Below are 72089 nucleotides of genomic sequence, written 5' to 3' on the forward strand. Positions count from 1 at the left end.
CAAGTTGATCTATTGATCCAATGCTATTCCAATCAAAGTCCCCAAAATTGGGGTACCTGGGTGGCTCAGTCAGTTAAGCGTCTACCTTCAGCTGAGGTCATGATCCCAGGGTCCTGGGATTGAGCTCACATCAGGCTCCCTGTTCAGCAGGGAGTTCTGCTTCTCCCTCTCTTTCTCCTGCTCCCCCTGCTTGTGTTCTCTTGCTCCTTCTGTCAAATAAATAAATAAAATCTTAAAAAAAAAAAAGAGCAATGATAAAATAAATGAGTCTAACTGTAACCAGTTGGTGGTATAGTTGATATTATCAACTAACATCAAAACACAGTAATTTGACTAAACACCCCCAGTGAGATATAGCCTTAGGACAAAAAGAACTGCAAAAATATATAAATGGCATCTATATAAATTGGCAGTGATATTAGTATTTTCATGAAGCAGTTTTTATAATGTATGCAGAATAAGGTAAATGAGTAATTATGTTGGTGTTATTGACAACTGGTATTTTTTAGTACAGAGAGAAGAAATACAGATGGTAAAATTGATGAGTTTAAGTTGAAATCCTGTTATATCACATTTGACTCAAAAGTATCAGTAAGAACTCATAATAAATTACTTAATAAAAAGAGAATTGGTATTTGCTAATTTTGTCTACCCTTAAGACCTAGTCAGGGACCCTAGCAACCATACTGCAATTTCTAAAATAAAAAGAGCCATGGCTTCTTGGAAAATGACTGCAGCATAAAATTTATAAGATGATCCTGGAACAAGCTGTCATAATAAAACATTAGGAAAAAAAGCCTCTGTCAACTTAAAGAAACTATCACTAGTCTGGAAGGAACAATTACATGTTATTATGTACAAGTTTCTTATAATAATAAAAATTACTCTGGGGTCACCATTGGAGAATGCTAGTGAACTTAGAGAATCATTTAAAACATAACTTTAGTAAATCATTATTTTGAAAAGTAGAATGCAAAGGGAAAAAAAGCACACTTTTACCCTTCCTTTCCTGCACAAACTGATCCTAAAGCTTGAATCAATTAGTTGATGAGGAAACACTTCTCATTAGAGAAACATTCTAGCTAAACATTGAAGAATGACAGATTCAAAAATTACTATTTTGCTCTAAGTACTTAATGGATGTGGGCATATATCAGTGATTGCTAACATCACATACACCAAAAAAAAAAAAAAAATCATCAGATATTATGTACCTCCTAATGGAAGAACATATCATCAGTGAAGTTCTTTTTTAAAGGAAAAAAAAAAAAAAACCCACCAGAATCTGAATATGATCACACTTCTAAAACTAGAAACAAGCATGGCAGGGGGTGGGGGAGACAGAGGAGACCACTGAATGACACTGGCAGCATAAAAAATTAAATACACTATTTAAAGAGACTAAAGTCAAATGACCCAGTTTCTTCCACAAATAGATTGCATTAAGAAAAAAGAGACAGAGATCACTTATATGACTAAAAGCCAAATCAACCGATTGCAATATACAAAACTTATTTGCATCCCAATTAGGACTATCAATTTGAAAAATTGGAAAAGAAAGAAAAATGAGAGAAATCATTTAAATTCAATAATAGAAAAGACTTACAGAAGTGCAGTTATATTAAAAATAACCCCGGGGGAGGAGCAAGGTGGCAGAGGAGTAGGAGACCTAAATTCCGTCTGATCTCAGGAATCCCACTAGACAGGTATCAAGCCATTCTGAACACCTACGAATTCAACAGGAGAGCAAAGAAAAGAATAGCAGCAACTCTCTGAACAGAAAAGCGACCACTTTCTAGAAGGTAGGACATGCGGAGAAGTGAATCCAAGGTGATATTTGAGAAGGTAGACGGCGGAGGACGGGGCCTCCATCAGCCGCTACTGGCAAGTGATAAAGTAGTGGAGCCCAAAATAGGAATGTTTAGAACTGGGCTTCTCTGAGGGACGTCACTCCAGTGGCTAAGTGGGGGGTGGAACCCTCGCTGGGACAGTGTGGTCTCAGGACCCTCGGGGTCACAGAAAGACCGGGGGTGCCTGAGCACGGCAGAGCTCCCAGGTATCAGAGCGGGAAAGCCAGCTGTAGAGACGGAGCTGAGGACTGGGCTCTCAGCTTGGGGTTGCCATAAACCGCAAGGGACCAGCAGGGACCCAACAAGTGGCAAATCTGGGGAGACCCCCCTTCCTCCCTAGGAAGGAGCAGCTCAGGAGCACACCACAGGGACCTGCTGGGTTTGGAGACTCCACACGGGGTCGTGTGCCAGAGATAGAAATGTTGGGTCACAGGCCAGGTGAGCACGGAGTGCGGCCGGAGACTGAGGAGACGGGAGTGATTGATTGCTTTACTCTGGGGGCGCACTGAGGAGTGCAGCCCCGAGTTCTCGGCTCCTCAGGGACGGACATTAGGAGGCCACCATTTTCACTCTCATCCTCCAAAGCTGTATGAAAGATTTCAGGGAACAAAAGCTACATAGAGCAAACTCGAACAGATTACTCAGCCTGTACCGGCAAGGACGGGGCAATACCCCTCCAGCAAAGACAGGTGAGAAACACTGCGACAAGCCCCTCCCCCAGAAGATCAGCAAGAACAGTCAACCAAGACAAAGTTTACCGATCAATGAGAACAGCAGAACGCCAGCACTAGGGGAATAATGCACATAGAATTCATGGCTTTTTTCACATGATTCTTTAATCTTTCAAAGTTAATTTCCTTTTTTTAACTTTTTCATTTTTTTTAAATTTTTCCTTTTCCCTTTTCCAACCAACATCTTATCAATCCCCTTTTTTTTAAGATTTTATTTATTTACCTGGCACAGAGAGACAGCTAGAGAGGGAACACAATCAGTGGGAGCAGGAGTGGGAGAGGGAGAAGCAGGCTCCTGGCTGAGCAGGAAGACCAGTGCGGGGCTGGATCCCAGGACCCTGGGACCATGACCTGAGCCGAAGGCAGATGCTTAAAACTGAGCCACCCAGGCGCCCCTTATCAATCCCTTTTTAAAATAATCTTTTTTATTTTTCATTTTTAGAGTCATATTCTATCCCTTTATAGTAGTTAACCTTATTTTTGGTATATAGATAAGTTGTTCTCTCTTTAAAATTTTGGGATACAGTTTCTTCTAACAGATCAAAATATACCCTAAAATCTCTAGTGTATGGCTTTGTTCTAGTCTCCTGCCTAATCACATACTCTCCCTTTTTTTTTAATCCTCTTCTTTTTTCAACCAACTTCTTATCAATTCCATTTACAAAATCTTTTATAACTATCTTTACAGTAATATTCCATCCCTTCATTGTATTTACTGTTATTTTTGTACATATTTTTGTGCATTTTGTACACTTTTTTCTTTCTTTCCCTTTCTTTTCCCCCAGTTTCAAGTCTCTTCTCATTTGTTTAGAGTATAATTTTCTGGGGTCATTGTTACCCTGTTACCATTTTGTTCTCTCATTCATTTATTCTCCTCTGGACAAAATGAAAAAATGGAAAAAAAATCATCTCAAAAAAAAGAAAAAGAGGCAGTACCAACTGCCAGGGACCTAACCAATACAGATATTAGTAAGATGTCGAAACTAGAGTTCAGAATGACGATTATAAAGACACTGGCTGGGCTTGAAAAAAGCATGGAGATACTAGAGAAAACCTTTCTGGAGAAATAAAAGAACTAAAATCTAACCAAGTCAAAATTAAAAAGTCTACTAGTGAGGTGCAATCAAAATGGAGGCTCTAAGTGCTAGGATAAATGAGGCAGAAGAGAGAATTAGTAATATAGAAGACCAAATGATGGAAAATAAAGAAGCTGAGGAAAAGAGAGATAAACAGCTACTGGATCATGAGGGCAGAATTCGAGAGGTAAGTGATACCATAAGACGAAACAATATTAGAATAATTGGGAGCCCAGAAGAAGAAGAAAGAGAGAGAGGGGCAGAAGGTATATTGGAGCAAATTATAGCAGAGAACTTCCCTAATTTGGGGAAGGAAACAGGCATCAAAATCCAGGAGGCACAGAGAACCCCTCTCAAAATCAATAAAAATAGGTCAACACCCCGACATCTAATAGTAAAACTTACGAGTCTCAGAGACAAAGAGAAAATCCTGAAAGCAGCTCAGGACAAGAGGTATATAACCTACAATGGTAGAAACATTAGACTGGCAACAGACCTATCCACAAAGACCTGGCAAGCCAGAAAGGACGGGCATGATATATTCAGAGCACTAAATGAGAAAAATATGCAGCCAAGAATGCTATATCCAGCTAGGCTGTCATTGAAAATAGAAAGAGAGATAAAAAGCATTCAGGACAAAGAAAAACTAAAGGTATTCGCAAACACGAAACCAGCCCTACAAGAAATATTGAAAGGGGTCCTCTAAGCAAAGAGAGAGCCTAAAAGTAAAACAGACCAGAAAGGAAAACAGACAATATACAGTAACAGTCACCTTACAGGCAATACAATGGCACTAAACTCGTATCTTTCAATAGTTACCCTGAATGTAAATGGGTAAATGCCCAATCAAAAGACACTAGCTATTAGATTGGATTAAAAAACAACACCCACCAATATGCTGTATGCAAGAGACTCATTTTAGACCCAAGGACACCCCCAGATTGAAAGTGAGGGGGTGGAAAACCATTTACCATGCTAACGGACATGAAAAGAAAGCTGGGGTGGCAATCCTTATATCAGACAAATTCGATTTTAAACCAAAGACTATAATAAGAGATGAGGAAGGACACTATATCCTACTTAAAGGGTCTATCCAACAAGAAGATCTAACAATTGTAAATATCTATGCCCCGAACATGGGAGCAGCCAATTATATAAGGCAATTAATAACAAAAGCGAAGAAACTCATTGACAGCAATACAATAATAGTGGGGGACTTTAACACCCCCCTGACTGAAATGGACAGATCATCTAAGCAAAAGATCAACAAGGAAATAAAGACTTTAAATGACACACTGGATCAAATGGACTTCACAGATATATTCAGAACGTTCCATCCCAAAGCAACGGAATACACATTCTTCTCTAGTGCCCATGGAACATTCTCCAGAACAGATCACATCCTAGGTCACAAATCAGGTCTCAACCGGTACTAAAAGATTGGAATCATTCCCTGAATATTTTCAGACCACAATGTTTTGAAACTAGAACTCAATCACAAGAGGAAAGTCGGAAAGAACTCAAATTCATGGAGGCTAAAAAGCATCCTACTAAAGAATGAATGGGTCAACCAGGAAATTAAAGAAGAATTTAAAAAATTCATGGAAACCAATGAAAATGAACACACAACTGTTCAAAATCTTTTGGATGAAGCAAGGCAGTCCTAAGAGGAAAGTATATAGCAATACAAGCCTTTCTCAAGAAACAAGCAAGGTCTCAAATACACAACCTAACCCTACACCTAAAGGAGATGGAGAAAGAACAGCAAATACAGCCTAAACACAGCAGGAGAAGAGAAATAATCAAGATCAGAGCAGAAATCAATGAAATAGAAACCAGAAGAACAGTACAACAGATCAACAAAACTAGGAGCTGATACTTTGAAAGAATTAACAAGATTGATAAACCCCTGGCCAGACATATCAAAAAGAAAAGAGAAATGACCCAAATCAACAAAATCATGAATGAAAGAGGAGAGATCACAACGAACACCAAAAATATACAATTATAAGAACATATTATGAGCAACTATATGCCAGCAAATCAGATAATCTGAAGGAAATGGATGCATTCCTAGATGTGTATAAACTACCAAAACTGAACCAGGAAGAAACAGAAAACCTGAAAAGACTTATAATGACTAAGAAAATTGAAGCAGTAATCAAAAATCTCCGAACAAACAAAAGCCCAGGGCCAGGTGGCTTCCCAGGGAAATTCTACCAAACATTTAAAGACGAATTAATACCTATTCCTCTGAAACTGTTCCAAAAAATAGAAATGGAAGGAAAACCTCCAAACTCATTTTATGAGGCCACCATTACCTTGATCCCAAACCCAGACAAAGACCCCATCAAAAAGGAGAATTACAGACCAATATCCTTGATGAACATGGATGCAAAAGTTCTCAACAAAATACTAGCAAATAGGATCCAACAGTACATTAAAAGGATTATTCACCACGACCAAGTGGGATTTATTCCTGGGCTGCAAGTTTGGTTCAACATCCATAAATGAATCAATGTGATACAATACAGTAATAAAAGAAAGAACAAGAACTATATGATCCTCTCAATAGATGCAGAAAAAACATTTGACAAAGTACAGCATCCTTTCTTGATCAAAACTCTTCACAGCATAGAGATAGAGGGTACATACCTCAATATCATAAAAGCCATCTATGAAAAACCCACAGTGAATATCATTCTCAATGGGGAAAAACTGAGAGCTTTCTCCCTAAGGTCAGGAACACAGCAGGGACGTCCACTATCACCACTGCTATCCAACACAGTACTAGAAGTTCTAGCCACAGCAATCAGACAACAAAAAGAAATAAAAGGCATCCAAATAAGCAAAGAAGAAGTCAAACTCTCACTCTTCGCAGATGATATGATACTTTATGTGGAAAACCCAAAAGACTCCACCCCAAGACTGCTAGAACTCACACAGGAATTCAGCAACGTGGCAGGATATAAAATCAATGCACAGAAATCAGTGGCATTCCTATACACCACCACCAAGACAGAAGAAAGAGTAATTAAGGAGTCGATCCCATTTACAATTGCACCCAAAACCATAAGATACATAGGAATAAATCTAACCAAAGAGGCAAAGAATCTGTACTCAGAAAACTATAAAATACTCATGAAAGAAAATGAGGAAGACACAAAGAAATGGAAAAATGTTCCATGCTCATGGATTGGAAGAACAAATATTGTGAATATGTCAGTGCTACCTAGAGCAATCTACACATTCAGTGCAATCCCTATAAAAATACCATCCAGTTTTTACAAAGAAATGGAACAAATAATCCTAAAATTTATATGGAACCAGAAAAGACCCCGAATAGCCAGTGGAATGTTGAAAAAGAAAAGCAAAGCTGGTGGCATCACAATTCCGGACTTCAAGCTCTATTCCAAAGCTGTAATCAGCAAGACAGGATGGTACTGGCACAAAAACAGACACATAGATCAACGGAACAGAACAGAGAGCCCAGAAATGGACGCTCAACTCTATGGTCAGCTCATCTTCAACAAAGCAGGAAAGAATGTCCAATGGAAAAAAGACAGTCTCTTCAACAAATGGTGTTGGGAAAATTGGACAGCCACATGCAGAAGAATGAAACTGGACCATTTCCTTACACCACACACAAAAATAGACTCCAAATGGTTGAAAGACCTAAATGTGAGACAGGAGTCCATCAAAATCCTAAAGGAGAACACAGGCAGCAACCTCTTCGACCTCAGCCACAGCAACTTCTTCCTAGAAACATCACCAAAGGCAAGAGAAGCAAGGGCAAAAATGAACTATTGGGACTTCATCAAGATAAAATCTTTTGCACAGCAAAGGAAACAGTCAACAAAACTAAAAGACAACCGACAGAATGGGAGAAGATATTTGCAAATGACATATCAGATAAAGGGCTAGTATCCAAAATCTATAAAGAACTTATCAAACTCAACACCCAAAGAACAACTAATCCAATCAAGAAATGGGCAGAAGACATGAACAGACATTTTTTCCAGAGAAGACATCCAAATGGCCAACAGACACATGAAAAAGTGCTCAACATCGCTTGGCATCAGGGAAATCCAAATCAAAACCTCAATGAGATACCACCTCACACCAGTCAGAATGGCTAAAATTAACAAGTCAGGAAACGATAGATGTTGGCGGGGATGCGGAGAAAAGGGAAGCCTCCTACACTGTTGGTGGGAATGCAAACTGATGCAACCACTCTGGAAAACAGTATGGAGTTTCCTCAAAAAGTTGAAAAGAGAGCTACCCTACGACCCAGCAATTGCACTACTGGGTATTTACCCCAAAGATACAAATGTAGGGATCCGAAGGGGTACGTGCACCCTGATGATTATAGCAGCAATGTCCACAATAGCCAAACTATGGAAAGAGCCAAGATGTCCATCGACAGATGAATGGATAAAGAGGAGGTGGTATATATATATATATATACACACACACACACACACACACACACGTGCACAATGGAATATTATACAGCCATCAAAAGGAATGAAATCTTGCCATTTGCAACGACGTGGATGGAACTGGAGGGTATTAGGCTGAGCGAAATAAGTCAATCAGATCAAGACATGTATCATATGACCTCACTGATATGAGGAATTCTTAATCTCAGGAAACAAACAGGGTTGCTGGAGTGGTGGGGGGTGGGAGGGATGGGGCAGATGGGTTATAGACACTGGGGAGGGTATGTGCTATGGTGAGTGCTGTGAATTGTGTAAGACTGTTGAATCACAGACCTATACCTCTGAAACAAATAATACATTATATGTTAAAAAAAAAAAAAGAAGAAGATAGCAGGAAGGGAAAAATGAAGGGGGGGGGAATCGGAGGGGGAGATAAACCATGAGAGACGATGGACTCTGAGAAACAAACTGAGGGTTTTAGAGGGGAGGGGGGTGGGGGCATGGGTTAACCTGGTGATGGGTATTAAAGAGGGCACGTACTGCATGGAGCACTGGGTGTTATAAGCAAACAATGAATTGTGGAACACTACATGAAAAACTAATGATGTAATGTATGGTGATTAACATAACATAATAAAATTAAAAAAAAGAAAACCAAAATAATAAAAATAAAAATAGCCCCATCGTTTTAGAAATATCCACTAAAACGGAGCCTGGGTAGTTCATTCAGTTAAGTGTCTGCCATAGGCTCAGGTCATGATCCTAGGGTCCTGGGATGGAGCCCACATTGGGCTCCCTGCTCAGCGGGGAGCCTTCTTTTCCCTCTCCTTCTGGCTCATGCTCTCTCACTGTCTCTGTCTCTTGCTATCAAATAAACAAAATCTTAAAAAAAAAGAAATATCCACTAAAATATTTATATATGAACTTAAATGATGTCTGGGATGTTCTTCAAAATGATCTGAGCAGGACATTGTGAATATAGAGAAAACAAGATTGGACATGAGTCGATAATCAGTGAAATGGGGTGATGGGTACATGAGGACTCGTTTTGTTATTCTCTCCCCTTTATTTCCTGCAAAATAGAGTTCTAGAATCTCTAATTTTTTTTACTCTTTCAATCTAAGTGTCTTCTCTTTGAAAAGCCAACCTAAAAAGACAGGAATCTGCAAGGAAGAGCTAGGCATTCCCCAAATTAGGAACAACATATAAAAAAGGCTATAGCTGTGAAGAAGCATGATGCGAAAGGTGACTAGCTCACATCTGGCTGGTTGGAGGAGACAGAGGAACACAAGTTGGTAAGGTAACAGGTTATCTCACGATGAATCACTGTGCAAATACAATAGGATTTTATTCTGTAGATACAAGTAGTATCCAATAGAAATAAAAGAGAAGCCACATATATAATTTTTAAGTTTTATAATAACTGTATTAAACCGTGAATTTTAATAGATTTTGTTCAATCAAATCCAAAATATTATCAAATATGTAATTAATAGGAGAAATGAGATATTGTGCTTTTTTCTATACTAAATTTTCACAATTCAATGTGCATTTTATACTTACAGCATATATTCAGTTTATATTATTTCAAATGCTCTATAGCTACATGGGGTCTGTGGTATATTATATACCATTTCTTGTGATATGAAAATTTCAGAATTTATCTGCTTTTTCATTCTCTCAGCCACCATATCTACTCCATATTGACTTTTAACTGCCATGTTTCCCAATCCAGATCTATCCCCAACATATTTCCTCAACTCTAACTATACATCCGATTGTCTATTGTACCTTGTTATCCTGTGTTTATCTCACAACTCTGTCCAAACTAAGTTCATTATCTGCCTCTTTCACTTCTATATCTTGCTATAATTACTCTTTCTTTGCTTCCTTTCCCTCTGTTCAGTCCCTCTTCTTCATTTAATCGGCTAAAAGATTCTGATAATTCTACTTCAAAACCTCTCAGATATTCTACAACTTTAATGGTTCAAATGTACCTCAAATCATGATTGACATCATTCTGATTCCTCATTTTCCCTCCCTGCTACCATTTGGTCCTCATTCCGATACACCCATTATCCCCATTATCTCAGGGAAATATGGACATGAAAAATATATATATAATGAAAACTAAACTTTTCTTCTTAGACATCTCTCTGTGGGGTCAGGGTAAAACTGAATAATATACTGTCTCGTGAAGTTCTCAGTGCCGTTAAATTATATAATTGCTCCTTTAGTAAGTGGATTTTATTAAGAAGGAAGAAAAAAAAGAACTGCTATCTAGAATGCCAACTAAAGCATATTTGTACTAGAGGAAATATGGTAAAAAAAATGTTGATAGTATTGTTAATAAAAACTGAAATATAAGTGTAAATTGACCAGTTCCTTAAAATTAAACCATCTATAGTTTTAAGCAATAAGTCCTTCCATCCTCCATTATTCCCAGAAAACTGATTGATTAGAACCACACGATTTAGTATATCAGCAAATAAAGAACCTATATCTGTCCCAGTGACAGGAGTGGCTCCTGATGCTGAATGCAATCATTAGGTAAACAGACTTGAATGGGCAGCTCTGGGTGAATTACTGGGACAAGGAGAGGAAGGGCAGGATTTATGCCTAACATACACAGCTGGAAGTCGAGTAGGCACAAGGACTAATACATAGCTGAAAACTGCCTGCCTTATTCTGTTTCACTGAGACTGCCAACTGAGATACATTATTTGACACTGCTATGCAGAGCCAAATCATTCATCAAGCTGTTTAAAGCTCAGCATACCACCTGTCCATGGACCAGATTTATTTTAAAAACTAAAAGTTTCCTCAGTCCCATAACAAAAGCGAAGATACTTCCTTTAGAGAGAACAAAAGTTATGACATCCTTTGCCAACAAAAATATGCTACAGTACCTGCAAGAATAGATGACAAAAAGAGAAATTAAAGCATGTCATTCAGCTTGTCTGGATGGTGGTACAAGAAAACTAAAAAGGGGTCATCTAATATATCACAAAGTGAGAAAGTGTATTTTTTAGCAGTTCCAAATTTTAGAATACATTGTAAGATCTACAATTTCAGCATAAGACTTTATACCTTCATTATAAATCTCCAAATTCTTGTTTCATATGGTTATTAGATCACAATAGAAGTAAAATAGAATTCATCTTTAAAATATTTTGTACCTATATATCTAAAGCCTTTTTGTAGCAGCAGCAATATTACCTTTCAACATTTTTATTCTTTTGAACTTTCTTAACCATTATGGAGTTCTAGGGACAGGGTTATTTTTACTTCTAGTGACAGACTCCACCATCCAGCTGAATTCAGGAGGAAAAAAAATGTGAACAGTTTTGTGAAAGTCTGTCAAACAAGATTTTTAAAAAAAATGGGGCTAATTTGGTTCACTCTAGCCTATTTTTCTTTTCTTGAAGTACCTCAATAAATATCTTTCACAAAAGTCACGGAAAGCTGGAGCTCTTGTGATAGCTGACAATTGGTCAGGTAAGAGCATTACTGGGAATCCTCAGACCAACTTTGGGAGAAGGCTGGACTACACGTAGTCACCGAGGAAGGTGGCTTCAATTTTAGTATTAAGGACTGAAGAAAATTAAATACGTTCAGAATATATAGACCTAGAAGTTAACATAACATTTATTATGGAAGAGAAGTTAAAATAATTAAACCTAAATATATGAACCTGGATAAATATCAGAAGCATAATGTTTAGGGGGAAAAAAATCAAGATATAGACTGACATGTAAAAGCATGATTACATTTATGTAAATCTTTAAAGACACACAGCCTATTTTTATAGATTCAGTGTATATAGATTCAGTGTATATAGTAAAAGTACTCAGATGAAACAGAGCCAGAAAAGGGTTTCACTTGGTATGGCTAGGGAAATTAAAATGTTAATTAAAATTTCCATGGTGCTATGAAGGAAGGGAAAGGAAGAGAAAAAGGAAGAGGAAGGGAAAAAGTGAGAAATTCAGGGAGTGGGTCCTGAGGGCCAAAATAGAGATTAGCTAATAAACCACAACCAAACAGAAGATCTTGTTTCTCCCTCAATCTTATGAATGCAAAGTAGTTGGAAATACAATCACGGAATTCAAAGTAGTGATGAATATTCATACTCCTTATATATACTTGACTAAGCAACATTAACCTTTCTTCGTTGTAAATTGTATTACTCCTTGTTCATGTTGACAGACATAGGTTTACAAGTACTCAGATTCCCTAAACTCTGTACTAGTAATATCTGTTTATCATGCCTTTTGAGAAAATACACGGTTGTACTTCAGCTCAGAAAAGGAAACACTCTACCAGAATGGTTACAGCTAGGCAAAGTGGTTGACAGTGTTCATCCTTATCATTAGGAATCCAGTAAGTGGTGAATTAACTATTACAAATATCTACGGTACACAATGCAGGGTAGTGTTGTAGAACAAGAATAATTTTTTAAAAATTTTATGCTCATAAACAATTTCATATCCAATGAAGATTCTTCTTGATCCACAATGGGACAAGACAAAAACAAGGACATTATGGGGCGCCTGGGTGGCTCAGTTGGTTAAGCGACTGCCTTCAGCTCAGGTCATGATCCCAGGGTGTTGGGATTGAGCCCCACATTGGGCTCCCTGCTCGGCGGGAAGCCTGCTTCTCCCTCTCCCACTCCCCTGCTTGTGTTCCCTCTCTCGCTGTCTCTCTCTCTCTGTCAATTAAATAAATAAAATCTTTGAAAAACTTTAAAAAAAAAAACAAGGACATTCCAACATCATGCCTCAAGAGATAAAACCAAAGATATTATGCAACCAGAGAACATCAAGCATGCTCCTTTCCTTGCTTAAGTGTGACTATTTCTCTAGTAATAATTGCACCCCTGCTTCTTTCCTCCAGTCTCCTACTAAAGATTTTTTATGTAAAATATAATCAATATACAAATCAATAAAGCATTAAAATCAGTCACTGAATTGCCCCTTCTTCCTGACAATAGCCAATCCTTCCTGCAATTTTCCTGAACTTTCCCCTCCAAATCACCATCAATTGTTACCACAGTGTGTGGTCTCCCTTGCTTCAAGTTAACAAACCTAATTTTATTGGAGATAAAAAAGGTCTCTTCTTTCCTGGAGCAAATAATCTAGCAATACACAAACAGAAACAGATAGAGACAAACAGATACATACAAAGAGACAGAGAAAGCAAACACACAAAGCAGAATAAAGGACTATCTTTACATCATGAAAAATTGTGCCAAAGTATGCATGATACACCTGTGTGCAGAAAAAAGTTAACATAGCAGGCCTGAGGCCGCCATCTTTAGAAAAGCCTGCCTCCAAGGTTGGCTCTTGACTGGTGTCTAGAAACTTAGATTTTCTAACAGTTCCTAATAAGATTGTTTTTTTGGGCCTAGACCATTTGTACACACTGTGATGGATGGTGAAAAACTACTTTCCTTCTGGGATTCTAGAATTTTGGTATATTCTAGGATTTTATCACTCTCTAATAAAAATCTGTCCCTGAATCTCAAATGGGCTCCCTTGGGAAGAAACATCTAACACAAATGGCAGTCCTTTTTATTGCTAGAGAGAAGGTGTTCTCTGTGTGACTCCTGATAGGAAAGAGAGAACATAGGCAGTCAGCACAAGGATTCACCCAGATGAACTGATTTCTCATACTCATCTGCTTGTATATTTTTAAGGTATCACTGTGATAAATCTTAATCATGAGTACAACAATATGCTAAGTCCTGTAAGTCCTTCTAGAGAATCACCAAATTTGGGAATGGGCTTAGGGCCCAAGAAACAACTTAGATGAAAACCTTGAGTAAAAAGCTACAGTGATAAAAAATCCAATCCACTACTCTCATAAATAGTAATGCAACTTTAATTCTACCAATAAAACAGAATCACAGACATTTTGAAGAATATAAAGGGCATTACTAGTAAGCTAAAGACTTGGTTTCTTCTGTGTCTTTCATTTGTTTATCTGAAGACAGGGAATTAAGTGATAATGACTACTGTGTAGTTATTTGTGACAACAGTCAAACATGAAAAAGCCATGAAGTTAATTCTTTCCTATAAGTGGATGTAGCAAAACATGTTAAACAATAATCTATACCTTCTGTCAGTTTTTGGAAGGAAAAGGAAAAAAAATGAAGACGAGTGAAAAATTGAAATGTGTCATGAGATATAAGAAAACATCTATTTCAAAGAAAATACTGACTAAAATAGTCCTTTCTCTTTTTCAAGTAGTACATGCTTGGAAAAAGATTTTTTTTAATTCAGGAAGAGTCATAGATGAATGGTTAGGGAAAAGGAAAGAGAATATTAAAAAATAAATCATATCATTTAAGAAGTAATACAGGAAATCTAATAGACTTGGGTTAAAACTAAAACCTGACATACATATACTTCCCAAACCCTGCTCAGAAACCCTATTTCGGAGGGCTTGGGGGGCAGTCAGTTGAGCATTCAACTCTTGATTTCAGCTCTGGTCGTGATCTCAGGGTCATGGGATCCAGCCCCACTTCTAGCTCCAGGCTCAGCAGGTGGTCTGCTTGGGATTCTCTCCATCTCCCTCTGCCCCTCCCCCTGCCCATGCTCTCACTCCCCTCTCTCTCTCTCCCTCTCTCTCTCAAATAAATCTTAAAAAAACAAACAAACCTATCTCTACACTATTTAAAATACCCTCTTGAGTTTCTTGGCATACTGTTAGCAATCCCGCTAATTTTCATTTCTAACCAACATCCTCTGAACATTATTAAATGCTTTGTTTTTGTTTGAAGTTTTACCAAAAAAAAAAAAGCTTTATTTGAATTAAAAATTTTAAAACCCTCTTTTGAAGACAGTAGTAATTATAAGATAACCAACAGGATTGATGATTGATTTGTTTGGAAATATATTTGGACGTTGCACACTGGTTTATGGTAATGAGAAATGCATAAGAAGCTAGATTTCAGCAGTAAGAAAGTCCTATCACAGTGTCTCCATGTCTCCTTACCAGAGAGAAGGATCTCTGCTGCTCTGATACATTTCCCAAGTATCTTCCACAAAAATGTTATGCAAGAAAATAAAATTATAACTAGTTTTGGTATTGTCTTCCTGGGCAGAGACATCAGTCCACAGACTCCATCTTGATAAATGGGTATTTTCAGCAAAAATAACCATATTTAATGCAGTGACTGGAAGAGCAGTGGTTTCTACTCAGTTGGTCAGAGAGAAAGTGGCTGTGAGTCTTTTACAATTTAAGTATCACATCTGCAAGCTGAGATAATACAGCCCGCTTCACCATGGTGATACAGTCATCAACACATTAAGTGATGATTATCTCTCAGACATTTTTATCTGTGAATTGATATCTGCTTCTTCAAAGACTACTGTTGAACATTTAATACCGAATATTATAGCCAATAAAACACAAAAGTTCTTTTCTTCTACAAGAATGACAACTCATTTAAACTTGAGACAAGAATTATGATTGAACAGCATGTTGACATTTTTCTCAGAACCAGAATGAATTCATAGTAATAGTTTCAGTATTACAGCTCTTCTTTTGTTATTCCCCTGTAATCATGATGGATTTCTAGTTTCAATCATCAGCGTTAAAAGAAACAATTCTTTAGATACCACTTAACGTAACATAGACCCAGACTCAATAAATACAAATTGGAATAAAAACCCATAAACATTAGTGCTTATAAGTGTGATGAAATGGGATAATACCTTTCTTAGGAGAGTCTTAAAAGCAGCTCAAATGACTCATACTGACACTCCTGATTTGTCAAACCCCTCAGATTATAGTAGCATCCTAAGTCTTCTTGCACACTAGTATTATGATAATAAAATGGTCTAAACAGAAACATAAAATTAAACCATAAAGATGTAATGTTTATCATCATCATTATTACTTATTTGGTTGCCAGTCTTATTTGTCTGTCTATGTAGTGACTAATATGGTAAAAAAGCAAACAGAACAATGTGGCTGAAGGTGAAGTGACTGCTTTTACTCCACTCTACCATAAAAATGATCCAATACATATGGTGGTTTAACATCAAAGAGTTTTGGGAGCAAGGCAAGTTATAAGTTCATTAACAAATTATAGCTATCAAGTTCTCAGAGATATGCCATATGATAATGGATTCATTGTGACAAAAATTTACCTTTTAGAGTTCTAGTTTATTTTGAGAATTTCCACTGATGTGGTTAATAATGTTATATATTATAACCCTCAAAGTAATTCATTCTCTAGTCTCAACTTTAGACCTATAACTAGGTCTTTTAATACCAAAATGATCTGTCCCTATTCTTAAGCTCTCAGCATTATCAGGATCCTTCTTGACCATGACATATGGTCTCTCTTTCATTGACAGCTGTCAGGAAAAAATACACATCCATCAGTGGACATTTATTTCAGTAGGAGAATTAGGCATTATAACAACATTTTATTAAATTTTTGAGTTACAGTTGGCTACTTCCTGAGAAAACCTTTCTTCAGTAAAATAGAAAAACCAGCTTATTTCCCCAAAATAGCTTTAAATAAATGTACATATAAAAACATGTAATTTCCTATAATGTTAGTTTATGAGAAAACCCATTCATTTCATGAATTTTTTTTAAAGATTTTATTTATTTATTTGAGAGAGAGAGAATGAGAGATAGAGAGCACGAGAGGGAAGAGGGTCAGAGGGAGAAGCAGACTCCCTGCTGAGCAGGGAGCCCGATGCGGGACTCGATCCCAGGACTCCAGGATCACGACCTGAGCCGAAGGCAGTCACTTAACCAACTGAGCCACCCAGGCGCCCCATTTCATGAATTTATTAATAAGTATTGTGCTATGTACTATAAAAAAAGATTAAGATAAATAAAATATACTAAGTGACCTAAAGGAACTTTTAATCTAAGGAATAAAATGGGTTCACCAATAGCAATACAATGTAAAAAAATATATATAGAAAAGGCTTTTTTGCTTGAGGGGTTCAGGAAAAATATTAGGATGAAGTAATAAAACAGAACTTCAAAATGTATCAACGGTGTCATCAGGTAGCAGCATCATCAGGCAAAGGGAACAATGTGCAAACAATGTGAGAAAATATAGATCAACCTTAGGGAATAATTATTAACACTATTGGACTTTATTACAGGGTTTGTGGAAAAGATCACTAGGAGATGAACTTGGAAAAATAACCCTTGTTTTCCAGAAGAAAGGATTTGGACATGTTATTGTAGGTAATGGCTATTCATTAAGAGTAAGACATAATTTGGATATTTAGGGATATACAGAGTTTGAGGTAATAGTGGGATTTCCAGAGAAATATGCTCTGTGATACAGGAAAAGTCACCCAGAACAACAAATAGACTGAACTGAGGGTAAAGACAACTATTTGAGAATTGCCTATAAAAGTGGCATATGTGTTATCATCTTGGATTTATATTTTCAAAGAACTTCGGAAATGTATGTACTCATCCAAGAATATAAATAAATTAAGAAATTAAGATATCAAACTGTTTAGAGAAGACACTTACTCAGCTAAGGAAGAGAGGTTAGAATTTAGTGTTTTCCCAGAGCTACATTCTGGACCATATGCTAACTCTTCAGGCACTTGTCTGCTATAAGATCTATGCTCCCAAATTAATTTACATGAAAATGCTTTATTGAATTTGATTTGGGGAAGAAATGTGTGTTTTACGATTTATGTCAAACATCTGGCTTAAATTTTCAGGAATTCCCTTAATTGTAGCACATTATAAGGTACTTTACCCTGAAATTAATAGCTATTTCATGCCCTTGGAGATCTGCTAAATTTTTCCCAAAACAGTTTTTGCTAAACACTCCTTATTACTCAATTACTCTTGACTCTACAGATTACTCTTCACATATGTCTTCTATTTTGTGCTCATTCCATGGGAGAGAATGTGGCTCTTGCCTTTTAGTGAGGCAGTGATGTTTGGAATATTTTTTTTCCTAATGCTGTTCTTCTCACAATATTGGTTAAGCTTTATTCTCTTGCCAACATTGAACTATTGATCAGCACTTGTCTTTGTTGTTGTTGTTATTGTTAATATTGTCATCTCCATAGTACCTGCAGAGAGAGTTTAAGTATCTAGGGTAACATTGCTTGGTAAGAAGGTAACCCTGTATTTTTCAAACAAACATTAATAACATAAATTCTTAATCCAAGCCTCCTGTCAAACAGAGCCAATTGTGCCCCAATCCTGTGTGGTGCCAACTCAAGCCAACAAAAATAACAAATAGAAAAGTGAGGGAGGAAAGGAGGAGAAAAACACAAGTCAGGTGGTATATTCTCAAGTTGACAACAGCTTCCCAAAGAATCACAGAGAGTTGGGTGGCTCGGTTGAGCATCCAACTCTTGATTTTGGCTCAGGAAGAGCCAAAATCACTAAATTCTAACCTCTCTTCCTTGACTCATTGTTCCAGAGATGGAACCCCACATGGGGCTCCACTCAGCAGGGAGTCTGCTTGGAGGTTCTCTCCCTTTGGCCCTCCCCCACTCATGCATGCACACACACTCTCTAATAAGTAAATAAATCTTTAAACACACACACACACACACACACACACACACACACACACACACACACACACACACACAGAGTTGTCTGATCTCCTACCTCTCTACCAGAGAGGTACTGTGGAATTCCTCTGTTGGTCATTCTTCTATATACATGTTTTTTGTCCTATTAATTCTAAGGAAAGATATGCTAAAATTTCCCATGATAAATATGTATTTGTACACTTTTTAGTTCTGTCAATTTTGCCTCTACTGTATTTGAAGCCATATTACTAGTTGCATACACATTTAGAATTGTTAAACATTCCTGAAGCCTTTTCTCATTATGAAATATCTGCCCTAAGCTAGTCATCCTTCTGGCCTGAAAGCAGCCTCAAGGGCTGACCTCTTCTTACCGGGCTGGTTTTCTTTCTCTCCTGAATCTTGGCCCTACAGTAGTAGCTGTCAATGCCTTTAAGGTTTTTTTTTTTTTTAATTCTTGTCCAGAAGCTCTACCTGTTCTTAACAGAATCTTTGGTTTACAACTCAGTCCACCACTTCTAGAAATAGAAACTGTTAAATATACTCAATCCCTTATTCTACCAAAGTTAAGAGACCACACTTAAAAAATCAGTCAACTTCAGTGCTTTGAGGAGAAAAAACAAATCGAATAGGGCTTTTAGACATCTTAGAGCTATAGGTAAACAAACTGAAGGTTCCAAAATATAGTTTAAAAAGAAAAAATCTAAGCACTACAATTCAATCAATTTCTTGAAATTTTGAGTATTATATGCCTAAAACTATTTTTAAACTATCAAAGATCTCAATTTCTTAGATTTTGGTTTTATGGTATATTTTTAAGTATACTAGCCCTCTGAAAGAGAAAATGAGTCCTGGAAAATCTGTATACATGGTTAAAACTTTCTAATCAGTGCTTTCTGATTTATTACATTTCCTTTGAGGAGGGGACAGTGAATCATTTCTTAAATGAAGTTTATCTCATTGCAAATATCTAGATTTTTATTTTATCAGACACCTGAGAAAATAAACATAACTTCCCTTAACACATGTATTAAATATTAAAGTGGAGAAAAGAAACAGACTGCCACATACACTTGAGAAAACAATTCTCAGCCATCTCAGGAGTTAGCCTATGTTCCTACAAATTTTATTAAGTACTTACATGCATGCACAAGGTCAGAGAGGTAAAATGTAAGTTTCTGGGCCATTAAATCCTATACCTCCTCACTAGATCACAATTAGAGAAACACCTGTGCTAAACAGTGGGGCTGTGCCACTGTGAAATGGTGTGTTCAAATGCTTTATCATTTTCTATGACTACAATCTAGCCATAGAAGTTGAGCTTTTGACACACTTTTCATCACCTAGAATATTACAATTGTTGGCCTTCCATTAATTTGAACACCTTAGACTACAAATAGATTACAGTTATCAGCATGAAGAACTTAACTTGGAAGTTCCATTATAGAACACAGAAACAGATCTGAACTACTTTTTTTAATATTAAAAATATTTTGTAGTAACAGAGCATAAAATATAAAAAGATTGTGTTACCTAAGAAATGTGCACATCAATGATTATACTTTCATGAGTACACAGTGTCACAGACATGAAAGGCTAGCAAAAGACCATCTAATAAAACCAATCTACAGTCTAATAAAAGACAACCATTTTCTCACCTTAGTTCTGCGTGATCAGGAAAAATTTATCAGTACTTCTCGATACTTATATTTCCTCAGTGATAAAATCTTTTTAAATGACTTAGCTAAAAAATAAAAATTGAGAAATATGTGAAGTCTAACACAAACGACTAAGTTAACCTCAGCTATGATAGTAAATTAGAAAAAACAGCAAAGGGATCACTATTTCTAATAAGACACCAAACCTGGCAATTTTATTTGTTCTATCAATACTACTAGTAATAGGCAAACAGCTACAAATCCAGACTTTTAGTGGAGTAGTAGAACTCCACAAAGGAACAGTGAGGCATTGCAATTCAAACATAGATATGAGTGTGCACACACAGAGGCAAAACATTAAGAATATAACTTCTAATGTTGGGGGTTCAAAAATTGGTTTAGTAATAATATTGTCCTTGATGAATAAAAACAGAGAAATATTATACACACAATTTCTCAAACACAGGAATGGAGTGATAAACTATGTTTATAGATTTCAAGCATGTAGCTTACTTAAATAAAGCCCACATAATTTTGAAATTGAAAGCCTGAGTGTTAAATACACAAAGTTCATTAAACATTGATGGGGGAGTGACATCACTACAACGGCAACACAGGTCATTCGTGACTTTGCTCCCCTCACAAGAAGAACAGCTATTCAAGAACAAAACACCACTGAGAGAATTCTAGAACACAGGGTGAGACTGAAGCACCCCCTGCACCAAAGAGACCAAGAGACTGCATTAGGAAGCTAAGAGAAATGGTTCTACATTAACTACATTCCCAACTCACCTGTGCCATGAGGATAGGGCAGCACCACACAGAAAGGTCTCCCCTGAACTTCCATTCCTCCAGTGGGAAAAGAGAATCCAGAGGGACAACTAGCATCTACTCCCAGCATTATGGGTTGCTCTGCAGGAGCCCCTACTCTAATATTGCACCACAGGGACTGCAAAGGAACCTGTAAGGTCCAGCCACTGGAAATCTGTGACAGACAAGGGGGGAGGGGCTTGCAACAACCAGCACATGGATCTTGGCAGACCCAGTTCACACCTGCAGTTACCAAGTCGTAATCCCTACCAATGGTTTTGCTCCTCTGCACAACTATGCAAGGGGCACACTCAGACCAGGGATCTTGGCAGAGTGTGGATCTGCCCAATACAGATCCCCAGATGAGGAATTTTGAGGGCCCAAAAGCCCAGTTTGCTCATACCCATGCAAGGAGTTGAGTCACAGCTGCACCTGCCATGTAGTGTCTTCTGGCCCTATCTGACCAGAATGACTAGTGATAACTCCTGGTAGCAGTGCAACCCAGTGATGTTAGAGCCAAAAGGAGAATAGGCAGAGCTGAACACAACCACAGCAAAGACAATTCCTGGAATGGGGTATTCCCATGCTATGCACAGGCAGGGGGACTAATTCATAGCCAAGGCTGATGGTAATTCCTGGTCCCTCCCAATTGGAAGTCATTTTGGGAAATAGGGTAGCCTGGAGCAGCCCCTCCCTCTTCCCACCCAGGCAAGGGAGCTAAGACATAACCCCACCTGCCATGGAGAGTGTCTTCCAACCCCATCTAACCAAAAGGCTGGCAACAACTCCTGGAAGCAGTGTGGCCCAGTGCACTTAAGCCAAGGAAGGCAGGCAGGCAGAATTGAGAATTGGCAGAACAAAGCCAGTGGCCTGATTTATTCCAAGAACTTGGAGTGTAGGTCAACTTGCATTAAGATAACAAAGAGCTTGGGGCACCTGGGTGGCTCAGTCCTTTGGGTCTGGGATTCAGTCCTGCATCTGGCTCCTTGCTCAGCAGGGAGCCTGCCTCCCTGCCCCCAACTTGTTCACTCTCATCCTCTCTAATAAATAAAATCTAAAAAAAAAGAAAAAAAAAAAACAAGGAGCTTTACTATCTTTAGAGCTCCTTCTCTCTCTGTGCCCAGGCAGGAAATCTAATTCAAAGCCCCACTTATCACTAAACACAGACTTCAGGCTGTCCTACCAGGCAACCTAACCACAACACATGGGAAGCTGCGTAGCCCATTCAACAGCCTTATGTATAGTGACACTTGAACAGAGCCCAGGCCACAGTTAACCTCACCTACAGAGTAAAACTGGTGGCCTAACCTGACCAGGGACTTCAAGGTATACTCAAGCCTGAACTATAAGAAAAAGACAACATAAAAAAATTAGGAAATCAATACATAAACAAAATGAGTAGTTTGACAAAGAAATAGCAACCATACAAATAAACAAAAACAGAAATCCTGAAGTTGAAAAACATAGTAACTGAAGAATTCAATAGATCAATTTCAAAAATAAACTTGATAATGAATTTAAAAAAACCATCAGCAACCTGGAGGATAAGACATTAAATATTATGCAGTCAGAGGAGGAAAAAGAAGAATTAAAGAATGAAAAAAGCCTATGGGAATTATGGAACATAATAAAAAAGAAATAATATTCACATTATGGAAACTCCAGAAGAAAAAGTGACAGTATATTTAAAGCAGGGATGGCTAAAAACTTCTGAAAGTTGGGGATAGAAATGGACATCCAAACCTATGAGTCCCAGAGCACCCCAAAACAGGGCTACACTGAGACACATTATGATTGTCAAAAGGCAAAGAATTTTAAGAGAAAAAAGCAAAGTTACATAAAAGGAACCATCACTATATGCAAATTTCTCCAAAGAAACTTTTCAGTCCAAGAGATAACTGGAGGACATATTCAAAATACTGAAATAAAATCACTGGCAATTAAGAATCCTATACCCAGCAAAGCTGTACTTCAGATTACAAAGGAAAGATAAAAACTCTTCCAAACAAACAAAACCTGAAGGAGTTCATTACCACCAAATCTACCTTACAAGAAATTCTCAATGGTGTATTTTTAATGGAGGTAAAGGAAACCTAATTAACACCATAAAAATATAAAAAGGTATTTTAATCTTAATATCAACAGTAAACATATAGCCATAGTAGTTAGATTCTACAACATGGTAATAGTGGTATATAACTCACTCGCAACTCCAGTTTGAAAGTTAAAAAACAAATTAGTAAAAGTAACCATAGCTACAATAATCTCTTATTAGTTAGACAATACAAAAAAAACATTTAAATAGAAATAACCTAAAATGTGATGGGGAAGAAATAAAAGTATTAAGCCTATCGATTCTATTTAAGTTTTTATCAGTTTAAAATAGGGTATTATAAGTTTGATATTTTATGTAAGCCTCGTGATAACCCCCAGAGAAAATCCTGTAGTGACTACACAAAAGAACATGATAAAGAAGTCAAAGCACACTCATAAAGATATCAAAAAGACAGAGTAACAAAGAACAATGGATCTAGGGACGCCTGGGTGGCTGAGTTGGTTGAGCGACTGCCTTCAGCTCAGGTCATGATCACAGGGTCCTGGGATAAAGTTCTGCATCAGGCTCCTTGCTCGGTGGGGAGCCTGCTTCTCCCTCTCTCGCTCTTGTTCTCTCTCTCTGACAAATAAAATCTTAAAAAAAGAACAATGGATCTACAAAATAACCAAAAAAACAATTAATAAAATAGTAATAGTAAACTCTTACCTATCAATAATTACTTTAAATGTTAACAGATAAATTCTCCAATTAAAACATAGAATGGGTGAATGAGAAAAAAGATACAACAACAAGCTGCTTACAGGAGACTCACTTCAGCCTTAGAGACACACACTAAAAGTGAAGGGATGAAAAAAGACATGCCAAGCAAATGGTACCCCAAAAAACCAGGGGTAGTTATACTTAGACAAAATAGACTTTAACCTTAAAAAATGGTAAAAGGAGAGAAAGAAGGTTATTATCTAATAATAAAAAGGTCAAAACATCAATAAGATATAACAGTTGTAAATATTTATTCACTCAACTTTGGAACACTTAAATACATAAAGTAAAAACAGAGCTAAAAGGACAAATATAGAGTAATACAGTAATAGCTGAGGACTTTAATATCGCATTCTCTACACTGGATAGCTCACCCAGATAAAGAATCAATAAACAGCAGATTTGAACAATGCTATAGACCAAATGAACTTAACAGACATATACAGAACATGCTATTAAACAGCAGAATATGCATTCTTCTCAAGCACAAATGGAAAATTTCCTACAATACACTATATGTTAGGCCATAACACAAGTCTTAGTAAATTCAAGACGACTGAAATCACACCAAGTATCTTCTGTGACCACAATGGCATGAAACTAGTAAGAAGAGGAAAACTGGAAAATTCATAAACACATGGAAATTAATGCTCTCTTGAACAACTAGTGTATGAAGAAGGAAATAAAGTTTCTTGAGACCTCCTCCCTCAAAAAGAGAGCAAGTGTATACCAGAATTTATGGGACACAGGAAAAGCAGTTCTAAGAGGGAAATTCATAGCAATAAACACTTACGTTAAGAAGATCCCAAACAACATAATTCTAGGCCTTAAGGAACTAGAAAAAGAACAAACTGAGCTGCAAGTTAGAAGGAAATAATAAATATTGGAGCAGAAATAAATGAAACAGAAAACAGAAAAATAGAAAAGGTTAACCAAACTAAGAGGTGGCTCTTTGAAAAGAAAAAATTAACAAACCCTTAGTTAGACTAACCAAAGAAAAAAATAGTAAGGACCCAAATCAACAAAATTATAATTAAAGAGAGAGATATTATAGCTCATACCACAGATATTCAGAGGATGATAGAAAACTACTATAAACAATATGCCAAAACACTGAAAAACTTAGAAGAATTGGAAAAATTCTTAGAACATGAGTTACCATGACTGAATCAGGAAAGAAGAGAAATTCTGAATAGACCAATTATTAGTAAGGAGATCAAATCACTAACCAAAAATCTTCCACATGACTTCTCTAGTGATTTTTACCAAACACTGAAATAAGAATTAACATCAATTGTTCTCAAACATTTCAAAGAAAAAAAAATTAAAGAGGAATAAATACTGCCAAACTCATTTTATGAGGTCAGCATTATCCTGATACCAAAACCAGGAAAGGAAACAAACAACAACAACAAAAAAAAAAAACTACAGGCCAATAACCCTGGTGAATACAGAAGCAAAAAATCTCAATAAAATACTAGCAAACAGAATTCAGCAGCACATTCGAAGGATCATTCAATTTATCCATGGTCTGCAATGATGGCTTAACATATGCAAAATCTACATGATACATCACATTAACAGAAAAAAAGAAAAGAATTATAATTACCTCCATAGATGCAGAAAAACATTTGACAAAATTGAACCTCCATTCATGATAAATCATAGAAAATCCTTAAGACTCAATCAAAAAAAAAACTGCTGTATCTAATAAATTCAGTAAAGTTACAGCACACAAAATTAACATACAAAAATCAATAGCATTTCCATACACTAACAAGAAATTTTCTGAAAAAGGAATCCCATTTACAATAAAATCAAAAATAAAATACTTAGGAATAAATTTAACTAAGAAAATAAAAAAATCTCTACTCTGAAAACGATAAGATATTAATCTAACAAATCAAGGAAGACACAAATAAGTGGAAAGGTGTCCTGTGTTTATGGACTGGAAGAAATAATATTGTTAAAATGTCAACACTACGAAAAGACATCTATAGATTCAATGCAATTCCTATTAAAATTCCAATGGTATTTTTTTAAATATTTTTTTAAAGATTTTATTTATTTATTTGAGAGAATGAGAGAGCACGAGACGGAAGAGGGTCAGAGGGAGAAAGAGACCCCCCCTGCTGAGCGGAGAGCCCAATGTGGGACTCGATCCCAGGACTCCAGGATCATGACCTGAGCCGAACGCAGTCGCTTAACCAACTGAGCCACCCAGGCGCCCCCAATGGTATTTTCTTTTTTTTACAGAAGTAGAAAAAAACCCTCCTAAGATGTATGTGGAACAATAAAAAACACCCAATAACTAGAGAAATCCAGAGAAAGAAGAACAAAGTAGGATGCATCACACTTCTAATATTAAGCTATACTAATCAAAAGAGTATGGTATTGGCACAAACACAAATAGATCAATGGAAGGGAATTAAGAGCCTAGAAATTAGGTCAAGCATATATAGTCAACTACTACCTAACAAGGGAACCATGAACACTCAAGGAATAAAAGAGACTCTTCATAAATGGTGCTGGACTAATTTGATATTCACATTAAAATGAATGAAGCTCAACACCTATCATATACCACTCACACCAATTAACTCAAAAATTGATCAAAGACCTAAATGTAAGACATGAAATCATGAACTCCTAGAAGAAAACATAGGAATAAAGTTCCTTGACAATGGTCTTGGTAATGATTTTTTTGATATAACACCAAAAGCATAAGCAAAATAAATAAACAAGTGGGATTACAATAAACTAAAAAGTTTTACACAGGAAAAGGAACCATCAGCAAAGTCAAGACAACCTAAGGAATAAGAAAACATATTCTCAAGCCATGTATCTGATAAGGGATTAATATCTAAAATATATAAAGAACTCGGGCACCTGCGTGGCTCAGTCGTTAAGCGTCTGGCTTCGGCTCAGGTCATGATCCCAGGGTCCTGGTATCGAGTCCCACATCGGGCTCCCTGCTTAGCGGGAAGCCTGCTTCTCCCTCTCCCACTCCCCCTGCTTGTGTTCCTACTCTCACTGTCTCTCTCTGTCAAATAAATAAATAAAATCTTTAAAAAAAATAAAAATAAAATATATAAAGAACTCATACCACTCAATGGCTAAATAAATAGATAAATAACTAGCAAAGGACCTGAATAGGTATTTGTCCAAAGCAGACCTACAAAAGCCAAAGATGCTCAACATCACTAGTTATTAGGAAAATGCAAATTAAAACCACAATGAGTTATCACCTCACACCTTTTAAAAGAACAAGGGAACAAATGCTGGTGTAGATGTGAAGAAAAGGGAACCCTTTTGCACTGTTGATGGGACTGTAAATTGGTATAACCACTATGGAAAACAGTATGGAAGATATTCAAAATAAATATTATAATTTTTATATGATATAAGTATATATAATTTTTATTAAAAATTTTTATAATATAAATATATATGTATATAAAATAAAAAATAGATAAATATTCAAAATAAAATTACAGCGTTGGTGGTATAGTGGTGAGCGTAGCTGCCTTCCAAAATAAAACTACTTTATGAACCACCAATTCCACTTCTGGAAATGCATCTGAAATGAAAACACTAACTCAGAAAGGTCTGCACACTCAGGTGCATAGCAACATTATTTACAACAGCCAAGAAAGGAAAACAACTTAAATGTCCATCAATGGATGCATGAATAAAGTTGTGATACACACACACACACACACACACACACACAATGGAAAGTTATTCAGCCACACACACACACACACACACACACAAAAATGGAAATCATACCATTTGTGACAACATGTATGAAACCAGAACAGATTATCCTAAGTAAAATAAGTCAGACAAGGAAGAACAAATACTCTATGATTTCACTTATATATGGAATCTTTAAAAAAAAAAAAAAAAAACTCATAGGAAAGATCAGACTGGTGGTCACCAAAGGCAGAGGGTGGGGGTGGGGAAATGAAGGAAGCTGGTCAAAAGGTACAAACTTCCTGTAATTAAATAAGTACTGGAGATGTAATATAAAACATAATGACTATAGCACACACTGCTGTATGATATATAGGAAAATTGTTAAGAGATTTTATCTTGTGAGTTCTCACTGCAGAATTTTTTTCTTTTTTCTCTGTATGTGAAAATGGATGTTAGCTGATTATAGTAATCACTTCACAACATATGTAAATCAAACAATAATCCTGTATACCCTAAACTTATACAGTGATATATATCAATTATGTACCAGTAAAACCGGGGGGGGGGACAAAGAGGAAGAGGCATCAGGGATATGTATGCACAGAGAAAAGGCCATATGAGGACATAGTGAGAAGGTGGCTGTTTGGAAGCCAAAGAGAGAGGCCTAAGATGAAACCAACCCTGCTGGCACCCTGATCTTGGACTTTCAGCCTCAAGGAACTATAAGAAAGTAAGTTTCTATTGCTTAAGTCAACATAAACAACAATAACAACAACAAAGTAAGTACTAACTATTGGCTGTCTTTAACTATTGTCAGAGGCAAGGGTGGGGTTTGGGGAGTGCCAAAGAAGCAGTTCAGAATAGGGCAAGAGACAGTAAGCATGAAAAAACAATGAGGCAGCTGCAAATTTCCAAACAATAACATTAAAAGCAAATCAATTATGTAGAGGAAGATTAATATTCTGCATCAATATTTTTCCCCACATAGTAAGACTGAGTAGACCAAAACAGCCAGAAATTAGTCTTTACCTTACTACTCACCTTTCCTTGACTCCTCCTCCTGTCTTACAGCATCATTGCCAAGATATCCAATGTCCATCATGAATGGATTTAATAAGAAATTCCAATGGTATACAAACACAGGATATCGTTTTCCTCATTGACGCAAACCCACATTGTACCTTTTTATCCTATGCAACATGCCATTCCTTTTCAACCAATTATTCTTTTGCATTTTCCTACTAAGTCATCAGTGTGGAAAAGCTTGTTCTAAAAAGATATATGGGGGCGCCTGGGTGGCTCAGTTGGTTAAGCGTCTGCCTTCGGCTCAGGTCATGATCCCAGGGTCCTGGGATGGAGTCTCACATAGACTCCCTGCTCAGCGGGGAGTCTGCTTCTCCCTCTCCCTCCACCCCTCCCCCCTGCTCATTCTCTTTGTTTCTCTCTCTCAAATAAATTTAAAAAAAAAATAAAAAAGGATATGTTGCCACTCCCAGAGAAATGTGCATTTACACAGTAAAATACAAATATTTGCACTTTAATCCAAATGATTAATCTATTATGATGTAATTTCAGCTACAGAAACATGTTATTAAACCATTTTTGTGGTTTTTGCCTGGTCCATCAATGCATATTACTGGGGCCAACACACCTCCTGCAGCTTATAGATGGATCTGCATCTTTTCCTCATCTTTTCTTATGTTTTAAAAGTCACACATATTTGTGAAATATCTTGCTGAATTCTTGAAAAATTGGTAATAAAATCCTTTTACTTTCTGCAAGATGCTATTTCTATCTCTCATTACTCTTCCAAGAACGAAACATCTGTTGTTGCTCATTATCATTTTCTCCTCATTTCCTTATAGCCTTTATGTATTTTGAAAGTATCCTGGATTATGTTATACATTTTTCTAATATTCCTCATAGAAGTGAATAAAACTTGCACAAAAACCATTCAGAATCAAACCACTGAGTGTTCAGAGACAAAGAACAATGAGCTTACCCCTAACATTTTCCCCTCATCTCATTATTTATAACTTTGCTGAATTTTTAAAGCCAATTTAAAGAAATTAAACCTTATTTTGGGAAACTAAAAATTAAACTTCTTCTCTTACATAGAGCTTTGGTCACTTTTTATTCAGTTTTATCACAAGTTCTGTGATTTTCATTCCCAAGAGAAGCAATAGAATTAATTTCTATTAGTAAAGACAACATTTTTAAATTTTTAACATGCCACTGTTAGGAAGGATATATACTAGAGAGCTAAAATTACTTTTTACAAAAACAAAATAGAGCCAATTTCAGAAAATATAACATTAAAAGATACTTCAACTAACTTCTGGGGAAAATGGCAGAGTAGGAGAATAGTAAACTCACCATGTCCCATGGATACAACTAGGTAACAACCACATCAGTGTAAATAACCAAGAAAAAAACCAAAGATAGGCAGGATAGACTTTCCACAGCTAAAGGTAGAGAAGAGGCCACATCCAAGAAGGTAGGAATGGTAGAGGTCAGGAACCAAACAAACATGTGGAATAATCCATGGGAGGCAGGGACACCACAGGGATGGAGTAGCAAGAGGAGTATGCACCCATACAAGGTACCCCAGGCATGAGGAAACTAAATTCCCTTAACATTTGGCTATGAAAACCAGAGGGGCCTAATAATCACAGAAGTTTAACACCCATACCTTAAAAATCAGTGAGTTTGACTCTGTGAGAAGGGAGAGGGTAAAGTCCCCACTGTTAAAAAGAGCACAACAAACAACCCCACTGAGATATGGCACAGAAGCAGCAATTTGAAAAATGCATGGGATATACAGGAAGGAAATTTATTTACTAATCTCAGAGCTTGTGCTGGAAGGGCAGGGATCTTTGGAAGACCTCTCAAACAACAAAAGAGCTGGTAGGCACCATTTTCCCTGCCCCACTCCCAGCCTATATACATGGACACCTGTGGGAACTAGCTCAGCACCAACACTCCACCTAGTTTGCTAAGTGTACCTTGCCCACCCCACGCACTTCTCGCCTCCCTCCAACCTGGCAGGACTGAGTAGGAGTTTTCTCAAGTGGCTACAGATCCCTTCCTGCAGGAGACCAGCATGGACCTTGCTAAAACCTGCATGCACCACTCCTGCATTCTCCTGTGGACCTGCTCCCTCTGATAATGCCCTTGGCCAGAGCCTATCCAAAATGGTGCCACAAACCTGACAGTGTGAAAACAGCCCCAACAAGTGCCCCCATCACTTCTAAGTGACTCTTGCCCTGGGAAGAAAGGAAACAACAGTCCCACTACACCCTCAGCAGTGGGCTGGGACAGACATCTGGTCTAACTGCAGGCCCCACCCACCAACTAAATACTCCTAAGCAGACAACACAGGGAAATCACACTGCAGTTTAGTGGTACTACATCTCTGGCAAATGTGTCGTCTGACTCAATGCAAGCCCAAGGCAACCTGACTGGCCCACTAACACAGGGATGAAACACTGCACACTGCAGATGAATGGACTGAAAGCAAATGGGGCTCAGCAACAACAGCAAAGTACACACACACACACACAGGAGACATCCCTAAAGTGTGAGGTTCTGGTGAACAGGGGGAATGACACTGCAAGGCACTATAGCACCTCTTCTTCATAGGGCTACTACTTTCAAGATCAGGAGACATAGATGACTTTCCTAACACACAGAAACAGACACAGAGTTAAACATGAGACAGAATATTTCCAAATGAAAAAAACGAGAACAAAATCACAGCAAGAGCGCTAAGGAAATTGAGTTAAGAAATATGTCTGATAGAGAATTTAAAGTAATAGTCATAAAGATACTCACTGGTATTGATAACAGTGGAGGACCTCAGTGAGACCCCAACAAGGAGATAGAAAACATAAATAAGAACCAGAGATGAAGAACTCAGTAACAAAAGTCAGAAGGTAAAATAAGTAGTAGACTAAAGTAAACAGAAGAACAAATCCATGACCTAGCAGACAGAGTAATGGAAAGCAATCAAGCTGAAGAGGAGAAAAAGTAATAATAAATGAAAAACTGACTAAGCAAACACAGCAACACCATCAAGCATAATAACACTTGCATTATAGGGATTCCAGATGGCAAAGATTGAGAAAAGGGAGGCAGAAAACTGATTTGAAGAAATAATAGCTGAAAACTTCCCTAATCTGAGGAAGGAAACAGATGTCCAGATCCAGGAGGCACAAAGAGGCCCCAATATTTTCAATCTAAGAAGGTCCACACCAAGACAAATGCTAATTAAAAGGGCAAAAAGAAGTGACAGAGAGAATTTTTAAAACAGCAAGAGAAAAAATAGTTACATACAAGGGGAACCGCATAAGGCTATCAGCTGCTTTTCATGAGAAACTTTGCGTGCCAGAAGAGAGCGGCATGATACATTCAAAGCACTAAAAGAAAAAAACCTGCAGCCAAAAATACTCTCAGCAAGGCTGTCATTCATAATGGAAGGAGAGATAAAAATTTTCCCAAACAAAAATGAAAGGAATTCATTACCACAAAACCAACCCTACAAAAAATGTTAAAGGGGACTCTGAGTGGAAAGGAAAGACCATAAGCAGGAGTAAGAAAAGTAGGAAACACAAAAGCAGTAAAAATAAGTATTCCCAGAATAAAAGGATCTAAAGTAGAACATCATATACCTGAAACTGGGGGGAGAAAAGTAAAAAATGGGTTCAAACTTAAGTGACTATTAGCCTAATACAGACTACTATGTGCATGTTATATATAAACCTAATAATAACCACAAATCAAAAACCAGTGATTAAAAAAAAAAGGAATCCAAGTATAACACTAAAGAAAGCCAGAAAACTATGAAAGAAGAGAGCAAAAAGAAAGGAACAGAGAAAAACTACCAAAAAAAATTAAAAGTAACAAAATGGATGTACATACCTATCAATAATACTTTGAATGTAAATGGACTAACCACTCCAATCAAAAGACATAGGGTGATGGGATGAACAAAAAAGCAAGACCCATCTACATGTTGCCTACAAGAGACTATTTCAAAACTAAAGACACATGCGGATTCCAAGTTAAGAGATGGAGAAATATTTATCATACAAATTGATATGAAAAGAAAGCAATACTTACATCAGACAAAATAGACTAAAACCAACACCATAACAAGAGAGAAAGGACACTACATAATCATAAAAGGAACAATCCAACAAAAAGCTACAACAATTGTAAATATTGATGCATCCAACATAGGACCACCCAAATATATAAAAGCAGCTAATAACAAACATAGAGGAAGTAATTAATAGAAATACAATAATAGGGGGGACTTTAAAACCCTACTTACATCAATGGATAGATCATCCAAACAGAAAATCAACAATGAAACAGTGGCTTTGAATGACACATTGAACCAAATGGACCTAACAAATATATTTAAAACACTCAACCTTTAAACAAAATACACTTTCTTTTCAAATATACTGGGAATACTGTCCAGAATAGATCACATATCAGGCCACAAACAAGTCTCAATAAATTCAGTAAAACTGAAGTAATACCATGCATCTTTTCCAATCACAGTGCTAAGAAATCAGAAATCAGTCTCAAGAAAAAAATCTGGAAAGAATACAAATACATGGAGATTAAATAACATGCTACTAAGCAATGAAGGGGTCAACCAAGAAATTAAAGAGGAAATAAAAAAAATACATGGACACAAATGAAAACACAATGGTACAAAATCTTTGGGATGCAACAAAGGATGTTCTAAGACAGAAGTTTATAGCAGTACAGACCTACCTCAGGAAGCAAGAAAAATCTCAAATAAACAAACTAACCCTACACCTAAGGGAGCAAGAAAAAGAACAGACAAAACCCAAAACCAGTAGAAGAAAGGAAATAAGATTAGAGCAGAAATAAAATAGAAACAAACAAAAAAAAACCCAATAGATTAATGAAACCACGAGCTGGTTCTTTAAAAATATCAAAATAAAATTGATAAGCCAGCAGCCAGACAAGGAAGGAAGGAAGGAAGGAAGGAAGGAAGGAAGGAAGGAAGGACGGACAAATGAACAAAAGAAACTCTTTTTGAAAGAATATCTATTCTTCTCAAACTACTCCAAGAAAAAAAAGAGGAAGGAAAGTTTCCAAATTAATTCTATGAAGACAGCATTACCCTGATACCAAAACCAGATGAAGACACTACAAAAAATTTAAAAAGAATCATAGGCCAGTATCTCTAATGAATATGGATGCAAATATCCTCAACAAAATATTAGCAAAGCTAATCTAACAACACAGTGAAAAGATCATTCACCTTGATCAAGCAAGATTTATTCCTGGGATGCAAGGGTGGATCAATATTCACAAATCACTCAACATGATACATCACATCAACAAGAGAAAGGATAAAAACCATGTGATCATTTCAGTAGATGCAGAAAAGGCATTTGACAAGGAGCAACATCCATTTATGATAAAAAAAAAAAAACCTCAACAAAATAGGTTTAGACGGAACATACCTCAACATTATTAAGGCCATATGTGAAAAAAACACAATTAATGTCATGTTTAATGGTGAGAAACAGAGCTTTACCCCTAAAATCAGGAACAGGCAAGGATTTCCACTCTTGCTACTTTTATTCAACATCATATTGGAAGTCCTAGTCACAGCACTCAGACAAGAGAAATAAAAGGCATCCAAATTGCTAAAGAAGAAGTAAAAATTTCTTTACTTCTTCTATACTTGCAAATGACATGATAGTATATATAGAAAACCCTATAGACTTCACCCAAAAAATATTAGAACTGATAAATGCATTCAGTAAGGTCACAGGATACAAAACATAAAGAAATCTGTCGCATTTCTATACACTAATAATGAAGCAGCAGAAAGAGATATCAATAGAACAATCCCATTTACAATTGCACCGAAAAGAATAAAATATCTAGGAATTAACTTTCCACAAAGGTAAAAGACTTGTCCTCCAAAAATTATAAAACACTGATGAAGAAAATAGAGGACAACAAATGAATGGAAAGATAGTTCAAACTCAAGGACTGGAAGACTCGATATTGTTAAAATGCTCATACCCTCTGAAGCAATCTACAGATTTAATGCAATCCCTATCAAAATACAAAAAGCATTTTTCACAGAACAAAAACAAATAATCCTAAATGGAACCACAAAAGACCCCGAATAACCAAAGCAACCTTGAAAAAGAAAACAAAACTGAAGGTATCACAATTTCAGATTTCAAGATATATTACAAAGCAGTGGTAATCAAAACAGCATGGTACTGGCACAAGAACAGATACCTAGGTCAATAGAACAGAATGGAGAGCCTAGAAGTAACCCCACAATTATATGGTCAATTATTCTTCGACAAAGGAGGCAAGAATATGGAATGCATTGGAAAAGACTGTCTCTTCAAATGATGTTGGGAAAACTGGACAGCTACACTCAAAAAGAATGAAACTGGACCAATTTCTTATACCATACACAAAAATAAAATGGATTAAACACCTAAATGTGAGACCTGAAACCATAACAATCCTAGAAGAGAACACAACCAGTAATTTCTCTGACATCGGCTACAGCAACATTTTTCAATGTAAGTCTCCTGAGGCAAGGGAAAAAAAGCAAAAATAAACTACTGGGAGTACATCAAAATAAAAAGCTTCTGCACAGCAAAGGAAACAATCAAAACTTAGGTTTTTGATTTCTTTAATAAAATATAAGTATGATTAAACAAATGATCAGTATTGTCTAAATAAAATCTAAAATCTTTCAATTTTGAATAATGATGAGTATGAAAAACAAAAAAATCTTTAATAATCTTTAATTCCAAAAAAATCTGTGTAACTCATTTGAATTTAAAAAATCAGTATCCAATCCAAAAAATAAAAGTCATGAGCATTGGCTTAAAAAATATTCCTAACAAAACACTGCTTATTATATAGAGATTAAAATTTCATAAACATTCCATTATTTTGTTTTAACATCAAATTATATCAGTACACAGCTACATTTTATTATACTGGTTACAGACATTATGAAAAAAATCACTGTGTCACATCACATAAAACCAAGAGAGAGAGTCTAAAACACCATGATGCTGAGCCACTTCCTTGTAATAAAATAGTCCTGATAAATAGTGTCAGTTTTATACAGCCAAACAAATTTTGGTCTCTAATTTACTCAATGTCCTCATATCTAAAGTTACCTTCAAGAGTGCAGTTTCCCCTCATACCATGTAGAGTTTTATCCATTTCATCATATGAGTACAGGAGAAATTTAATACTTATGACAAAACACTTTGGCTACCTTTGCTCTACAATTTAGGGCCTAAAAGTTACAAAGCAGAGAGCTAAAGACTAAACTGTCACCATGTTTTATTTGTGATTTTTTTTAAGTGGAATACATTGCTTACATTTTAAAATGAGCAAACTTTTTTTAAACATAAAAAAATCATTTTTACTTTTCTTGGTGGGGGGAGGGAAGGAAGATCTCTAGGAATGAACCACATTCCTACCAGGCCCCTTTCCATAGGAACTCCATTTCTCCAGGTCCCCCAGCACACCCAAGCATCCTCCACATGGTGCCCCTATCTGCCCAGCCTCAGAAGGCATCTGAGTTTGTGATTCCTGGCCTAGAACCCAAGGCTGAAGTTTCTTCTTCTGCACCCAGCAACTCCCATGAACCATCTCTCCCAGACTCTCACTACCTCCTCTCGGCTGCCCTGCCCCTGGATATACAGGAAAACTAAGGAGAGGAGGATCGGACACTGCAAAGCCAGAAAGAGTGACCAAGAAGGACACAAGCCAAGTAAATGAAGCCAACTGCCTGCCCAGACACCACACTCTCTCATCACCAGCTTCCTTCTTGCTGCCAAACCTAAAATAATTGGAGCACATTTACACAAATGTTTTAAGTACTTATTGTAGAACAGCCACAGTTGCAGGTCCTTCAGGAATAATCTTATGAATAGCATGGCTTCAAGTGTAAGGCAATATTTGCTTTTCTGCTTGCTTCACATTGCCAAAGCTCCTGGCACAGGAGACAAGGTCTTTCTTTTGATAATTACAGACTGATGTTTTTAATTGTCAGGACTGGGAAAGATAACACCATGCCTTGAATAAGTTTTATTCAAAGTATAATGATGAATGGTATCTAATCTCTTACTTTCCTATTGCACTATGATCAAAATGAAAAAGCATAGAGTACAAGAAAGAGGTAAATATATTTCATGATTGAGGTAAAATGCAATCAAGAAAAACTAATCTGCTGCCCTCTACCACTTCTACTTTTAGCTAAGCTCAGATACTGCTTTTACTCCTTCCTCTTCCTCCTCAATAGTAATCATAGTTATAGTGATGATATTTACATTAATAACGATACTGGCAATAACAACAGGAACTACCAATATTTGGGTACTTACTCCATTCCAGACAATGTGTTAAATCTATGATATGCATTAGCTCAGTGTACCCTTAAAAGATAAGTACTATTATCATCATTTTAGAGATAAAGAAACTGAATTTTGGAGAGTTTCAGTATCTTGCCCAGGGTCACAGAACTACTAAGTGTTGGAGGTAGCCTTCTAATACAGGCCTGACTCCAAAGTCCAAGCTTCCAACCAGTGTAGGATAACTAGGGTATTTTGCCTGTAAGATGCATATTCCCTCTTTGCTTCTAGGGCTTGTAATTTTAACTGTCTGATTCTCACCCAAAGGTATACTTCACAGCTCTCCATATTGACTCCTAAATATGACAGTCAGCCTTTTCCTCATTTCCATACGATTATGGAATTTCAGTTGCAAGTTAACAGTAAGTGGATAAAGAAGGATTTATGAGAAAAGTACATGTAAGAATTCTAGCTAAGATGTAGCAAACCTACCCACGAATATGTGCCTTACAAATACATCCCTCTGCACATACTGAACCTCGAAAGGGCCTTAAGACTTTTTTCCTAGAAGGGGAGGTCTTTTTTGGGGTCTCAATTGAGAGATTAACAACCTGTCAGTCTTTTTCTAATGCAGGAAGACATTTTTAAAATGTTAAATAGAAGAGTCCAATTGCTTAATTTACCAAGTATATTTTCTCTTTGCACCATTTTTGTTCCTACACAGTTGGGGAGTCTTGACTGTCTAAAAAAAATTCTTTACCAGTGAGATAAAAGATATTCCTATTATTCATACAGACCTAAGGCAATAGAAAGAGTAAAGTATAATTATAGACAGAATACATAGTGATACATTGTTGTGTCTTATCAAAAGAAAAAGAGGAAATTTAATATCATTTTCTTTGTCCGATCTCTAAACCCAGAAATATTTGCTGGTGGGAGGAAAGAAGTTATATCCCATGGTTCTACTCAAAGAAATCCACTATGTCAATGCAGGCTGAAAATAAAGTCTGGTAGACCTGCTGTTACAGTTGACCTCTGACTTTCCAGATCTTGTGGACCACGTTCTTCATTCTTTCACCTCTTTGTGGCCATTTAAATAAGACCTGATTGATTGTAATATTTCTAGTTTTTATAACTACAGAAAGCAGTAAAAGTGACAAGTTTTATTAACATCAGCTGGAATACCTGTCCTAAATCTAGTTTGCAGAAAAAAAAAAAACTAGATATCTGTAACTCTGAGTATTCTGTGTCTTTTCCATACATTACATGCACCTAAAAAATGCCAACATTGCTCAAGAAGCCCCTTTGTCTCTGGAGGCATGATGAGCTGAAGAGGAGATCCCCTCCCTGTTGGACATATAACTTGAAATTGACATGAAAAGAGGACCTAGAATTTATACTTTCATGACTGGTTTAATTTGTTGAATGGATTTTCAGGAAACATAAACACTCTATTGCTCTCCTATGAACTGTACAGCAGCCCTACTTTTCCCAAGCCTTTCTGTGTCTTTGGATATTAATGAGATCGAAGTTCCTGACTCACTGATTGTACCTGACCTAAGCAACCAGACAGCCACCAAGGGCTTTCTCTAATACTCTGAGGACATCCAGAGGGCATCTTACAGATGCACACCATCCATCCCATTTCTAACCTCCCCAGGAAATCCTGAGTGCCAGGTCCCCTGGACTCCTACCAGCGTTCCTCTATGTACCACTTTTGAAGGTCTTGCACCCTCACAATCTCAAATAATTCCAATTTCCATACAAAAGTAAACAGAATGCCCTTTTCTCCCTCTCAGAAATAGTTTGTCATCCCAGTACCTGCACTGCTGATTTCCCTAATTCTGCTACATTCTCTCATGAAATGTGTCTTGTCAGCTTGTGCTGGAAAGGAGGGGCTCAGAAATCAGAGCTGGGAAAACATAAAGCAGACTATCCTTCCCACTGTTCTTTGCCATCCTTCTCTTGTCCTTCTTCCTCATGAATTGAGGATAATTTTCCTAGAAAAGTCATCCCTGGAAAGACAATCGACTCCTACACCAAAAGACATCCAGGATCCACTTAACTAGCACATTATTAGACATGTTAATAGGTCTGAATGAACCTCACTTACAACTCAACTGCAACCTCTACTATTTAATACCAGTTCAAATAGTGAGGTATGATTGTATTAACTGATCAAGCATGCATCATCAATACACTCATCTCACCATGCCACACTACTTACAAAATTATGTCTATTTTTAAGTTCTTACTTAAGGCACACCTGTCTTTAGCCTTTACCGAAGTCTGATTTTTACACTGATTATAGGACCTCTATTGTATTATTTAGTCTTACTTAGAGGACTTGTGTAGAAATAGGTTTCTGTTATTAAAATATAAGTCCCTGATTGCAACACTCCTTTATTACTCATTTCTGCATTCCCCATAACATCTAACACAATACCCTGCATTTAATAAGCATTCAAATTAAAATTATTGTCACACAAGTAGTTACCTGAGTCAGAATTAAGCCTAAATCCCTTAGACCTTACTTTTAGCAAGAGTGACATCCAGAGAGTACACCAACCAGGGTTACAGTAAATAAAATTTATCTTACACAGATTTACTTTACAAGCCACGTATCTTCCTAATGGTAAGACCACTTTCTTACTTCTGGTTCCCAACAAGGCTATTTACAACTTTAATGTGACCAGAATTTATTCAGATATTATAATGACCTAACACTAGATCTGCCTAGGTGTCTCTGTTATCGGTACATACCAATTTGAACGCAGGATTAAGTGATTTCTCAAAAGCAGGGCAAAAATTCAAGATACTATCCTTGCTATAAAACACTGAAATGTTTAAACCATATTTTCACCTCATGCTCTTACTTTTAATGTACTTAAATTCCTTATTCTTTATACATTGATAATATTCCTAGGTTAACCATAACCCTATTTTCTTATTATCCTCTTTATTCTACATCCTGTTATTATGACTAGTTTCTTTACAATAAGTCCTTGGCCCTTAGTTCACCTCTAGCTTGATTTTTGTTGTACTTTTGTTCATCATATACAATTAAACAAATCTATATAAACTCATTCTGTAGCAGAATGATTTAATGAAAATCTTGTGTGGCACAACAATCTCATTGAGAAACTAATGGTAGCTACTTTTCTTGGTAGTAAGTTAATTGTTGACAGTTGAGAATATTCCCCCCCTCCCTCCTGAGAAAGGAAAGAGTTTTGGGTCAGAATATCTAAATGATCATTACCAGAGTTCAGTGAATTGGCCACTGATTATGAGAAATCAGGCTTGAGACAGAGTTAGGCAGGATTGTCTAGACTGGGCATGGCTCCAGGAATTGGGGACTGGTGGCAAGACATGACCAATATAATTGGATCCCCCCAAAATAGGAAAAGAAATGGAAAGGTATTGTTTCCTCATGTGCCAGAGTCTTACACTCCTCAAATGTGGGGCCCTGAGCTGGCAGGACTTCAAGTGGGAGGCTATATGAAACCCTATGAAGTACTGATACCAGGCATAGCATACTTAGAGGTAGTGAGGGCCTATGCTGAGGTCATGTACATAAGGAAGAAAGCCATTTATCAACCAAACTACTGGTTTTGAACCAGGAGCACCTTTGCACTCTCCCTGATGGACCAATGACCATATGCCTCTCCCCAATTTTTCTGTACTACTATCCCTGAGTTCTTGGCATAATCTAAAAAAGGAAGATGGTTGTTCTATAAACTTGACCTCAGCTCATAAAAGCCCAAAACTACATCTGTTGTGATTTTCAAAACTAAAGAAATGTAACTTCATAACTTCCTTGCACTTCAACTCTTATAGAACTGTATGTGTTATGTTGTATTAGTTCAACAATTCTGACTGGTTAATAAGCATCTAGGTCTCTCCATGTAAAGCCACTTGATACTTTAGTAGTCATTCAAAATTTTCACTCCAGGCCTAAAATCCATCCGAGATAACAGAAGGCAAGCATTAGTAGCCCAGACTGTTTGCTGCTAAGCTTCAGGGGTCTGATGATGAATTGAGATCAACTAGATCAGCATGCAATGGGATGCAATATCATTAACAAGAGGTATAAATCAAGTTGAAGATTCCCAGACTTTTATAGGATGGCTAATAATAGTCCATGCTACACCAGGAGATGTCTAATCACAGGTGGACAAAAAACTAGTAACATCATGGAACTAAGTTTGTGGAAGAACAATAGGCATCAATGAAGCACAAGTAGTCACAAACCTGACTTAATGCACTATTATAAACTATTGAATTGGAGATTCTTTACATTTGCCTGAGACAGCACAGATGATGGATTACACAATGATGCTGAATTACATAGCAAACACTTTATGTATCCAGCTCTAAGGATAAGGGCTTAGTGAAATTCCTGACTGTACATTATCATTACTTAGGGAGCCTTTAAAAATTACAAAAGCTTAGGCCCTTTTTCAATTGTCTTGGATAGGCCAAAGGCACAAGTATTTTTTAAAAGCTGCCCAGATGATTCTAACATGTAGCTGTGGTAAGAAATGGCCAAAAAAAAAAAAAAAAAAAAAACTGGAAGAGTAGAGAGGGTCAATATGATGCCTTTTCACTGCCAAAAAATGTAAAGTATCTGAGGTTTAACCTACTTGCAAGCTAACAAATTAGCCTGCCAGTGTCATAGATGCTGGCAGAAGACACAACTCCTTGGTCAGAAAAAAAGCAATAGCAGAGTATCAGAAGTTTTTAGAGATTGCACCAATTCCACAATTTCCAGAAAGCAATGCAAAAGAGCCAGGTATGTTGCCTTACTGGAAAGCATGCCTGACCTTATCAAATTTGGATTTTTTTTTTAAAGGACAAAGTATGTCTGCCTTTTGCTCTGTAGGATAACATTGTCTTTATTTTACTGGACAGGTTCAGGATGATTATACTAACTATGCCCTCTACTCCAGAGGAATATGAGGAAATACCATCACTTATCTTCCAAGGCTATCATAACATAACTGTCCTTGAAAAGATGTGTGACAATGTGAGAAACCCATAGAGCACTGTGTCCCCAAAATATCCACCCCAAGTTACTACACGGTCTTGGCTTCCAGTGAACTGTCCAATAAGTACACTACTCTGTCAGCCACTCTAATTAATCCCATTGAAAGATACTGACACAAAAATTCATTAAGTTTGTCTCATACAGCATTTATTTAAGACTCACAACATGAGCCAAGAAGCAGGGTAAGACCTACACTACCACAGCTGAAGATATTCCCTAAACTATCAAGTGATATTATAGACAGCCAGGTGGCTTTCTCCTTAAGTTTCCATATTGACCTTTTCACCTCACCTTAGGTATAAATATAGGCTTAGTAGCTTGTACCAACAATTACACAAATTCCTTCTTGGCCCACAAGTACATCTAGATAATTCTATCATCCTTAACAACTCTGTCTAATGAGTTGAGGCTAACCTGAACATCTTTCAGGGCCAAGGTAATGTCATTGATTACTTAGCTAAAGTCAGGAATAAATTTTCCTCCACCCTTTTAAGTGGTTTACTCCTATTGCAGAAATACTCACTAAATGAGTCCATTATTCCTCTAAGAAGCTCCTTCTAACTCCACAAAACCAGTGTGTCACATGTCAATAGCTACAATTTACCTTTCCTTCCTATAATTCCTTATGTGCACCCAGACCATTCATCTAGAAGGATCAGACCAAAAGAGTTAAAAGCATTTTTAATCAAACTTACAGAGACCCATTTCGGTCTGTATGTGTCACTGCAGAGGGACTTAGTGAGCTATTGGTCTACCAACTGCTCATCCATCCTTAACATCCTGGACCATGTCAATGCAACAAGAGAACCCAGGTAACTGAGTCAGAATTAAGCCTAAATCCCTTAGACCTTACTTTTAGCAAGAGTGCCATCCAGGGAGTACACCAACGAGGGTTACAGTAAATAAAATTTATCTTACACAGATACAGTCCGAGCCAAAACTCTGAATTTTCAAAGTAAGTCTTAACAAATGACGATTTTTTTTTTTTGCTCTGATCTTACTTAACCCAGGAAGCAGGCAAGAGGAGATAATCTGCTTCTGGGGACAGCCAACATTTAGTCAATGAAGTTCATTACTAAGATGTGTAGACCAGGAAAAAGTGAGACAGTGAGAAATCTTTTTCAGTTTAATTTTGAGGAGGCCATTTTATACTATCAAATGCATGTAGATGATAGGGAGCATGGAAGAAATACCTTAACTATTAACCCACTGCTGAGGGGCAGTTGCAATGAAAAGAGTACTGCTTGCTGCAAATGGCCTGCAAAGCTAAAAAGATGACATGGATAATTTTCAAGTCCCCCAATAATATGGTTATAGTCAGCTGATGAGACTGAAGTGCTACACCATAACCCAAAGTAGTATTAACAGCAGTGAGGCTTCAGTGAAAGTCCAAAGAGTGGTCAAAGGTCTGATAGTCAATTTGCCAAACCAAGAGGAGCTGTATGCAAGAAGGGCTCCATCGCTGTGAGACAAATGAGTCAGCTTCTGGCAGGAGTCACAAATCTGACTACAATGTATCAGAAATGGACAGTCCTTACCTGGAGCCCAATCTGTGATGATGAATGTGTGGTCCTGTCCACAATGATGGGTCTAGATAGCAACAGTGGCAATCTGGATGGTGCAGACTTGATCATCAGCCTAATTCTAGGCAATCTCATCAAATTAACAGTCCCTTACAATGAATATCTACATAAATGAGCCAGCCAATTCAATTGTCATCTACTATCCGCTTCTACAGTTTGTGGCCCCAAAAAGAACTGCCCTTAATTCGCCAGTCTTTCAAGTGGCAGACCAGATAGCAAGGACTGCAGCCTTCTTAAATATACTCTTTCTATTTGACAAGGTTTGTTGGGCCCCTCCCACCTTGCTAGTCACTGAGTCTAAGTCAACCTATCCTGAAAGAAAATATCAGGCTAGAGAATCACAAAGTGCCCTGAGGCAGGTGTTAAGTTTCAACAGGAGCCCAGTAAAAAGCTCAAAGCTCCTTTTCCAAAGAGGTTTGCCTGGTAGCCCTGTCAGAGAGGCTAGAGTCCAAAACCCTAACTGGTGCCACTGGTAAAGGCTGCTTCCTTTTACCAAAGACTACACCAGACAAAATCATCAGTCAGATACTTGTACCTCAAAGGAGTCATTACAGTTGTGGGACCCCAAAGATGCTAACACCTCTCCCCAAATATGGTTCTCCCATATTGGGAGAATCCCCTCTAGGATGTGATAGAAAAATACAAATACCTATTTTTCTGAAACTGTTCCAAAAAATAGAAACGGAAGGAAAACTTCCAAACTCGTTTTATGAGGCCACCATTACCTTGATCCCAAAACCAAAGACCCCAACAAAAAGGAGAATTACAGACCAATATCCTTGATGAACATAGATGTAAAAATTCTCACCAAAATACTAGCCAATAGGATCCAACAGTACATTAAAAGCATTAATCACCACGACCAAGGGATTTATTCCTGGGCTACAAGGTTGGTTCAACATCTACAAATCAATCAAGTGATACAATACATTAATAAAAGAAAGAACAAGAACTATATGATCCTCTCAATAGATGTAGAAAAAGCATTTGACAAAGTACAGCATCCTTTCTTGATCAAAACTCTTCAGAGCATAGAGACAGAGGGTACGTACCTCAATATCATAAAAGCCATCTATCAAAAACCCACAGCGAATATCATTCTCAATGAGGAAAAATTGAGAGCTTTCCCACTAAGGTCAGGAACATGGCAGGGATGTCCACTATCACCACTGCTATTCAACATAGTATTAGTAGAAGTCCTAGCCACAGCAATCAGACAACAAAAAGAAATAAAAGGCATCCAAATAAGCAAAGAAGAAGTCAAACTCTCACTCTTCGCAGATGATATGACATTTTATGTGGAAAACCCAAAAGACTCTACCCCAAAACTGCTAGAACTCACATAGGAATTCAGCAACATGGCAGGATATAAAATCAATGCACAGAAATCAGTGGCATTCCTATACACCAACGACAAGACAGAAGAAAGAGAAATTAAGGAGTCGATCCCATTTACAATTGCACCCAAAACCATAAGATACCTAGGAATAAATCTAACCAAAGAGGCAAAGAATCTGTACTCAGAAAACTATAAAATACTCATGAAAGAAAATGAGGAAGACACAAAGAAATGGAAAAACGTTCCATGCTCATGGACTGGAAGAACAAATATTGTGAAGATGTCAATGCTACCTAGAGCAATCTACACATTCAATGCAATCCCTATCAAAATACCATCCACTTTTTTCAAAGAAATGGAACAAATAATCCTAAAATTTATATGGAACCAGAAAAGATCCCAAATAGCCAGAGGAATATTGAAAAAGAAAAGCAAAACAGGTGGCATCACAATTCCGGACTCCAAGCTCTATTCCAAAGCTGTAATCAGCAAGACAGGATGGTACTGGCACAAAAACAGACACATAGATCAATGGAACAGAATCGAGAACCCAGAAATGGACCCTCAACTCTATGGTCAACTAATCTTCGACAAAGCAGGAAAGAATGTACAATGGAAAAAAGTCTCTTCAACAAATGGTGTTGGGAAAATTGGACAGCCACATGCAGAAGAATGAAACTGGACCATTTCCTTACACCACACACAAAAATAGATTCAAAATGGTGAAAGACCTAAATGTGAGACAGGAGTCCATCAAAATCCTAAAGGAGAACACAGGCAGCAACCTCTTCGACCTCAGCCACAGCAACGTCTTCCTAGAAACATCGCCAAAGGCAAGGGAAACGAGGGCAAAAATGAACTACTGGGACTTCATCAAGATAAAATCTTTTGCACAGCAAAGGAAACAGTCCACAAAACCAAAAGACAACCGACAGAATGGGAGAAGATATTTGCAAATGACATATCAGATAAAGGGCTAGTATCCAAAATCTATAAAGAACTTATCAAACTCAACACCCAAAGAACAACTAATCCAATCAAGAAATGGGCAGAAGACATGAACAGACATTTTTCCAGAGAAGACATCCAAATGGCCAACAGACACATGAAAAAGTGCTCAACATCGCTTGGCATCAGGGAACTCCAAATCAAAACCTCAATGAGATACCACCTCACACCAGTCAGAATGGCTAAAATTAACAAGTCAGGGAACGACAGATGTTGGCAGGGATGCGGAGAAAAGGGAAGCCTCCTACACTGTTGGTGGGAATGCAAGCTGGTGCAGCCACTCTGGAAAACATTATGAAGTTTCCTCAAAAAGTTGAAAATAGAGCTACCCTATGACCCAGCAATTGCACTACTGGGTATTTACCCCAAAAATACAAATGTAGGGATCCAAAGGGGTACGTGCACCCTGATGTTTATAGCAGCAATGTCCACAATAGCCAACCTATGGAAAGAGCCAAAATGTCAACAGATAAATGGATAAAGAGGATGTGGTATATATATATACAATGGAATATTATGCAGCCATCAAAAGGAATGGAACCCTTGCCATTTGCAATGACATGGATAGAACTGGAGGGTATTATGCTGAGCGAAATAAGTCAATCAGAGAAAGACATGTATCATATGATCTCACTGACATGAGGAATTCTTAATCTCAGGAAACAAACTGAGGGTTGCTGGAGTGGTGGGGGTGGGAGGGATGGGGTGGCCGGGTGATAGACATTGGGGAGGGTATGTGCTATGGGGAGCACTGTGAATTGTGTAAGACTGTTGAATCACAGACCTATACCTCTGAAACAAATAATACATTATATGTTTAAAAAAAAAGAAGAAGAAGAAGATAGCAGGAAGCGAAAAATGAAGGGGAGGAATCAGAGGGGGAGACAAACCATGAGAGACTGTGGACTCAGAAACAAACTGAGGGTTCTAGAGGGGAGGGGGTGGGGGGATGGGTTAGCCTGGTGATGGGTATTAAAGAGGGCACGTACTGAATGGAGCACTGGGTGTTATACGCAAACAATGAATCATGGAACACTACATCAAAAACTAATGATGTAATGTATGGTGATTAACATAACATAATAAAATAAAATAAAAAAAAGAATGAGAGATGAACCATGAGAGACTACAGACTCTGAGAAACAAACAGGGTTTTAGAGGGGAGGCGGGTAGGGGGATGGGTTAGCCCAGTCATGGGTATTAAGGAGGGCACGTACTGCATGGAACACTGGGTGTTATACGAAAACAATGGATCGTGGATCACCACATCAAAAACTAATGATGTATTATATGGTGACTAACATAACATAATAAAAAAAAGAATGTCAAAAAAAAACACAACACATCAATTCCTACTATTAATTCAGATGTAAAAGACCTGACAACAGTACACTGAATTCTTCCAAATGGCCTACAGGGTAATGTTAGTATCCTCCCTGACTATGAACACTATGCAAACCTCATAATTTGAGTTCAGAAACTCCTCTCCCCCAACAGTAAAATGCTAACTTGGGTGCTTGTATCTAACAGAATTATACAAGTCCCTTTCCTGCTCAAAGTTTCCCAGCATACTTGGATGATTGCATGTGGCTTCCCATCCCCCCTTTAGACAGCAAGACATTGGCCTCACACCTGATCACCTCTATTTAAGTCTTAAAGCAGCTAAGGTCAGAGCAGAGGAAAAGATAAATTTTTGCCTGATTTTAACAAAAAGGCTAGGTTTCTAGATTGAGGGGGCCAACTTCAAAAATGTATTTATGATTCTTTGGGTGACTTTCATTTTCCAATTGTTCTCCTTAGCATAAATCTAGCTCCAGGGCAGTAAAAGCACAAATACAAGTCAATTATTCATCTATGGCTTCCCATGGCAGTTTCTCTTTTTTCAGGGACAACTTCCTTGTAGCAGTTGGTACCCAGTGGGGTTGGGAGTGAACAGAGCTTTTACTGCAGTCTCTAAATGGATACTAGAGTGGCATATTTGGTAGCAGGAGGAGTTGAACCATAAGACAGCCAGCTGCTTCCATTATTCCTTAACACGTATTGCATGCCAAAACAAGGTTTAACTCCAGCTGAATTTCTAACCATTTGTCTGGTTTCTGCCCACAGTGGTCACAGATGACCCTCTCTGCACACTCCATGCATGCATGCATTTCTGTAAATGCTGTCTGAAAAGGAGTGGGATTTCTGCCCATCCAGAGAAAATCTTGCTACTAGTTGGTATAATGAAGCACACCAAAAACAAAGACTTTCAAATTGACAAGGAAGTTCTCCCACCTGGAGAAAATATAGCAACAACCAGGACACCTTTTAAAAGAGCAACAGATTGGAAGCCTACATGGGGTTTCTATGGGTAGGGTTAAAGTAAATTGGATGTAATTGGACTGTTTAAACAAATGTTATATGAAGTAACTGCACCTCCATTACCTGAATGTATCCTTAAAATGGATTATTATGTCTGATTGGGGAACACTTACTCTACCTGATATTTTAAATAGAAGATAGATAAAATTGCCCTTAAGCTAGTATTAATTGGCCATGCTAAATGGGAGCCTTTGGAATTGCCTGAGCCTACATATTGTTAATTTGAAGCAACACTAAATACCTGGTAAGAAAAACTACTACACCTTTATCCAGTGACATGTTAAAAACAAGAGTATTGATACTAATTAATTCTCTATTACCGCCCTATGAGGGCTGTGAAAAAGGCAGATGGCTTATGGATACTTACCATACATTATCACAGTTTGAACAAAGTAATAGCATCTATAGCCTCAGCAGTTCTGGACATGATATTAGAAATGCAAAAGATATAACAAGCCAAAGGGCATTGGTTTTCAGTGACTGATTTTGCTAATGCAATCTTTCAACCCCGATTTTAAAAGAAGAGTCAACTGCACTATGCATTCACACAAGAAGGGTCTCAGTTTACACTTACTGGTTTGTCACAGGGCTATTTGAACTCCCCCATTTACTATCATAATTTGGTTTAAAAAGAGCTGGATTTAATGCAGGTTTCAAGTGTCATCATACATAATTGAAGACATAATATCACCACCATTTAAGGAGCTGTCTTTAAACCTATTTTCTGGTATTTGGCCTATAACCACATCCTCGATTTCTCCTTATTATAAGGCAATCAACTAGTGGATCATTTATTGCCTACTTGACTATAAGTTGCTTAATATGCTCACAACAAACACCTCTGGATTTATCCTCAGGTCTCATTAACTGGCCTGTAAGACCCTCACCCTTTCTCTTCCAGAAAATATGGTCTCTATCAGCATCTGATCCTTGACAACTAAAACTGTCAAAGATCTGAGAGGTTACCTTACTTGAATTCTAACACGTCTGCCTGACTCCATGGATGCTAGAAGACATGAAACTCCTGGGGCAGGGGCAAAGGACTTTATTAAAATTCACAGCAACAGCAGCTGCCAGAGTATCAGCATGTTCTTTTCCCAGTTCCCTGAGCCCCAACTCCCATATGGTCACAGAAAGAATGCCAGGTGACACCTGCACACTGTGGACTGCGTTATAGGAAAACAACTATGAACTTAAGGAATGTAAGACTTTTATAATGAACAGTAAAACCATGCCTATTCATTTGCTCCAGAAGTCAAAATTATCTTCATTTTATTGAAAAGTACAGCTGACCTTACTATGCAGGAAGATTCTATCTCTACTTCCAAGGCTGTAAACAACCCTTTTCTTTGCTCCAGTGCAAGACACTATCTGCCTATTCACTCTACAAACCACCTTGAAAAGATACTCTGGAACAAATATAGTCAGTGCCTCTGCTGGCAAGACACGCTGAGATGCACAGATACTTATCTTACAATAACACTAAGTTTTGCCAAGTCACTGCCCCATCAAATTGGCTAATACAGGAAGTTAATCCCAACTCCATGAATTATGTTCCCCATCCTTTTTGTGAACAAAAGCCTTCTTTTGAAGAAAGTAAATTTTGACAATTATAACTCATTTTCTGCAATAGAAAAACATGTATTCCACACGCACAAAAACATCTATTCAAAATACTCCACATGTTAGGACATTGACTTCTATTTCTCTCTGGAAAAGTGATTCCTTGTGTTTAACAACACTGGTGAGTTCTAAATGGTGGCTCTAAAAAATGAGGTCCAGATACTCATTCACTAATGTTTTTTTCTAAATTACTGGTCCTCTCTCTGTTCTAGCCTCCATTCCGTACATAATATTTTTGTAAAAAAATGTCTGGGGGCGCCTGGGTGGCTCAGTCAGTTAAGCGTCCGCCTTCAGCTCAGGTCACAGTCCCAGGGTCCTGGGATCAAGCCCTGCACTGGGCTCCCTGCTCAGCAGAGCCTGCTTCTCCCTCTCTCTCTGCCTGCCGCTCTCCTACTTGTGCTCTCTCTCTGTTAATAAATAAATAAAATCTTTAAAAAAAAATGTCTGGATATTGCTAGAATGATACCATAATTTCATAAATAGAACATCTAAACATGAACAACTGCATGTGATAAGACCAAATATTTGGGGTTTTTGAGAAAATGAAATGCTGGATTTATTCTGTAAACTTTGTGTCATTAATACTCTAACATTGAATTCTTACAGTAAAAAAATTATGTATCAGTTCAAATAATTATGTTCATTTTTTCACGTATTAGAAATATTTTTGACATATCCTAGGCAATTTATCCCCTTACATCTCAAGAAGAGAGACAGGTGATCCAAAGCCAGGCATTAAGTTTAGGAAACAAGAGCTCTGCCTTGGCTTCCTTATCCTTTCAAATCCAGGATCTTGCTACAGTCACTAGGAATATGACTGAGAAAACAACTCTGATACAAAGCTTTGTGGAACATGAAAAGACAGATCAACAATGATGGAGCTACCAAAACCATACAATAAATCTAAGTTTTGGGGAAGATGGTAGAGTAAGAGGATCCTAAACTCACTTTGCCCAATGGATACAACTAGATGACACCCACAGCAGTGTAAGTAATGCAGAAAAAGACTGAAGACTGGCAGAACAGGCTCTTTACAACTAAATGTAGAGAAGAGGCCACATCCATGAGGATAGGAAGGATAAGAAATGCCACAGGTACAAAGAGAGAAGAGGAGCAGACACTCATTCCAGGCACCCCAGGCATAAGGAAGATGAATCCTAACATGTGACTTTGAAAACCAGAGAGGCCTACTAATTAGTGGGGCATAACATCCATAACTAAAAATCAGCAGGCTCAGTTCTGCCCATAAAGAGACAGCACAGTAAACAGCTCCACTGAGATACAACATAGAAACAGTAGTTTCAAAAATGCATGGGGTATACAAGGAGATTTATTACTAATCTCAGAGATTGGGCTGGAGGGGCAGGGATCTTTGGGAGACTTCAAGAACAAAAGAGCTGACAGGAATCATTTTTCCCTCCCCTACCCCTTAGCCTAAATACAGGGACTCTTGCAGAAACCAGAGCAGTGCCGATATTCTCAACCTAGCTTGCTAACAGTGCACCCTGCACCCACATGCTTCTGCAGATCTGCCCACTCCAACCCAGCAGGCCTGGGTAGCAGTTTTCCCAGGTTGCTGCAAGTCCCCTTCCTACAGCATAGGCCAAGGACCATGCTGGAACTATGCACCCCACCCCCATGTTCTCCTGTACACCTCACTCCTCTAATACATTCTTGCCAGAGCCCATCCAAAGCAGTGCCACAAAACTGACAGTATGCAAGCAGCAGCCCTGACAGGAACCAGATCCACTCAAAAGTAACTTCTACCCCAGGGAGAGGATAAGATAACACACACTAGTCCAACTGCAGCCCTGCAGTAGGGTAGGGGCAGACAGGTGTCTCGATACAGGCCCCAATCACCAATAAAAGCTATTCAGGGGACAACACAGGAAAAGCATTCTGCAAATCAATGCTACTGCATCTCTGGAAAATGCCTGGTCTGATTCAACTGAAGCCCAAGGCAGCCCCAGACTGGCCCACTAACAACACAGGGACCAAATCCTGCCCACAACAGCAAAGGACAGCCATTGCAGATGAGAACTGACTAAGGGAACTCATCAACACCATCAAGCATAACATGAATTATAGAAATTCAGAAGGAGAAAGGGGAGAAAGGGGGTCAGAAAATTGATATGAAGAAATAGTAGCTATTTCCCAAATCTGGGGAAGGGAACAGACATTCAGATACAGGAGGCACAGAAAGACCCCAACAAAAGCAACCCAAGGAGAACACCAAGACACATAGTAATCAAAATGGCAAAAAGTAGCGACAAAGAAAATTTTTAAAGCAGAAAGAGAAAAGAAACATACAAGGGAAACTCTATAAGGCTATCAGCTGATTTCTCAGCAGAAACTTTGCAGGCCAGAAGAGAATGGCATATTATCAAAATGCTGAGAGAAAAAACCTGCGGCCAAGAATACTCTATCCAGCAAGGTATCATTAGAATAGAAGGAGAAATAAAGAGTTTCCCAGACAAAAGTTAAAGGAATTCATGACCACTAAACCAGTCCTACAGGAAATGTTGCAGGGGATGTCTTGAGTGGAAAGGAAAGACCATAAGCATGAGTAGAAAAGTAGGAAGCACAAAAGCAGTAAATTAAGTGCACTTACAAAAACCAGTCAAAAAAGTCACAAAATAAAAGGATCTAAAGTATGACACCATATATCTAAAACCTGAAGGAAGAGAAGCAACCATCAGCTAAATATACACTGCTATATGCATAAAATGTTATATATAAACCTACGGTAACCAGAAATCAAAAACTGGTACTACATAGGCAAAGAATAAAAAGAAAGGAATCCAAGTACATCACCAAAGAAAGCCAGCAAACTATGAGAGAAAAGAGCAAGAGAAGAAAGGAACAGAGAAGAACTACAAAAACAACTATAAAACAAGTAACAAAATGGCAATAACTACATACCTATCAACAATTACTTTGAAATTCAATGGACTTAATGTTCCAATCAAAAGATATAGGGTAATGGAATGGATAAAAAAGCAAAACCCATCTGTATGTTGCCTACAAGAGACTCATTTCTAACCTAAAGACACATGCAAATTAAAAGTGAAAAGATGCAAAAGCATTTATCATGCAAATGGAAGTGAAAAGAAAGTTGGGGTAGCAATATTTGTATCAGACAAAATAGACCTTAAAACAGACTGTAACAACAATCAAGAAAGGACACTGTATAATCCTAAAAGAAAAAACGCATTCAAGAAGATATAACAATTATAAATATTTATGCACCCAACATGGGATCACCCAAATATATAAAGAAGCTAATAACAAATATAAAGGAAATAATCAATAGTAATATAATAATTGAGGGGACTTTAACACCCAACTGACATCAATGTATAGATCATCCAAACAGGAAATGAATAAGGAAACAGTGACTTTGAATGATACACTGGGCCAGATGGCTCTAACAGACATATTCAGAACATTTTATCCTATAACAGCAGAATACGCATTCTTTTAAAGTGCACACTGAACATTTTCTAGAACAGATCATGTATTAGGCCACAAAACAAGTTTCAATAATTTCAAAAAGACTGAAGTCATACCATGCATCTTTTCCAACCACAGTGCTATGAAACTAGAAATCAACTACAAGAAAAAATCTGGAAAGAACATAAATACATGGAGGTTAAATAACATGCTACTAAACAATAAATGGGTCAACCAAGAAATCAAATACAAACTGAAAAAATACATGGAGACAAATGAAAATGAAAATACAACTGTCCAAAATCTGTGGGAGGCAGCAAAGGCTGTTCTAAGTGGAATGTTTACAGCAATAGAGGCCTACCTCAAGAAGCAAGAAAAATCTCAAACAACCTAACCTTACACCTAAAGAAGCTAAAAGAAGAACAAAAACCAAAACCAGTAGAAGGGAGGAAATAATAAAGATTAGAGCAGAAATAAAATAGAAACTAAAAAAAAATAATAATAACAGAACAGATCATGAAAGGAGTGGTTTCTTTGAAAACACCAAATTAATATACCTTTAGCCAGACTCAGAGAGACAGAAAGAGAGAGAGAGAGAAAACACACAAAATCAGAAATGAAATAGAAATAATAAGCACCAGGGAAATTAAAAAAAAATTGTAAGACAATATTATGAAAAAACATTATATATCAACAAATTGGACAACCTAGAAGAAATGGATAAATTCCTACAAACATAAACTACCAAAACTGAAACAGGAAGGAATAGAAAATCTGAACAGACCAATTAACAGCAATAAAATTGAATCAGTAATCAAAAAATTCCCAACAATCAAGTCCAGGACCAGAGGGCTTCATGGGTGAATTCTGCCAAACTTTCAGCTAATACTATTCTTATCAAACTATTCCAAAAATTAAAAGAGGAAAGAAAGTCTCCAAATTCATTATATGAGGCCAACATTACCCTGATACCAAAACCAGATAAAGACTCCACAAAAAAAAGAGAACTACAGGCCAATATCTTTGATGCACATGGACACAAAAATCATCAACAAAATCCTGGTAAACTGATTCCAACACCACATTCAAAAAATCATTCACCACGATCAAGGAGGATTTACTCCTGGGTTGCAAGGGTGGTTCAACAGTCACAAATCAATCAACATGATACATCACAAGAGCAAGAGATAGGATAAAAACCATATGATCATTTCATTTAGATGCCAAAAAAACCTTTGACAAAGTACAACATCCATTCATGACAAAAACCCTCAAAAAAAGTAGGGTTAGAGGGAACATACCTCAACATAATAAAGGTCATATATGAAAAAAAACACAGCTAACATTACATTCAATGGTGAAAAACTGAGAGCTTTTCCCCTAAAGTCAGGAACAAAATAAGAATATCCACCCTCACCACTTTTAGTCAGCATCATATTGGATTGCCACAGCAATCAGATAAGAAAAAAATAAAAGTCACCCAAATGCTAAGGAAAAATAAAACTTACACTATTCACAGATGACCTGATACTACATACAGCAAACCCTAAAGACTATCAAAGAATTACTAAGCTGATAAATGAATTGAGTAGGGTACAGAATCATATACAGAAATCCATTGCATTTCCACACACTATAAGTAACAAAAAGAGAAACTAAGAAAACAATCCCATTTACAACTGTATCAAAAATAATAAGATTCCTAGGAATAAACTTAATGAAGTCAGGAAAAGACCTATCCTCCAAAAACTATAAAATATTGATGAAAGAAATACAAGGTGACACAAATGGAAAGATATCCCATGCTCAGGATTGGAAGACCCAATATTGTTAAATGTGCACACTACCCAAGGCAATCTATAGATTTAATGCAATCCCTATCAAAATACAAACAGCATCTTTCAGAGATCTAGAACAAATAATCTTAAAATTTCTAGGTAACCACAAAAAAAAAATAGATGATGCAATCTTGAAAACAAAGAACAAAGCTGTAGGTATCACAATCTCAAATGTCAAGATGTACTACAAAGCTGGCACAAAAACAGACACATAGATCAATGGAACAGAATAGAGAGCCCAGAAATAAACCCACAATTATATAGTAAATTAATCTTTGACAAAGGAGGCAAAAATATGCAATGGGAAAAAGTCTCTTCAACAAATGGTGTTGGGAAAACTGGACAGCTACCTACAAAAGAATGAAACTGGACCACTTTCTTACACCATACACAAAAATAAACTCAAAATGGACTAAACAGCTGAATGTGAGATCTGAAACCGTAACAATCCTAGAAGAGAACACAGTCAGTAATTTCTCTGACATTGGCTACTGCAACATTTTTCTATGTCTCCTGAGGCAAGGGAAACAAAGCAAAAATAAACTATTGGGAGTACCTCAAAATAAAAAGTTTCTGCACAGCAAAAGAAATCATCAACAAAACAAAACAGCAACCCACCGAATGGGGGAAGATATTTGCAAATGATCTATCTGATAAAGGGTTAGTATCCAAAATATATAAAGAATTTATACAATCAACACCCCGCAAAAAAATAACCCAATTAAAAAGTGAGCAGAGGACCTGAAGAGACATTTTCCAAAAAAGACATCCATATGGCCAACAGACACATGAAAAGATTTTTTTTAAAGATTTATATATTCATAAGAGACAGAGAGAGAGAGAGAGACAGAGGGTCAACATCACTCATCATGAGCAAAATGCAAATCAAAACCACAGTGAGATATCACCTCACACCTGTCAGAATGGCTAAAATCAACAACACAAGAAACAACAGGCAATGGTGAGGATGTGGAGAAAAGGGAATCCTCTTACACAGTTGGTGGGAATGCAAATTGGTGCAGCCACTGTAGGAAACAGTATGGAGGTTCCACAAAAAGGTAAAAATATGATTACCATATTATTTAGTAATTCCACTACTGGGTATTTACCCAAAGAATACAAAAACATGGGGCGCCTGGGTGCCTCAGTTGGTTAAGGGTCTGCTTTCAGCTCAGGTCATGGTCCTGGAGTCCTGGGATGGAGCCCCACACTGGATTCCCTGCTCAGTGGGGAGCCTGCTTCTCCCTCTCCCTCTGACACTCTGCCTGCTTTATGCTCACTTGCACTTGCTCACTCTCTCTCTCTCTCTCTCTCTCCCTGTGTCAAATCAAAAAAATACAAAAACACTAATTCAAAAAGATATATACACCCCTATATTTATTGTAGCATTATGTATAATAGCCAAAGTATGGAAGCAGCCCAAGTGATGATGGCTAGATAAAGAAGATGTGGTGTATATATAAAATGGAATATTATTCAGCCATAAGAAAGAACAAAATCTTGGCATTTGCAACAACATGGATGGACCTGGAGAATGCTAAGCGAAATAAGTCAGTCAGAGAAAGGCTCATACCACATGATTTCACTTGTAAATGGAATTTAAGCAACAAATGGACAAAGGGGAAAAAAGACAAACCAAAAAACAGACTCAACGAAAGAACAAATTGATGGTTACCTAAGGGGAGGTTGGTGGGGGATGGGTGAAATAGGTGAAGGGAATTAAGAGTACACTTATGATGAGCACTGGGTAATGTATAGAATTGCTGAATCACTATATTGTACACCTGAAACTAATATAACACTGTAATAATTCTACTGGATTTAAAATTTAAATTACATATATATGTGTATATATATATACATACACATATACATATATATATTTACAAATTCTATAAGCTTTTTAAAAAAGATGTAACTCACTATTCCATTTGAATTGAAAAAATGCCAGTCAATATATGATACAAGAAGTTTAAAAATGGTCTTTAAAAAATGTGGTTGCCTTATAATGAAGTGTTTGGAAATTGGAGTATTTTTATAAGCTGGCTAACCATTAATCTACTTTCTGATACCTAGATTTTAGTCATCTTCCACATACATCAAATTAAGTGGTGTCACATCACTCAACAGAAACTTTTTTCTTTACAAGACTGAAACTGCAATATGACAAAATGTCTGAGGATTTCTCACATTACTATTCTCTTCAAAGACTAGAGCTGCTCTGATTATAAAATTTAATAGATTATAAAAGTTTAGATCTGAATAATAAAATAAAATTGGCTTCCTTTAGTAAAACTTTGCTTCATGGCAGAGTTTGGCAGTTAGAATCCAATGCAAGTCCTAAATTGGTCAGTCTTCCACTAATGATATAAAGCATAATAGATTCTATTTGGGGATCTTCCTTAAGCCTCATAGGAATTATGTAGGTCTCCTCAATACCTAAGTTATTCAAATACTTTTACAGTCTTAGTAATTTCTCCTTTTGGAATGCAGCTAAGATGATTTTAAAAATTAGTAAACTTACATTAATTTCAGTTTTCAGCTAATTTTACTTAATGGGCATGGATGTATTTTTATTCAAATATAACATAATATTGCGTGAGTCTGAGGTGTACAACAGGTTGACTGGACACATATATATTGCAATATGATTACCACTGTTCAACACCCCCAAAAACCTCACATAATTATCTTTTCTTTTGTGTGTGGTGAGAACTTTTAAGACCTAATCTCCTAGAAATCTTGAAGTATATAGTACAGTGCTGTTGACTATAATCACAATGCTATACATTAGATCTCCAGCACTTATTCATCTTCTAGTTGCCAAGTGGATACCCTTTAACAACATATCCCTAATACCCCTCGTCTCCCAGTCCCTGGTAACCACCATTCTACTATTTCTGAGTTCAGCTTTAAGCAGAGAACAAAACAAAGATGCCAGTCCTAAACTTACATTCTATTGAGGAATGGGGGTGAGAGAATATGAATAACAGATAATAAATGTAAAAAATTACGTAGTATGTTAGAAAGCAACGATAGTCATGAGAAAAAGAAATAGAGTAAGCAGAATAAGAGACTAAGAAATAATAGGACAGAGTAAAGCAAGGTGGGGGTGAGGTTGGCAGAGCATAATAATCAACCAGTCAAGGCTTAGGCCTCACTGAGAACTTTATCAGTATTTCAAAATGAGTCTTTATCTCTATGAACAGGTATCAAAATAATGAATCTATGTCATCCTTTTTAAAACTGTTTTTCTAAGTTGTTTTTTTTTTTTAAGATTTTACTTATTTATTTGACAGAGACACAGTGAGAGAGGGAACACAAGCAGGGGGGAAATGGGAGAGGGAGAAGCAGGCTTCCCACCAAGCAGGGAGCCTGATGTGGTTCAATCTGGTTCAATCCCAGTTCCCTGGGACCATGACCTGAGCCAAGGGCAGACGCTTAACAACTGAGCCACCCAGGCGCTCCATGTTTTTCTAAGTTTTCTACAAGTTTAATTCTAGATTTTATATAAGACTTTAAAGAAATACAGATAATTTATCTATATAATTAAAATACTATATTTTATAATAGCTACAATTCTATGTAATCATATATAAAAATAATTGTTATATAATAAAAATCCCACCCAGGCAAACAAAATTAGAAAGTAACATGTAAAAAGGATTTGCATCCTTAAAAGAGAGATTATCAAAAATAGATTAAAAATACTTTAACCCTGATATAAAATGAATAGAGGGCATATTCTCAAATTATTATACATGAGATATAAACAAAACATAGTATATAATTATAATGAAAATTGCAAGTTAAAAATAATGAGACATTATTTTACTTAGAAAATTTGCCATTTTTAAAAGACAATAGTAAATGGTAGAAAATATTTAGTAATAAACTAATACACATTGCTAGTAAAAATGCAAATCAGGTAAGCCCTTTTGGAAAGCAATCTATGTATAAAGAATCCATATATACCCTTCTTAGCACATAGCCTAAGTATATGTTAAGAAAAAAATTAATTATCACAAAAGAAAATTCCAAACTTTAATATTCAACTATTGCAGAAAGGATAGAAAAATATATAATAACTCAAAAAATGTTTTCAAAAGTACTTAAGGTAGAACATACAGAAAACGTAAAATGAAAAATCCAAGATGTATTTTATCTCACTTTTGTACCATACATGTAAACATTATGTGAAAACAGATGAAATATAGATGATTCTAGAATTCCATTTCATCTACTTAGGCCAAGTAATAAATTTTGTTTCAGGCCTAATCAGAATCATGCGTTAGGAGTTATTAGAATAACATAATGGCCAGTCATGCCCACATCCAAATTATAACACAACTTTTTCCTGTTCTTCATTTCAGGTTATATATGTAGTACTTCTTGTCAGTTTGGGAAATTTTCTCATTAGTTCTCCAGAAGAATTGGCCTATCTTGTATCGGTAATCAAACTCAGGAACTAAAATAAAGCCATCAATTCTACGCTTAAACTTCATGCACAGATTAAGAAAGGTACTAATTTAGCAGAAATTCAACTCTATTACCAGCATGACTCTACTACCCGAATGATTATTTCTTTATATACACAAGAAAAGGAGATTTAAAAGTCTTTCAATAAGGAACCTAGATAGTGTTACAAAACATTGGGCTGGAGGAAAAATTTTAGTGAAAATTCAAAAGGATATTAATTTGTGATGTAATGATAGACCTGGAAAATATGCAACTTAAAAACATGATTCAAGGAAACACCACAAGCCTACGTAGAGTGAAGTCACCAGAGCAAATAAGAGTTAAGAAGTTTACAAAGCATTTCTATTTTTATTCAGTTTACAGGGACTTGTTTTGAGCTGGTAAGTAGATACCAAAAAAAAAAAAAGTTTATTTCTGAGCTAAAGAGGCTCAAAGAGTGAATTGGAGGCTGGAACAAGGAGTCATTAGGAAAACATATCCATTAACATAAAGTACATGATCTGTACTTCAACCATCAATTACCATTATCAATTACCAGAGTTTTGGTCTTATGTGTCTGGGGTATTCACAGAAGATGTTACTATACTAATGATACAGAGTTTATTTTGGTGTCACACTAATTTTAATACCAATATAGTGAAGTATATTTGCCCTCTGTTGGTAGATTCATAAAAGGTCTGAAGATATCAATTAAATTACTGCATTATGCCGGGGGAGTTATATGCTCAGACTGCAACTTTTTTAAATCACATTAGTACAGAAAAATGCTAATACTACTTTTTTAATATTGTAATAAACTCGACTCAACTTTAGATGATTCTCCCTCAGAAAACTTTTCTATTTTTAATTTGCACACTTTTCCAAAAATTTTCATAGATCTTTTTACAAAATACTATCTCTTGGATTGTTTTTCTCTTTGTACAACTTGGTAAAATAAAAGGATAGACCTGTAAAATTTTCAACAGACGGTGGTTAAACAGTAAAAACAAACAATTATCTGAAAGAAAGGAGGAAATGTTCTAGAGACAAAGCCAATTTCACTAAAGTCAAAGATTCATGGAGTTCCAATATCCAAACAAACATATTGGTCATCCTGAGTAAGGTGAAAGAGAAGCAATAAGGGCACTGGGAGGAGAAATGCATTTAATGTCTGCTATCCAACCAACACTTGTTACACGATGCATACTCATTCTGTCATCCAATCCTTAAATAAGAAAAGTATCATTTCCAAAATACAAATGCAGATCTAAATCTCACATTTTACAAAATGTGATCAAGATCACATAAGCTAATACAGAGGTTTTTATTAAACCAGACTTTCAAATCCAAATCTAATCCTAAAGAGATTAAAATATGGGTCAGACAAAAGATTAAGAAAAAATATACCTATAAGAAAAGATACACACATTTTACATTGTCCAGTTTTGATAATGTATAGATACATGCACGTACATATATGTATATATGCTACATGTTTAACTAATTTGGATTTACAAATAGATTTAAATGTTACAGGCATTTTTTAGAGAAAATTTTTAATACTCCAAATTTTCAGACAAGCTTGGACAAATGGATTACCTTTTTAGATTCCTTGTAATATAATCCATTTCATCTGAATGGACTATATATAATGAGACTTTCTAAATTAAATATTCCAAAACATGGTCCAAAAAACTACTTCTCAAAAAACTGTCTAAGGAAGCAATGAATTTATTCTATAATACTTTTCCACTATTGAAAATACTTTTTAATTTCTTTAGATAATAGACTACAGTCTTGAATACCTTGTATAAAACATTTTATTGTATCAGAATTATCTAGGTTAGGTTACTTCCCAACTGTTTTTATTACACTCCTATAATTTCAAACATCAGAGAATCAAGTTTTTAACCTTAAACTGATTTATTGAAGTACAATTAACATGGTGTTACATTACTTTCAGGTGGACAATTAAAAAATTCTATACATTTCTCACTGCCCATCAAGATAAGTAAACTGCTGATCCCTTTATTTTACCCCATCCCCAGAAGCCAGTTCCCCTGTGGCAACCACCAGTTTGTTCTATTTTAGAGTCTGTTTGTTCATTTTATTTTTTAAATCCCACAAATGAGTGAAATCATACGGTATTTTTCTTTGACTATTTTCCTTAGCATTTTATCATCTAGGTCCATCCATGTTGTTGCAAATGACAGTATCTCATTTCTATGACTGAATAATAGTCCACTGTGTATACCACTTCCTTATGGATTCATCAAGGGACACAAGTTGCTTCCCCAACTTGGCTATTTTATCCTTTTTGGTGCAATTATAAATGGGATTGTTTTAATTACTCTTTCTGCTACTTCATTGTTAGTATAAAGAAATGCAATAGATTATATATAAAGATATATAGATATCCTGAAACCTTGCTAAATTCATCTATTGGTTCTAGTAGTTTTTTGGTAGAGTCTTTAGGGTTTGCTATAGATAGTAGGTCACTCACAAATAGTGAAAATTTTACTTTTTCCTTAACAATTTGGATGCTTTTTGTTCCCTTTTTCTTGTTTGATTGCAGTAGCTAGGACGTCCAGTACTAGGTTGAATAAAAGTGGTGAGAGTGGACATCCTTGTCTTGTTCCTGATCTTAGGGGAAAAGCTCTCAGCTTTTACCATTGAGTATGATATAAGCTGTGGATTTTTCACATATGGCCTTTATTATGTTGAAGTATGTTCCCTCTAAACCTACTCTGTTGAGGGTTTTTATCATCAATGGATGTTGTACTTTGTCAAATGCTTTTTCCTGCATCTATTGAAATGTTATATGTTTTTTTTAATCCTTTCTCTTTTTAATGTGATATGCTGCATTGATTTGTGAATACTGAACCACGCTTGCATTCCTGTAATAAATTCCACTTGATCATGGTGAATGATGGTTTTAATGTAGTGGTGGATTTGGTTTGCTAATATTTTGTTGAGTTTTACATCTATGTTCATCAGAGATATTGACCTGTAGTTTAAGTATCTATCTGGTTTTAGTAATTAGGGTAATTCTGGCCTTGTAGAATAAATTTGGAAGCTTTCCCTCTTCTATTTTTTGAAATAGTTCAAAAATAGGTATTAATTGTTCTTTTAAATGTTTAGTAGAATTCACCTGTGAAGCCATCTGGTCCTTGAGTTTTTTTGTTGGGAGTTTTTTTGAGTACTGATTCAACTTCATTGCTAGTAATGAATGGGTTCAAATTTTCTGTTTCTCCCCAGGTCTGTTTTGGAAGGTTATATTCCCAGGAATCCATCCCTTTCTTCCAGGTTGTCCAACTGGCTGCAATAGAATTTGTCATAGCATTCTCTTACAATCCTTTAGATTTCTATGGTGTCACTGGTTATTGCTCCTCCTCCTTCATTTATGACTTTATAAAGTTTTATTCTTGAGGAGTCTGGCTAAAGGTTTATCAATTTTGTTCATCTTTTCAAAGAACCACCTCCTGGTTTCATTGATCTGTTCTATTGTTTTTTACTATTTCTGCTTTAGTCTTTATTATTCCCTTCCTTCTACTGGTTCTGGGCTTTCTTTGTTCTTTTTCTAGCTCAGTTAGGTTTATGGTTAGGTGGTTTGAGATTCTTGTTTCTTGAGGTAGACCTGTACTGCTGTCAACTTCCCTCTTAAAACAGCTTTGGCTGCATCCCAAAGATTTGGGACCATTGTGTTTTCATTTTGCTCCAAGTATTTTTTTTTATTTCTTCTTTGATTTCTTGGTTGACCCATTTATTATTACTTCATAGCATGTTAGCCTCCATGTATTTGTGTTCTTTCTCAATCTTTTTCTTGTGATTGATTTCTAGTTTCATTCTGTTGTGGTCAGAAAAGATGCATGATGTGATTTCAATCTTTTTGAATTTCCTGAGACTTACTTTGTGGCCTAATATGTGATCTATTCTGGATAATGTTCTGTGCACACTCAAAAAGAATGTATTCTATTTCTAGATGAAATGTTCTGAATATATCTGTTAAGCCAAACTGGTCTAATGTGCCATTCAAAGCTCCTGTTTCCTTGTTGATTTTCTGTCTGAATGATCTATCCCCATTGCTGTAAATGAAGTTTTAAAGTCCCATGGTAGCTGTACTTCTGATGAACATAAGCTTGTCCAATGATTAAGTTGTACACCTGAAACTACTGTAACATTGTGTGTCAACTATACTCAAAGAAAAAAATCCCCTATTACATTCATGTCAATTTCTTCCTTAATATTTGTTAATAGTTGCTTTATGAATTTAGGTGCTTCCAACATGGGTGCATAGATATTTACAATTATTATATCCTCCTACAGAATTGTTCCTTTAGGTGTTGTTTGTCTTTAAAGAACCATTGCCTTTGCAGGTAATTTTAAAACAGGAATTTGAAACTACTTGGAATAATGTCAACAGTATTGGAATAAGTGCAAAGCTTTCAAGTTATTAGTTTTAAAGAACATTAATTTGAATAAGTATTTTAGTTTTAAAAAAACAAAATACTGTTTTAGTCAAACACCATAGGATGTTCACAAAATATTCATTGACATGCAAAAATAATTCAAAATGAGGTAAATAAACTTATCTACAGAGTCCAGATATGCATATGAGTAACCTCAAAAGAAAAAAAATTGTACCTAAGAGTGCAATGAATTATTGAAGAAGTTCAAGTTGTAAAGATCACATATAGATAGGAGGGTAGAATAAATTCAGGGGGGAAATTTTAGACAATACTACACTCTAATGCTTATTTTGGAATGAAAACTTTCCATAATGAAAAGAAGGTCTTAAGATTGGAACTCAGGTCATCTGAGAACTAATGGAACTGCAGGGATCACACAGAGCTATAGGGTAATGATTTAAGTATATCCAGATGAAAGAAAAAGATTCTAAGAATTGGATTTAAGTATATATCCATATTCTTTATTAACTTAAAATGTTATTTTATGAAAATTTTTTGCTAAAATTATAGAGTATAAATGGGTTATCAGTACCTCAATCATACATGCATTTAAGTTGTTTAGTGTCCATTGAGATTAAATTATTTGTAGAATAATAAAACCATTTGAGATAAAAATAAGTAATTATCAGCATATCACTCCTTAGAATTCATTTTAATTTCTTTTTCTCTAATTCTTCTAAAGAACTTAATGATAAAAACTAATTTATAATAAAATATAAAAATGAATTCCACTAAATGCTGATTTAAGCATATTTTTAAAAACAGTACTTCTTTCAAATAATTCATTAAACATTATAAATATGTATGAAAAAATGATTGAGATGTAAATACTCAACAGATTTTCATGGTATATATAGCACATAAACATATTCAAAACCTTGGAATTGGAGATGGCAGACATAAATCACAAATTCTAATCAGGGAATCCAGTTTATCTAATAATCCCAAGATTTTCCAGTTTAAGAGATTAAAATTATCAATGGTATTTTTTCTTTAAACAGGGTTGAGATAAAATATATACAGTTTAAATTATACCCATTGTAAGTTTTTGCTTTTGTACATGTTCCCAATTTTTGGGTATCAACATTATTAGAGTCTTTGGGTATTCTGTTGTTGTGGTGGGGTTTTTTTGTTTGTTTTAAGATTCATTTATTTAAGAGAAAAAGAGTGAGCAAGAGCGCACACAGAAAGAGGGACAAGAGGGAGAGAATCCAAGCAGACTCCCCACTGAGCTCAGAGCCCAAGGGGGTGCTCTATCTCATGATCCATGAGATCATGACCTGAGCCAAAATCAAGAGTCACACACTTAACCAACTGAGCCACCCGGGTACCCCTAGAGTATAAGTCTTTGTATGAACATACACATTCATTTCTCTAGGTAAATACCCAGGAGTGGAATAGCTTTGTCATAGTGAAAGTGTCTGTTGACTTTTCTATTGTTACATTTTTTTAGTTTATATTTTGTACCAAATTTTAATAACACTAAATTTATGAATAACTAATATTCATTCAGCATTGAACGATATTATACCTTTGAAAGTCTGTTCTATTTTTGACATTCTAAATATGAATGTTCTAACCAGGTAATACTGGAGGGTTTTAACTATTTTGAACTTCAGACTTAGAAAGTTGCAGAAAGGATACAAAAAATATCCTTGTATCTCTGCCCCAGTCTTAACATCCTACATAACTTAGTGCAATTATCAAGAACAAGAAATTAATTCTGGAACAATATAGTAATTAAGATCTCATTTGAATTTCACCAGTTTTTTCATTGATAACCTTTCCTATTTTAAGAGCTTATATAAAATTCCGTATTACATTTAGTTGTCATTTCTTCTTAGATCTCATCTGGGTTTCTTTTAAAGTTTTCTCATGATTGGAATAGATTATACATGGCAATATTACCATAAAATGTGGTGTATCTTTTTATGACAAGAAACTGAAAATCTGTTTTCTAAAGTGTTTGTACCATTTTAGAACCCCATAATCAGTGGCATAAGCAGTCTTCTTAGTTTTAACTGATTTAGTAGTATATAGTACTATCTGTGATGGTATGTTGAGCATCTTTTCACGTGGTAGGTCTTCTTTGGTGAAGTGTGTTCAAATCCATTTTTAACTGAGTAATTTTCCTTTAAAAAGAGGTGAGAGTTCTTTGTACGCTTTAGACACAAATCCTTTGTTGGATATACATTTTGCAAGTAATTTCTCCTAAGCTGTGGCTCATTTTTTCATTTTCATAATGTCTTTCAAATTGCAAGAGATTTTAGCCCAATTTATTGTTTTTTTTTATAATTTGTAGTTCATTTTTAAGAAATCTTTACTAAGCCCAAGATTTCCTATATTGTCTTCTAGAAGTTTTATAGTTTTAACTCTTAAATTTCGGTCTATTTTGAGTTAATTTTAACTTTTGCATATTAAGAAAATTTAAGGTAAGATTGAGGTTTATTTTTTGCATATGGCATCAAATGTACGGCACCATTTGTTACTATTTAGATCAGGATAGAATCATGTACTTGAGAAAAGCAAGTATTCCATTTAAAAGCATTTTGAAATTTTTATTCTTTATTTAATGGCTATATAGTTTACTGAGCATATTCTCCATTGTTATTTAGAGTATTTTAGAACCTTTCCCATTCAAAGTAATTTTTTTGAATAACATATTTGTAATATCTACGTACACATCTCTATTACACTAAGGCAAATTTTTTCAAATGTAATTTCTGAATAAAATGATCCTCAAATCTGTAAGGCTCTTGATGTACAGACAACTTACCTTCTACAAAGCTTATTCCACTTCCCAACCAATATTGTATTTGTTATTTTGTTTGCAAATTTGAGTATAAAAATCAATTTCTGTTTAAATTTGTATTTGTTAAGTTACCAGTATGTTTAAACACATTCATATATAATAAATATGTGGATTTGTATGTTAATTATTTTCTTAGGATCTTACAATTTTTCTACTGCTAAAAGAGCCATTTATAAACTCATATTACCCTCCATGCTTGTTACATATGCTGCAAACCTTCCCCCCCAATTAGTTCTTCATAATATGTAAGGTGCTGTTATACAGAATCCTTAATATTACTTAGAGCCCTCACTGGTTTGCCCTTTTTATACGCAAAATACAAGCCATGAAACCAGTTAAGGCACCACAAGGTAATAATATAACCTGGAACACTTTTCCTAACATAGTAAGTCAAAAAAGATTACAAAAAGAGTATATTCAATATGAAAGCAGTTCTATTTTAAGGACATGGGGGGAGGGACTAAAAATCCTTAAAAGCTGTTAATGACCACACTTTGTTATGTTAGTAAAAGCGACTTTATCAGGAAGTGGTTCAAAAGGCAGAACCCACCTTCCCCAGAATTTTGGGGGGATAATCACTTATGTAAAAAAAAAACAAAATAAAACCTATAAAACTATGGTTTTTCAACAATTATGCTATTAACTTGGATGAATAAACTTTCCAAGTTTCCTGACATTCTATCAGGGTAATTGAACCAGTACGCATTTCCAACTCTGTTAGATAAGAAATTAGCACTTTTTTCTTCACATTACTTCAGCTATGTTCATATGTTTGTGCCTTAAACACTTCAGATGTAATGCAATTCTATCCACATTATAGGCCTAGTTAGTGACCTTGAATCTATTTGAACCATAATGTTTTAAGTCAATTAAGCATGTATGAGATCTGGAATGAGAGAAAATACAGACTAGCCAAGCTGCTGTTTTATACTATTGCTACCATGCTGTTCCCTCCTGGGTGATTATTATCTCATTAACTTTTAAACCAGTTTGGAAATAATTTTCTCAGAATTTAAGCTTAATTAAACATTATTTAGGGTCACTAATATTGGGAACAAGTCTTATTTAAATTTCAACTTTTAGAACTCTACCAGAATAAGAAGGAAATCATTTACATTGTAAAGGAAAAACGTGGCCTATTACTGTGATAACTAAGATGGATATGAACAAACTCCTGAGATTTTTTATGGCATTCATTACAAGCCATCACTTACTTGACCCAACAGCCTAATTTTTCGTTAATTAAACCATGTGTTTGCTATTAGAATGGAAGGCATTGTTTCCTATTATGTTCCTGGGATATTCCTAGTGACAAGCCATCACTAGTCAGATTTAAAGCCCAGGATTAGCCAAGTCAGTAGTCTGTCAGAATCAAAGAATGAATACAGGTGACTATACTAGTACTCAGGATCAGTGGATGTAGAAAGACAAAACTGGACTTAAGGTCAAAGGATGCAATTTGTAAGGGTATCAGGAGAGATCAGTAGTAGAGCAGTGCTAACATAAATTATTTAAGTTTAGATGGAAAGATATAGTTTAATACACAGTTTGAAATATTAGTATCCAATAAGAAGGTCATTTTATTCCAAAGTCACTGCATAAGGATGAAAAAGTCTGTATAGTGGGCACCTGGGTGGCTCAGTTGGTTAAGCAACTGCCTTCAGCTCAGGTCATGATCCTGGAGTCCCAGGATGGAGTCCCACATGAGGCTCCCTGCTCAGTGGGGAGTCTGTTTCTCCCTCTGACCCTCCCCCCTCTCATCCTCTCTCTCTTTCTCTCAAATAAATAAAATCTTAAAAAAAAAAGAAAAAGTCTGTATAGTAACCCAAAACACAAGGCGTGGTGATACAAACTGCAGAGGGGCAAGGATAAGGAATCTGGTTCAACATACTTCACTAGTTTTATGTCACTGAGAGTTATTTCACCTGCCTATTACCTCAGTTACACATTTTGGATTAAAAACAAAAATATCTTAATTTAATAAAAACAAAAGTTTAAAGCAGGTAATCTATTGATATTTCCTCCAGCTTAATTTAATCCTAAAACAGCAATGAATGGAAACTCATACAGCCATGTATAGTAATTCTGATTGAACAGTTTGATTTTAAACATATAATTTTAAAAAAGAAAATTTTAACAACAGTACCACTAATCCCCTCTCTAAGCAATGGTATCATAGGTGCCCTTCATTTAAATCTTTTACTTTTCTCCATTGCTATCTCTTTAGGGAAATAAGAAAAAAGTACTTTAAAAAGGGAAAAAAGAGGAGCACCTGGGTGGCTCAGTCAGTTAAGTGGTTGACTCTTGATTTCAGCTGAGGTCATGATCTCATGGGTCATGAAACCAAGCTCTGCCTCCGGTTCTGTGCTCAGCGGGAGTCTGCTTGAGATTTGCTCCCCCTCGCTCCCCCTCAAATCTTGAAATAAAAAGGGAAAAAAGAAAACTCAGTATCAGGACATTCTGGGGCATTAATAAATTTGGAATTAAAACTTGGGCAAGTAGATGGTGACTTTTAGCTAGATATAGACCCTAAGGTACTGGTATTCACTCTTGGCTTCACTTTATCATCAGTTGAGGGAGCTTCTAAGAAATATCCCTACCTCAGTCTCACCCTGTGGGACTGCAATTTAAATGGTCTGGTATATGGCCCCAACACTTGCCTTTTTTAAGAAAAAACAAAGCTCTCCAATGATTCTAATGTATAGCCAAGACTGAACAACAGGTCTCTGAAATAGAGCTAAGAATTAGTATTATCTGAGATACGATACTTTTGGACAGAAGAGCTAGAAGAATTTTCTGGTAATAAAGGTAACATTTTAGAAAATTTAGCATCTCAGAATTATCCAATTTCCATAGACCAAAAATTTTGTTAAAAGAAAAATAATTTTTATTACATGCTGGGAAATTGAGTATTGTATTACAGTCCCACCTTTGAGAAAGGAAATCGTGATATCAGAAATAGGAGACTTCCTATTAGAGGAGAATCATCTGTAACTAAAGGAATAGGCACCATGCACATCACCAGGATCTACAGAAGTATCATTTATTGAGGTACTGACTTAAAATTTCCTTCTCTTCACGAGTAATTCAAGACACCAGTAAGCTGGGGGAAGAAATTAAAACAAACAACAACAAAAACCATCACCTAATCAACAAAAGGAAACATGCCAAACAAGATTAAATTGGATCTTCTGGGAGCTTACTTCAGAAATGACCAGTTACCCTATTGTAGTTTGCTGCCCTTCAAGGTAAACTTCTGTGAATCTCTTGCTATCAGATTGTTTTACTTACAAGACACTATCTTTACCCACCTGAAAATCAAATTTTAATATTGGTACAAATTTTGTGGAATAGGTTTTATGTAATTAAAAACAATAGTAAAAATTTAGTTTAAGAAATATAGTTAATAAATTTAACTTATAGTAATCATGTTAGATACCACTGAAGGTAGAATATACTTTTTTTTGCCTTTAAATATTTTTCAATAACTCATGAGCTACAAAAAACTCAGGATAACCTCAGTATTTGGAAAAAAAAAAACCAATGTCTCTATTATTTCCCTTCTGTAGAGATTATAAAAGTGCTTCTAGTAGTTTATAAATCTAAAATTAAAATGCAACTTTATCCTTGACACCTATTATTTTTTTAAGATTTTATTTATTTGAAAGAGAGCACAAGTAATGGGGGGAAAGCAGAGGGAGAAGGACAAGCAGACTCCATGCTGAGTGCAGAGCCTGATTCAGGGCTCAATCCCATGACCTTGATATCACAACTTGAGCTGAAATCGAGTAGGACGCTCAACCGACTGAGCCATCCAGGCACCCCTCCTTGACACCTGTTATACACCAGTAATAGTACCTTGATTTTTACAAGTGGCATCTTTTTTTTCATTTATTAAGTAATTATTCATCACATACCAAGGATCAGGGATTACACTAGGTATATGCATACATTAGAGTTGGTGAGGTAGGTGGAGATACAAATAAGAAACGTGAATGCCCCATGTTCAATGCCGGTATCAAATGAAGCTCAGAGCGTCAGAAGGCCTACATAGGACAAACACCCAGCCCAGGAACCCCTTAGGGGTTCCTAAGTTTTCTTAGTGGCATTTAAATTAAAGAGAGAGAGAAAGAAAGGGAAAGGGAAAAGAGAAGGAAAGGGGAAAGGGAAAGGAAAATCAACTTGGAAGATAATATTTAATCAAATGAGTCAGAGAGAAAAGAAGTAGGTGAGGAAAAAGAACAGATTGGGGGGGTACGTGGGTGGCTCCGTCAGTTAAGCATCTGACGCTTAATTTCAGCTCAGGTGATGATCTCCACGCCCAGCCGGCAGTCTGCTTGTCCCTCTGCCCCTCCCCTGCTCATGCTCACTCACTCTCTCTCTCTCTCTCTCTCTCTCTCTCTCTCAAATAAATAAAATCTTTGAAGAAAGAACACATCTGGAAGGGTGACTATTCCAGGGCAGATTACACTGTGGCATATACTCTGCTAAAAAGAGCATGGAGCTTCCTGTGGAGAGAACTGTTTGGTAAGATAGGAATATGGATTCTTAGTTGTGTTGGTCAGGGTTCTCCAGAGAAACAAAACTCATAGGAGGTAGCTTTCACCTCTCCCTATACATAGGATTTGGATTTGGACCACCCACAATAGGAAGGCAGTCTGCTTTCTTCAGTCCACCAATTCAAATGCTAACTTCATCTGGAAACACTCACAGACACAACCAGAATTCATGTTTAATCTGGTCATCCCTTGTCCCAGTCAGGTTATTACATTAAATTAACCATCACATCTGGTGAAGATAAAGACCTAGACTGTGGAGGATCTTTATTAGTTCCAAGATTTCTGGGCTTTATTCTTCGGCCATAGGGAAACACCAGAGGACTTTGAGTAGCACAGGATTTTCATTGGCTTTTTAGTGCTTGTGCCAGCTCCTGGGTTGAGAATGGACTGGAGGAGGGCATGATTAATTTAAGCAGATGACTTATGAAGCAGCTGTTTTCACCATTAACGGCCAATAATAAAGTAGCAGTTTTATTTCTCATTCTTACTTTGTACCTTCTAATCTAGGTA

Source organism: Eumetopias jubatus, unplaced genomic scaffold (genome assembly GCF_037043125.1).
Source record: "Eumetopias jubatus isolate StellerSeaLion01/CBP00866 unplaced genomic scaffold, mEumJub1_p1.0 scaffold_3, whole genome shotgun sequence".
Lineage (NCBI taxonomy): Eukaryota > Metazoa > Chordata > Mammalia > Carnivora > Otariidae > Eumetopias > Eumetopias jubatus.